Raw genomic sequence first — 64,525 nt, 5'->3', positions numbered from 1 at the left:
CTCTCTCTCTCTTTCTCTCGCCCCCGTCCCCCTCTCTCTCTTGCTCGCCCCCTCCCCCTCTCTCTCGCTCGTCCCCTCCCCCTCTCTCTCTCGCTCGCCACCCCTCCCCCTCTCTCTCTCGCTCGCTACTGTAGGATACTGTTTAGTGGCGGATTTACTGAGGGAGGTATAATCAATAGTGAGGTGGGATGACCCTTTCGGTTTCTGTGAGTTAGTCTGGGATACTGTTAGTCTGACTATTCCCTGCTTCTCTCACTCTGTTACTGTCACAATGACTGCCTCCTCAGCCCCAGCTTTAATGGGATCCTGTTTGTGTGGGGAGTGAGAGGGCCTCGATCTTTACAGGATCCACAGATAATAACCCACATTCCTGTTTGAGTTACCCGCCCTGCTATAACTCTCCAGATTCTCTGACTGCTCCAGTCTCCCTGCAAGGTAACAACCCTGGAGATGTCGCCTCTCCTTTGCTTCCTGTCCCAGGGCCTGGCCAGGTTGTTCCCGTATTACAGTTTGTGTCTCTACATCAATAGTTGTTCGGAATGGTTCTAAAATGGCAACTCCCAGAATGGTCCTTTCCTCAGTTTCACACTCCCATATCTGAATATATTTTGCCATATCCATGATCTGCATCAGGACAGGTTTATTTCATCCAGCTTCCTCGATTCCCTCTCCAACTGCTCTCATTTTAGTAATTGAGGAGTGAGGGGCAAATCTGTATCGGTAACTGATATAGATGCTCCTGTATTAATATTATGTTCTGCTGGTTCCCAAGCACAGCATCAATGAATATTCATGTGCCTACATGAACACAGGTGCACACACAATGTGAACATCTACCTCCCTCTCTCTGCCTACGTTCCTTGGCTATGTACCCTTTCCTGCTTCCCTTGTAACATTGTGGGTCTGGTTACCCTCCCTGTACTGCAGCTATTCCCCTGTGTTTCTGAGTTTGCCTCAGCTCTCATGGCCCAATTCAGAAGGTGGTTAGAATTATCTCCCACTGGGAGTCCCATGTTTATAATTACAGTTAAATATGGTCCCATGTTATCTTTAAACACATCAACCTATTTCATCATCACAGGTTGGGGGTTGGTAATCCCCAGTGGTCCTTACACACCTTAGGTTTCCTCTCTGTATGATCCTCGATATTACCCTTGGGTCCCTGAGTCACCAAGGTTATTTTAGCCCATTCAGCCTGACCCCTCCCCAGTGTGTCCCTGTAATATCTGTAAATGCCTGGAGCCACTGATCGGCTGTGCACTGGGAGGGAAGCAGCTCACACCCTCACCATCTCATTGCAGAGACATGTTCTGCTGTACACATCGTGGCATCTTGGCCTGACACCATCATCGGTGAGACTGTATCTCAACTAATTTATCTGTATTCACCCAATAAGGCCCATTATTACCATTTCTCTATCAGGCTGGGTGGTCATTCACCAACATCTGTCGTTCAGCTGGATAAACGGTTCAGTTTGGTTTCTGTCAGTTCCCTTTCTTGCCCCCCTCCCGTCTGTCCAAGTTTGAGCTTTGATGCCGAGCGGTGCCACAGACATGGCCTTCTGGGCCTTACAGGGCGGTGGGTCAACCCACCTATTGTCCTCTCTCTGTCCATACGTGGGCGCTTTGTCATCTAACCCGTCCCAGTCAGTGTCACCATCCTCACTGCCTTCTGAGGATAGTGGGAGACTCGGTACCTCCCCCACTGTAACTACCACCTGGCTCTTTGGCTTTCAGGTCTCGCGTCTGAGAGGCACCACCTTCACTTGTTCCTGTTTCCCATAATAACGTAACACATCCTGTCATTCCTGGAATAAAACAGAACAAAATGTAAATTTGGTTTGACTTGAAATATGAGTAATTTGACATTCACTTGACATATCTATAGAAGTGAAAATTCTACTGTGATTATTTAAGTGAATTTAACGTGATCATATGGTGAAAATGATGATAATCAACGACAATGAATGAACTGAATAATATGTGATTATTTGCACAAGTTCTTGCAATGAAAATTCAATTTTATTTAATGCTTGTCACCCATTACACCATGGGCATTGTTATTAGGGAATAAAGTAATGGAAGGATATCAGAGAAAATAAATAGACTTTAATTTTAGCTTCACTACAATAATGAACCAAAACAATATTTGGACATATGGGTAAACTACATAACAAAGTTTCCATTGTCATTATTACCATGAAAACTATTTTAGTTTGCAAGTTGTTTTATACTAAGAATAATTGGAAATAAATTGTGATTATGAATTGACCATTTAACATATATTTTGAAGAGAATAATCAGATATATTTTTTGCAGGAAATTAGGAAAGTAAATAAATATGTATATATTGATATTAATAGTTTTAAAATGTTTAGAAGTTGACTAGGATTATTTGATTGAGAGAGGCTGCATGATTATAAAGACTAATTCACCTTTTTCATTGCATTGTTGGTTTCACTAGAATCTGTTGTGGTCTAAGCTCTTGTTGTGTGCAATGGACTGTCACTAATAGCTTCATTAACCTGCGAGTCTCAGATCAGGTTTCCTTTGTCTGTAAGTCAGTCTGTAAGTGCGCGACACACCTGCTTTTCTGAGGGGAAACAGCGACTCTTTTCAAAGGAAATAAGTGGCAGATCACTGAGAATGGTTTCTACTGCAAACCATAAGCAGGGAAGTGTTTTTCCAAAGAATTCCAATCTTTATCTATAAATCTGATGGTATCTGTGTTTGTCAGTTTGTGGAGGATTCAGCCCCTTTGTTCTGAGCTGTTTTATACAAGCAGTTGGTTCATTAAGTCTTTGCCAAGAATGTTGTTTACTTTCCCCTTTTACTGTGATTCTGCAGGTTAGAATATTCTGAGAGTCAATAATGTCCAATAACTGAACATTGAATGATTTTGACTCTAACAGAGCAGTTGCCTTGTTTTCAGCTAATTATTCATGTTTTTTATTTCCTGGTTGAGTTGAATGTTACAGAAACAGGCTCTGAGCAATGTTTCCATTCACTTGTGTTGGAGTCACTGACAGCCACATGGTCAGTCAGTTTCAGGCTGATGGATCAGTTTCTCTGACCTTGTACATGATGACACTGTTGGAGTATTGATGTTGTTGTTAACCACATTAACTGGGCTGGAGTTGACTGATCTTACATTGCCACTTTCTGAACCTCAGGCTGTCTCTCTGGGCAGTAAGTCTCCAAAAACAGTAATGTGACAATGCGCAAGGATCATCTGTTTTGATTTAAATTGTGATTGTAGCACTGCTGCTTCACAGCATCAGGTACAAGGTTGGAGTCCAGCCTTGGTCAACGGCCTGTGTGGAGTCCCCACATTCTCCCCATGATAGTGTGGGTCCCCTCCAGGTGCTCTGGTTTCCTCCCACAGTCCAAAGATGTGCAGGTGGATCAGTCATGCTAAATTGTCCACAGTATCCAGGATTGTGCAGACTAGGTGGATCAGCCATGGGTCATGCAGTGTTACAGTGATAGCGTGCTCTGGGTGTGATGTTCTTTGGATGGTCGGCGCGATTTGATGGGCCAGTGCTCTACTTCCACACTGTAGGGACTCTATTCTATGATTGAGGATAAAGGCTACACAGCCGGGTGTCCTTGGAGAAGGACCATGTGGTGTGTATCAATTCTCTCGATGCCTTTAGATAGAGGTGGGCACCGCAGGGGATACAGTGCTTTATCCCCACCGCTGCCCCCTCCCCACAACTCTACTTTGATTTAGTCCCTTCTCACTCTGTCACTTGTAATGGTTTGCTTGGCCCGTAATGGGCTTTCTTTGGAAATATTCAATTGGTTACACAAATGGTTTACTGTTGGTGATGATATGTCTAGATTAGAGTGGTGCTGGAAAAGCACAGCAGGTCAGGCAGGATCCAGGGAGCCGGAAAATCAACGTTTTGGCAAAAGCCCTTTTCCAGCACCACTCTAATCTCGGCTCTGGTTTCCAGCATCTGCAGTCCTCACTTTTGCACTGCTGGTGATTATATGTTAACCAAAAGCAAAATGGCATAATGATGATTTTGATGGTGGGAAGGTTGCTGTGATAACATTTCTGTGTCAGGGAAATGGGGAAAAAGAACGCTTCGCAGCTCACAGAAGGAGACCTGAAAAGCAATTACATCAAACCAAAGGTTCAGACAGGGAGGGAATATTTCCCTGGAGCTTGAGTAACTGGAAAGTGATGGTGTCCGTGACAAAAGGGATTTTGTTTTACAGTGGTTGAAAGTTTTAAAACTGTTATATTCAGACAGTTTAATTTATTTTCTTTAATTTTATTTGCTGTGCAAAAAACTTTTACAACATTTTAAAACCAAAATTTACAAACTTTGTGTTAAAGATAAATGTTAAATAAAATCCATCAAACCTTCCCTCACTGAAACCTGTTGTGGAAGTGCAATCTCCTGGAGAATCCCTGCCCACTCCTTCCTACCCGGGCTCCATGGCTATATACATACCTGGGAGATAGCAGCAGGAGGAGACCATTCAGCCTTTCAATCCTGCTCCACCATTCAATGGGAAACAGCTGACCATCCAGCTCAGTCTCCTGTTCCTGCTGTGTTCCAATCCCCTTTCATGACTTTACCTCGAAGAACTATATCTAAGTCCTCCTTTGGCTTCACTGCCTTTTGTTCCAGTGACGTTGCGGTGTTACTGTGTGGGTGTAGGCAGGGGTAATGTGATGGTGCTGCCTCCTGGAGGATGCACTCAGCGTCCCTCACCATCCTGCAGTAACATCAACTGGGGTTCAGCAACTAGAGATAGAAACCATTTCCAGGATATGGGCATCACTGGCTCAGCCAGCATTTATTCCCCATCTCTAGTTACCCTTGAGAAGATGGGAGTGAGCTGCTGTCTTGAACCATTCACAGTCCATTTGGTGCAGATAGACCGACAATGCTGTGTGTGAGTGTTGCAGGATTTTGGCCGAGTGATTCTCTATCTTTGGTTCTTCAAATGCTGGTTAACATAATCACAATCTGCACATGATTTTGAGATTTCAGTCTGCAAATCTTCACCATCTAGCACCCTGTATAAAGGAATATGTACAGATTAGAAATTCAGAGCAGACAATTCTAGCTTCTTTGGAATATCTTTTTCCCCTTTCTTCCCCGAAGCTGTTACCCTCCAGCCCACTTACTCTCTCCCACCATTCTGACTCTGCTACCCCCTAATGTACACCCTCCCCATTCTCATGGAGTTACTGATAAACAGATCCATGCCACCACTTCCCGTCCCTGGTCAGACTCAGCACCCTTTCTGGGTTCACTTCCTTTCCCTTCAGTTGCTGCAAGTCAATAATGTAACAGCAGAATGAAACAAAAGGAAACAGAAAGGGAGGTGGCAGATCCTGGACAGAAGAGGAACCTTCAGTCTGGGAGAATGGGTCAGATCCTTCTTTGTTTCCCATTTGTTGATTCCCAGCATTACAATGAATTGGGGATGGAGAGTGGTCCTACATGGGTGTGGTGACCCCCTAACAGATCAATACCAGAAGCAGATGCATCCCTTCCCCAGCCAATCACAGTGTGAAATACTTTCTGCAAAGTATACTTACCTAAAGCACATGCTCCAAAACCCGCCCACATTCTGTACATGTACAGTGCGGGGTTTCCCCACACACGTGTGGTCCCTGCCACAGGGATTGTGGGTGTTGTAGTCCCCAAGAAGCCACTGGAGCCCTGTCTCTGGAAAGTGTATGAAAAATGTGGACTGGAGGGTGTTGTGTATAGGATCCCCATTCAGACACACAGGACATATGGGCTGTCACTGGGTTTTACTGAGACACCTGCTTCCACAACCTGATTTTCTGATGTAAGGAATATAGATTCAGCCAACTGGGGCGTGGGAAGTGAATAGGAGGAGCAGATTTTAAGCAGAGGTGGCTCAATGGTTAGCACTGCTGACTCACAGTGTCAGGGACCTGGATTTGATTTTAGCCTTAGGTGACTGTGTGGAGTTTACACGTTCTCCCCGTGTCTGAGCGGGTTTCCTCTGGGTGCTCCCGTTTCATCCCACAGTCCAAAGATGTGCAGGTTAGGAGGATTGGATATGCTAAATTGCCCACAGTGTCCATGCCTGTGCAGGTTAAGCCATTAACCATGGGAAATACAGGGAATGGGTGAGTCTGAATGGGATGCTCATTATAGGGTTGGTGTGGACTCCATGGACGAATACCCTGTTTCTGCACTGTAGGGATTCTATTCTAATTTCATGAAGAAGAATGTACCTATCTCAATGTGCTGTGAATCTGTGGAATTCCCTCTTCAAAATGCAGTGGATGCCAGGACAATGAGCAGATTTAATGAAGAGATACAGATGTTGAATTTGCAATGAGATGAAGGGTGAGAGAGAGCAGGCAGGAAAACCCAGCTGAGACCGAGGTGAGCTCAATCATCACCGTATTAAATGGTGGGGCTGGTTCGAAGGGCTGCATTGCCTCTCCTGTACCCAGTGCTCATCTTCTTATGGTAATAACTGGAAAGCTGAATCCAAAACTCACCACCCTCCCCAAAGGAGTCATGATTTGGAGATGCTGGTGTTGGACTGGGGTGTACAAAGTTAAAAATCACACAACACCAGGCTGTAGTCCAACAGGTTTAATTGGAAGCACACTAGCTTTTGGAGCGACGCTCCTTCATCAGGTGATTGTGGAGGGCTCGATCATAACACAGAGTTTATAGCAAAAATTTGCAGTGTGATGTAACTGAAATTATACATTGAAAAATTAATTGTCTGTTAAGCCTTTCATCTGTGAGAATACAGTGATAGTTTGACTTCTTTCATGTGTAAATCACAAAACCCTTCTTTTTAAAGTTGCATTCTCAGGTTAGCTGCTAACAATGGTTTATAGTGAGACAATATGTTGAAGGTGTTAGTTCCCTTTGTTCTCTGCCTATGACCTGATGTTTAGATTGATCCTCTCTCCACAGTCACCACGCTAACATGGACTTGGCTGTACCTCAGTAATTTTCCCAGTCACACTGACATTTGAAATATTCACCCACGGACAGAATACACACCTTCCCTTCCACATGAAAAAGGCCAATGATATTCAGATCGGCACGGATCAAGTAACTATCAAAACTGAAAATGAAGTTCAATTTAAATTTCTCATCTGCAAATCTGCCCTTTCAGTTCTCTACAACAGAGAAAACAAGTCACCACCGTTAACACAGGATGGAAATTCATAAGACAATTATAGTATTAAATTGCAGTTTCTTTGTTCCCCCAAAGCTTTAAATCTCAGTCTCACAATTTCTCTCTTCTGTGAACTGAAATCCAAAATAATCTCCTCACTCCTTCCCTCCACACCTAGTTCTAACACTCTCCTCTCTTTGAATTCAGCTTCCTAGCTCCTGCCTACAGACTAAAAACCAAAAAAAGGGGTGGCACGATGGCACGGCAGCCCCACAGCACTAGGGTCACAGGTTCGATTCCAGCAATCCAAAGATGCGCAGGTCAGGTGAATCGGCCAGGCTAAATTGCCCATAATATTAGATGCATTAATCAGAGGGAAATGGGTCTGGGTGGGTAACCCGAGGGTCGGTGTAGACTGTTTGGGCCGAAGGGCCTGTTTCCACACTGTAGGAAATCTAATCTAATCAAATCAATGAGTCTGACTCGGAGCCTCCTGGGTGTTGGTGAATCCTCCCCACACCTCCCAGGGCTTCCTTCTGGGACAGAACGGACTGACTTTTTCCCCCCCAATCTGGAACCTCTTATTTATTCCCCTACTCCGATCCTCTGATGAGAACCATCCTGCACACACTGGCCAAATCATATCTGGTTGAATAAAAATGAACTAAAATGAATGTTCCTCTCCGTAACATCCCTGAATCTTCACCCGAGTTCTGATAACTTTCTGCAAAATACTCCCCCACTGATACGCCGACCACTTGTCCCGATACCAGGGGAGGGGCCATTCCCCTGGGACCTGTTCCCAGAGGGAGGAAGGGAGTGAGCTGCCAATGAAAGATCAATCCCACACACCCACAGCCGCTCTCCCTGGCACTGACCCACCTTGCACATACACCAACAATTGCCCAGCACTGCGCCCATGCACCGGTCTCCCCTCCTGCTGAGCATGCTCCAGATCACACAGGAGCCTGAGTGATTGACAGCAGCCACTGCCCAATAGGGTGGAGGGGGCGGGGCTGGAGGACTGGGACAATGGGATTGTAAACAATGAATGAATGTGGAGGACACTGGGGGATGGACAGGTCAGTGAGGGACATGAGCAGTGCAGCAGCAGGAGGGGATCCTGGACAAACTGAGCAATGGGAGAGTCTAACAGGAGAGAAACTACAGGAAGGTTTTGTTTAGAGGCTCAGGCAGGGACAGCTGGGAGACAGTATGGCCTGGTGGCTTGGGCAGGTTTTCCAATCAGCCACTTCAAAGATGCTGTCACTCAACTTTGAACCTGATCCTCCTGGTCCAGAGGTAAGGACACTACCACCATTTCTTGGTGGACTAGAGGAAAGAAGGGAAGATGTTCTCCGTCTCACTCACATGGAAACTCCATGAGCTCCTACCACTTACTGTCTCTGGTGGGGATGGAGGAGACAGAGCAGATGGGAGCAGGGTTAGGGATATAGGGACTGCCTTTGAAAAGGAACTCACTGTGTTGGTGATATTAATAAGACTCGATACACAGTCACTAACACAAAGCTGGTGTACGTGAACTTTATCCAGAATATGAACACCCATAACTGGGTGACGCAGACTCCAATGTACAGAGTTAAGTCCTGTATACTATTAACAGCTTTGTGTGTGAGAAATCACGTCTCATGAACTTAAGTCAGGGCAAAAGGGTGGAAATCATCTACATGGTCTTCAGTAAGGCGTTCAAGAAGGTTCCCCATGGGAGATTAGTTAGCAAGGTTAGATCTCACGGAATACAGAGAGAGAACGAGCCGTTTGGATACAAAACTGGCTCAGAGGTAGAAGACAGAGGGTGGTGCCAGAAGGTTACTTTTCAGATTGGAGACCTGTGACCAGTGGGGTGTCACAAAGGATCGGTGCTGGATCCACTAATTTTCATAATTTATATAAATGATTTGGAAGTGAATATAGAAAGTATTGTTAGTAAGATGACATCAAAATTGGAGGTGTAGTGGACAGTGAATAAGATTATCTCAGATTACAACGGGATCTTGGTCAGATGGTTGAGGATTGGCAAATGGAGTTTAATTCAGATAAATGTGAGGTGCTACATTTTGGAAAAGCAAATATTAGCAGGATGTATACACTTAATGGTAAGGTCCTCGGGAGCGCTGCTGAACAAAGAGACCTTGGAGTGCAGGTTCACAGCTCATTGAAAGCAGAATCGTAGGTAGATAGGATAGTGAAGAAGGTGTTTAATATGCTTTCCTTTATTGGTCAGAGCACTGAGTATAGGAGTTGGGAGGTCATGTTGCGGCTATACAGACATTGGTTAGGTCATGCTTGGAATATTGCGTGCAATTCGGGTCTCCTTCCTCTCAAAACAATATTGTGAAACATGAAAGGGGTCAGAAAAGTATTACAAGCATGTTGCCAGGGTTGGAGGATTTGAGCTATAGGGAGAGGATGAATACACCGTTTTCCCTGGAGCGTCAGAGGCTGATGGGTGACCTTATAGAGGTTTATAAAATCAGTAGGGGCATGGATAGGGTAAATACACAAGGTCTTTTCCCTGCGGTGGGGAGGAGGTACGATGGGGGTGGGAGACAGAGGGGGGAGACCGAGAGGGGAGGGTGACGGTTAGTTTGTAGATCTACAACACAATCCTGTTCCTGTTTTCTCCCCATCCCCTTCAATCCCTCTGAAGGGCTCAGAGTAAGTGCACAGACCCTGGAAAATAGAGCTTTAGGGTGACCAAGTGCTGAAGGTTGCATTTGGGACGTTGACCTTTATTAGTCTGTGCACTTTATCAATAAATGGACCTGGGTTCAATTCCACTGTCCTGGATTCATGTCAGTGGCCACAGACGCGCCTGTCTCTGACCCTGACTACTGGATCCCCTGTCACTATAGCTCTGCCATTCTCCTTCCTCCCGTTCTGTGCAGCGGAGCTCTCTGTGGGGTCATGAACCTGGCTGTTGCTGATTTCCCCTGAGAGGCAACCCCACCTGTTCCCTCCCTTATAGAATCCCAAGCGGTGCACAATATCTGTATGAGAAGCGAAATGATCATGGGGAGTCCTGCACTCCCTTCCTGAGCCTTTTGCTTGATCTGATGGTCACCCATTCCCTTTCTGCCTGTGTAACCCTCACCTGCAGTGTGACTAACTCACTAAACGTGCCGTCCATAACATTCTCAGTATTGCTCCACAGTGAGTCCACTCTCAGCTCCAGGTCTGAAAAGCAGTTTCCCAGTAGCTGCAGATGGACACCCTTCCTGCACACACAGCCGTCAGGGACACTGGAAGTGTCCCTTATTTCCCACATTGTACAAGAGGAGCGCCCCACGGGTCTGAGGGCTCCTGTAACAATGTGTCTCTAGTTTCAGCTAGTTACTCCCATTAGGAGAATTTAAATGAGCAAAAACCTTCCTTCTCTTCCAACATTTCCATTATCATCAAAAGCCCCGATCTTTACTTAAGCTGACATTTTACACTTTAAAAACTGTTTTAAAGAAAACACTCAGCAGGTATCGCTTACAACTTGGCTGTTCCCTTTGGGAACATGTGAATTGCTGAATGGCCTGGACTAAAACTGAAGCTGTGGTTCACCTTCTCCCTGTCTCCCCTCGCTCTATTTACACCCAACTCCAAAACACTCTCATTGAACCAAGCAGCCCTCACGGTGCAGCCCTGTCATTTTCATTGTCTGCTCACACCTACACTGCCCTCAGCCTCCTGTACTGTTCCAATGCATCTCAATGGGAGCTGAAGAACTGCATCTCATCTTTCAATTCAGCCCTTTGTAACCCCAGAGTCAATACGGACCTCAGCAGTTTCTGAATGAACAGACAGTTGTCAAAACCTGGAACATTCCACCCGAAATGGTGCTGGAATTTGAGTCCATAAGGAATTTTAATCAGAAGCTTGCAGGGAATTGAAAATGAGGAGTTTACAGGTTAACATCAGAAAGTGGGTGATTGGGTCTAAATCTGACAGTTCCTATGTAGAGACGAGGTGTAATTTGGACAAATCTGTGTTCCCTCTCAGGGCCCAGAATTGAGCACAAACCCAAAGGGTGATCCCTTGGAACATCTTTCTGCTTTTTGCTTGAAAAAAAAGAGATACTTTCCCACAGACAGAACAGACACACCTTTCTCCTTCCCCAGTTAAATGTCAATGGTATTCCGATCCTGATGACCCTGCTGACGATAGAAAGTTGATTTTGAGATCCCTGTCTCAATTATTAAATAAAATCCTATAAAATGAATTCACAAAATAAAACTCACAGTCAGTGCAGGCTGAACAGTAAAGACAAATACTTCTCTTGGTATGTGTTTGATGTGTAAATGCTCCTCTTCAAATCACCCCGACCCCACCCAGGAAGAGGATATGCCCATGCGCCTCGCTGTACCTTGTCCCCAATAAAGATGGTGGCCATAACCCAGAACCCATCACCGCCTGAGGCCCACAGCCGTTTTCCCATTTGCTGTAAACGTGGGACCAAGAGTTTCTAATTCAGGCCTAACTACCTGTACAGAGTGTAATTAAACCCTTCCAGTCTAAACTGATCCAACTCCCCTTTCCCGTTTCCTCCTTCTGCACACACTAAGGGTCATTCTAGGTCCAGTGACCCTCACTCAGAACTGACTGCAGCTGGGAAAATTAGAATCCCTACAGTGTGGAAACAGGCCATTCGGCCCAACAAGTCCACACTCACCCTCTGAAGAGTTTCTCAACCAAACCCATTCCCCGACCCTATTATTTTACATTTACCCTGACTAATGTACCTAACCTATACATCCCTGAACACTACGGGAAATTTAGCTTGGCCAATTCACCTTACTGCACATCTTTGGACTGCAGGAGATAGGGGGTAAAGAGTAAATAATAGGTGGGGACAGAGCCCAAAAGAAAAAATAACATTTGGAAAGAAAGGAGTAGATAACAATCTGCTGGGAGGGTGAATAGCTGTGAATGGAGGGGACAGGAACCTGTGTCTGGCAGCAGCTCAGTGGAGGTGCTGGAAATGGCAGTTGATGATCTACGTTCTGCTGCAAAACAGACCCTGAGCTTCCAGCTGCCTGCTACTTTAACACACGAACCTGTTCCCTGGCCAACATCTCTGTCTCATGCTTACTGCAGTGTTCCAGTGAAGCTTGATGCAAGCTGGCAGAACATTCCAGAACATTCCAAAACACACCATATTTCAAGGACTGCAATTTCCCCTCCTACGTGGTCAACAATACCCTCCAGTGTATCTCCACCACTTCCCGCACCTCTGCCATTGAACCACACCTCTCCAACTGCAACAAGGATAGAACCCCCCAGTCCTCACCTTCCACCCAGATACAACGCATCATCCTCCGCCATTTTCACCACCTACAATCAGATCCCACCGGAGATATATTTCCCTCTCCATTCCTTTCAGCATTCCACAGAGACCATTCCCTGTGAATCCTAGTCAGATCCATGCTCCCCAACAACCCACCTTCCACTCACAGCACCTTCACTTGTCAATACAAGAGGTGCAAAACCTGTGCCCACACCTCCCCCTCACCTCCAACGGACCATTCCCCATCCAGCAGAGATTTTCCTGCACATCCAAACACCTCACCTATTATGGCCTTTGCTTTCGATGTTGTCTCCTGGGACACCAACTTGCGGAATGTTTCAGGGAGCATTTCTGGGACACATGCACCAACCAACCCCACCATCCTGTGGCTGACCACTTCAACTTCCCTACCCACTCCTCCAAGGACATGCAAGTCATGGGCCACCTCCACCACCAAATCCCAGCTACCCGACGCCTGGAGGAAGAAATTGGGACCCTTTAACCACAGAATCAAGGTTTCCTCATCTCCCCTCCCCTGCCTTATCCCAGATCCAACCCTCCAACTCGACACCACGCCCTTAAACTGTCCCACCTGTCCACTTTCCTTTCCAATTATCCACTCCACCCTATCTCCATTACCCTCTAACTACATCTACCCATTGCCTTCCTAGCCCACTTCCCACCAACACCACACATCCCTCTTATTTATCTCTCAGCCCTCTTACTTCCCACCCCACTCCCAATCCCGGCATTCCTGATGAATGGAATATGCCCAAAACGTCGATTATCCTTCTCCTGGGATGCTGCCTGACCTGCTGTGCTTTTCCAGCGCCACATGTTAACGCAAGTTGGAAGAACAACACCTTATCTTCTACTTGGGGACCCTGCACCCCTCTAGCCCCAGTATCAAAATCAATAATTTAGGTCCTGAACTCTCCAATGTCCTAGCGCCATAGCCTCTTAACCCACACACCAGGCCTTGTTAGTACATAACCTACCATTACACATTAGCTATAGTTAGCCACTAACAGTCCCCATAAACGGCTATTCACCCTGCCCCAGCCAGATCGTTATCCACTCCTTTGTCCAACTGCTCCCATCTCTTTGGACTCTATCACCACCTATCATTTACTCCTTAACCCCGATCTTCTGCATATATACCAACATTTTTTTTCAGTAGCATCAGTTCTGAGGAAGGGTCAGCAGATCCAAAATGTTAACTCCGATTTCTCTTCACAGATGCTGCCAGACCTGCTGAGCTTTTCCAGTATCTTTTGGCTGTTGAGTGAGATTTACAGCATCCGCAGTTCTTTTGGTTCTAATTTACCAGGAATTTCTAATTTAAGTCTAGCAGCCTAAAACTGTGCGTTTATAAACCCTCCCAGTCCACAATAACTCAATTTCTTCCCCAGACTTTGCAGTCTCTCCCACTCCCTTCACACTCATGAGGACCTCTCTCACAGTGACACTGCGCCTGCACAGCTCATGGCCATGTGTTGGCCTGCTGGACCCACCCCAATTCACTCCCATTGGCCGAAGGATCACGCCAATTCTCCTATTGGTCTGAAGCTGCTGTCAATCACCTGGGCCCCATTGTGACATGAGTGGGCTCCTCCCAAGAGCATCGGATGATGAGGGGTGACCTCATAGAGCTTTCTAAAATCATGAGGAGTATGGATGGGAAAAATAGACAAGGGCTTTTCCCTGGGGTGGGGGAGTCTAGAACGAGAGGGTGTAGGTTTAAGGTGAGAGGGGAAAGATTTAAAAGGGACCCAAGAGGCAACTTTTTTCACACTGAGATGGGTGCCTGTATGGAATCTTCTGTTTGGGGAAGTGGTGGAGGCTGGTACAGTTACACCATTCGGCATCTGGATGGGCATGTGAATAGGAAGGGTGTAGAGGGATATGTGCCAAATGTTGGGATATCTGGTCGGCATGGACCAGTTCAACCAAAGGGTCTAATTCCATGCTGTATGTCTCTTGGACTCTGCCCTGGGATGAGCTTCATCATTCACAGTGAATGGGGCAGTAACGCAGAGCACAGGGGTTTGGGGCTATTCAGCTGTACTGGCCCCTCTGGAGATGGTGCCAGTCTATCCCAACTCACCTCCCATTTGTCTGTAGCCCTCCAAATCCTTCCTTAAAAAAGTTAAATTCCAAATTTGTTTTCTCAATAACTACTGAATCTGCGTCCAAACTGTTCCAGATGCTCAGAACTTAGTGAGTACAATAATCTTCACATTTTTAACCTGTTTTATTTGCCATTTACCTGAAGTAGTTACTCAAAATTGTGACGTTAATAATTTCTCCGTCTGTCTCTCTGTAAATTAAATATCCTGGAAACAAATCTGCTCCTGGTCGAAATCCCTGCCTAACCTTCTCAGCTCCAAGGAGAATTAGTTGATCTTCTGCTAACTCTCCATAAAAGAGAAACCCATCTTAATTTTAGTAGTGCCATAAAGATGTACAGCAGAGAAACAGACCCTTCGATCCAACTTGTCCATGCCGACCAGATATCCTAAATTAATATCATCCCATATGCCAGCTCTTGGCCTGTATCCTTCTAAACTTTTGCTAATCACATACAACATCTCAAAGGCATAACTGGGTAATTGTACCTGCCTCCACACTTCCTCTGGCAGCTCCTTCCACACACGTACTATGTTCAGCTGGAAACATTGCCCCTTAGATCCCTTTTAAATCTTTTCCCTCACACCTGAAGCCTGTGCCCCCAAGCTTTGGACTCACATATCCTGGGAATAAGACTCTGGGATTTCATCCTATCCATGCTCCTCACAAATGTATCCGATGCTCCAGGGAAAACAGCTCCAGCCTATTCACCCTCTATCTATATAGCTCAAACCCTCAACCCTAGCAACATCTTTGCAGATCTTTTCCGAACCCTTTCAAATTTCATAATATTATTCCGATAGCGGGGAGACCAGGACTGAAAGCAGAATTCCAGAAGTGGCTGAATCAATGTGCTGTGCAGCCGCAGAATGACATCCCAACTCCACTACTCAATGTACTGACCAGTAAAGGCAAGTACACCAAACACCTTGTTCACTACCCTGCCTATGATTCCACTTTCAAGGAACTATGAACCTGCATTGAAAGGTCTCTTTGTTCAGCAACACCCCCCAGGACCTTCCCATTAAGTGTATAATTCCTGCCCTCATTTGCTTTTCCAAAATGGAGCACCTCACATTTATCTGAAATAAACTCGATCTGACAATCCTCAGCCCATTTGATTGAAGTCCCATTGTACTCTGAGGTAACCTTCTTTACTGTCCAGTGCACCTCCAATTTTGATGTCTACTGTAAGCCTACTAACTATACCTCATATATTCACACACAAATCATTGATATAAATGATGAAAATCAGTGGATCCAGCACTGATCCTTACACCATATTGCTCATCACAGGCCTCCAGTCCGAAAAGCACTACTCTCCGTCCCCAACCTTCCCGCCAATTTGTATCCAAACAGCTGGTTCTCTCTGCATCCCATGGTGTCTAACTTGCTAACCAGTCTGTTATGTGGAACCTTTTTGAATGTCTTTCTGAAGTCCAAGTTAGTGATGTATGTACAAAGCCATGCTGACTATCCCTAATCACTTCTTGCCTTTCCAATTACATATAAACCTGTCCTTCAGAATTCCTTCCAACACCTTGTCTGCCACTACCCTCAGGCTCACCGGTGTATTGTTCCCTGGCCTTTCCTCATCACCTTTCTCAAATAATGGCTCCTGTCTTGCAGCACCTCACCTCCGGCTATCGGTGATACAAATCTCTCAACGAGGGGCCCGGCGATCACTTCCCACAAAGATTTGGGATACACCTGATCAGGTCCCACAGATTTACTCAGCTTTATGTATAAGACATCCCGTACAACCTCCTCTGTAATATGGACAGTTGTCAAATCATCACTATTTATTTCTCCAAACTCTCTCGCTTCCATATCCTCTTTCAGTAAAAGCTGACATGAAATCCTTGGGTAGTATCTCTCCCACCTTCTGTGGTTCCACAGACAGCCTTGTTGATCTTTGAGGGTCCCTATTCTCTGCCTGGTTACTCTTTTGTCCTTAGTGTTTTGTAGAATCTCTTTGGGTTGTCCTTAAACCTCTTTCCCCCCAAAGCTATCTCATGTATCCTTTTTGCCCTCCTGTTTTCCCTCACGTGTACTCCTACTGCCCCTATACTCCGAGGGATTCACTCAAACCCAGCTGTCCGTAGCTGCCATATCCCTCCTTCATCTTTTTGACCAGACCCTCAATTTCTTTAGACACACAGCATTCTCTACACCTACCAGACTTGGCTTTAACAGGAACATACTGTCCATGTACTCTTGTTGTCTCATTTTCACAGGCCTATGGAGGCAATGGCAGATGAGGACATGGAAACAGTCACTCTCAGTAAAGAGGTAGTGTTGGAAAGATAACAGCCCAAAAGAACATGGGTCTCCTGGCCGTGATGGAATGCATCCCAGGGGACTAAAAGAGATGGTGAAGGGTTTATTGTCCTTCCTTGCTAGAGGGATGGTTATGCTGCAGTTGTACAGGGTGCTGGTGAGGCCACACCTGGAGTACTGTGTACAGGTTTGATCTCCTTACTTCAACAAGGATGTACTGACACTGGAGGGGGTGCAGAGGAGGATCACTAGTTTGAGTCGGGGGTTGAGAGGATTGGTGTATGTGGAGAGACTGAATAGACTGGGATTATACTTGTTGGAATTTAGAAGAATGGGAGGCTGTATTGGAAAAAATAAAATTAAGAAGGGAATAGATAAGATAGAAGCAGGGAGGTTATTTCCATTGGGGGGCGGGTCAGTCTAGAGAGCACAGCGTCAAAATAAGGGGGTATCTGATTTAGGACAGAGTTGAGGAGGAACTTCTTCAGCCAAAGGGTTATGAATCCGTGGAATTCCCTGCTGAGTGTAGCAGTTGATGTTATCAACTTGAATGTCTTTAAGGCAAAATGTAGATTTGCAAACAGGAATCGAATTAAGGGTTATGGTGAGAGAGCAGGAAAGTGGAGCCGAGGCCATGAAAAGATCAGCCCTGATCTTATTGAATGGCAGTGCAGGCTTGAGGGGCCAGATGGCCTACCCCTGCTCCTATTCCTTCTGTTCTTATGTTCCCACTTTCCAGCCGTCCCTTTACCTGGGGGTTGCAAAGAAATATTGAAAGTTCTTGCCTTGTACCATCAAAATTCACCTTTGTCCAATTTTGAACACCAACTTTTAGATCTGATCTATTATTTTCTGCAACTATTTTAAAACCAGTAGAATTGTCGTCAAAGAATCCCAAGTGTGGAAGCAGGCCATTCGGCCCATCACATCCACACTGACCCTCAGAGCCTCCTATCTTACCCCTGTAACGCTGCATTTCCCATGACCAATCCACCCACCTGCCCATCCCTGAACAATACGGCAATCCAGCCTGGATTCTCCACCCAACCTGCACACCTTTGGACTGTGGGAGGAAACCAGAACACCTGGATGAAACCCACACAGACAACCTCAATAAGGTGATCGTCCTGTTCTTATTTCCCAGTTCCACCCAAGTAATTTCAACGGGCGAACCCCCATGAATATCCTCCCTAAGCACAACAATAATGTTATCCCTACTCAAAAACACCATTCCACCTTCTCTCTTATCCCCCTTTCTACCCTTCCTCATATCTATTCCCTGGAACATTAAGCTACCTGGCCTGTCCAACCTAAGCCACGTTTCTGTCATACCCACTATATCCCAGTCCCATGTTCAAAACCATATCTTAAGCTCATCTGCTTTCCCTGTAAAACCTCTTGCATTGAAATAAATGCAGTGCAGTGCTATCAAAAGGACAGACTGATGGGCAGAGGGGGTGGGATGGCCCTGTTGATGAGGGATGACGTTCAGTCCCTTGGGAAAGGGGGATACACAGAATCAGGAGATGTAGAGTCAGATTGGAGGGTGGCTAATGTTATCCCACTTTTCAAAAAAAGTTGGGAGAGATAAAACAAGGAATTATAGACCGGTTAGTCTGATGTCAGTGGTGAGAATGACGCTGAGTCAATTACAAAAGATGAAATTATGGCTCATTTGGATAGCAGTAATAGGATTCGTCAGAGTCAGCATGGATTTACAAAGGGGAATATACTGACTTGGATTGAAAATTGGCTGGCTGACAGGAAGCAAAGAGGAGTGATAAACGCTTCCTTTCGGAATGGCAGGCAGTGACTAGTGGGGTACCACAAGGTTCGGTGCTGGGACCACAGCTGTTGATAATATACATTAATAATATAGATGAACATCTTAAACGTAATATTAGCAAATTTGCTGATGACACAAAGCTGGGTGGCAGGGTGAAATGTGAGGAGGATGTTATGAGAATACAGGTTCACTTGGACAGGCTAGGTGAGTGGGCGGATGCATAGCAGATGCAGTTTAATGTGGATAAATGTGTGGTTATCCACTTTGGAGGCAAGAACAGGAAGGCAGATTACTATCTAAAAGGAGTCAAGTTTGGTAAAGGGGAAGTACAACGAGATCTCGGTATTCATGTACATCAGTCAATGAAAGCAAGCATGCAGGTACAGCAGGTAGTGAAGAAAGCTCACTGCATGCTGGCCCTCATAACAAGAGGAATTGAATATAGGAGCAAAGAGGTCCTTCTGCAGTTGTACAGGGCCCTGGTAAGACCGCACCTGGAGTATTGTGTGCAGTTTTGGTCTCCACATTTGAGGAAGAGCATTGTGACTATTGAGGGAGTGTTGGGTAGGTTCACGAGGACAATTCCCGGAATTGGCGGAATGATCATATGTTGAAAGATTGGAGCGACTGAGTTTGTGTATACTTGAATTTAGAAGAATGAGAGGGGATCTGATTGAGACCTACAAGATTATTGAAGTGTTGAACACTCTGGAGGCAGGATGCATGTTCCCACGGATGGGTGAGTCCAGAACCAGAGGACACAGGTTAAAAATAAGGGAGAGGCCATTTAGAAGAGAGTTGAGGAGAAACGTCTTCACCCAGAGAGTAGTGGACACATGGAATGCACTGCCCCAGAAGGCAGTGGAGGCCAAGTCTCTGGATAATTTCAAGAAAGAGATGGACAGAACTGTTAAAGATAATGGAATCAAGTTTTATGGAGATAAGACAGGAACAGGATACTGATTGTGGACGATCAGCCATGATCATAATGAATGGTGGTGCTGGCTCAAAGGGCAGAATGGCCTATTCCTGCACCGATTGTCTATTGTACCTTGTCAGTCCTACCTCATTCTGTGCCTTGCCCGTGCCTGTCTAACTTCTCAACTGTACCAGCCTCAGGGTTACCTCCTTTCTCACTATCTCTTTAGGATTACCCCCACGCCCTCACTGGTTTAATGCCTCCCGAGTAGCACTAGCAAATCTCCCTGCTTGGATATTAGACACCTTCCAATTCAGGTGTAATCCATCCTTGTTATGCACGTCACCTCTCCCCCAGCAGAGATTCCAATGATCCAAAAATGGGAATCCTTCTCCCCTGTATCAGATCCTTGGCCACGCATTCATCTGCTCTACCCTGCTATTCCTGCTCTCGCTAGCATGTGGCACCGGGAGTAATCCAGATATTACGACCCACAAGATCCTGCTTATTATCCTCCAGGCTAATTTGCTATATTCTCTCATCAGTACTTCATCCTTTTCTCTTATGTCACTGGTACCAATGCACAGCGACCTCCCACTGATCATTCTCCCCTTTCAGAATATTCTGCACCCTCGGAGCCATCCTTCACCCAGACAGTAGGGAGGCACCACCCCACTCTGAGGTCTCACTATCAGCTACAGAAACTGCAGTCTGTGCTGCAGACTAGAGAGCCCCCTATCACCATCGATCGCGTGGAACCTGTTATACCTCACATTATACTAGATTCATTACACTAGTAACTTGGCTGTCAGTGCGATATTCCCCTGAAAATGTGACCCCCGACGCTTTCCAAAACAGTATACTTGTTGGAGATGGAAATAACCACAGGAGACTCCTGCACTACTTGCCTTCCGCTCCTCCATTTCCTAGAGGAAACCCATCTACCTGACTGGATCGGCAGTTTTCCTACCTTTCTGAAACTGCCACCTATCACACCCCCATGCTCCTGTAAATTCTTCATTACCTTTAACCATTGCTCCATCTGATCCAGGAAATCCTACAGGATTTGCATCCTCACTTCCTGCAGACAATCAGATCATTGAAACCTTCCTTAATCTCCCACATCCAACAGGAAGAGCACATCACTGTACGAATGGCCATCTCTGCACCTTAACAGTCCACAGACCCAGAAAAAGGCACACAATCTTACAGCTTTACAAAACATGACTCTAGAATAAATTAGTACCAATATTTTATATTAAAAAACTTTATCAAATTATCATAAGATGTGTATTTAAAGAAATAAACTGTCGCCCTACTGAATGTTGTAGCTTTACTAAAATAAAACAGATTAAGATTTATCTTTGAAGGGACCGAAACCCACTGAGCTGTGAGTCACAGATGAACAGCACTAAACAGAACCTTCGGTCAAATTTGTCCATGCCGACCAGATATCCGAACCTAATCTTATCCCTCTTGCCAGCACCTGGGCCATATCCCTCTAAATCTTTCCTATTCATGTCAAGTATCCAAATGCCTTTAAAATACTGTAATTGTCAGCCTCCACTACTTCTTCTGGCAGCTTATTCCATTCAGGCACCACTCTCTGCATGAAAAAGTTGCTCCTTAGTTCCCTTTTATATCTTTCCCCTCTCACCCTCAACTTATGCTCTCTATTTCTGGACTCTCCTACTCAGGGAAAAGACCTTGTCTGGTTACCCTATCCATGCTACTAATGATTTTATAAACCTCTATGGAGGTCACCCCTCAGTCTCTGATGCTCCAGGGAAAGAAAGCCCCAGCCTTTTTGCTCTCTTTCTGCAGCTCAAACCCTGACAGTATCCTTGTAAATCTTTGTTGAACCTCTTCAAGTTTCACAACATCCTTCCGATTCACGGAGAACAGAATTGCACACAATATTCCAAAAGAGGCCTAACCAATGTCCTGTAATCACCTTCCAACTTCTATACTGAATGCTCTGATCAATAAAAGAATGTATTCTAAACATTTTCTTCAGTATCCTATCTACCTGCAACTCTACTTTCAAGGAAATATGAACCTGCACTGCAAGATATCTTTGTTCATCAACACTATCTAGGAATTTGCCACTAAGTGTATCAGTCCTGTTAAGATTTGCTTTTTTAAAATGCAGCACGTCACATTTATCTGAATTAAACTCCATCTGCCACTTCTCACCCATCTGAACAACATCCTGTTGTAGTCTGAGGTAACCTTCTTCGCTGTCCACTATACCTCTAATTTTGGTGTCATCTGCAAACTTACTAACTATACCTCCTATGCTCATATCTAAATCATATATATAAACGACAAAAAGTAGTGGACCCAACACTGATCTTTACGGCACTCTACTGGTCACATGCCTCCAATCTGAAAAACAACCCTCCACCACCACCCTGCCTTCTACATTTGAGCCAGTTCTGTATCCAAACGGTTAGTTCTCCCTGTATGCCATGAGATCTAACTTTGCTAAGCAGTCTTCCATGGGGAAGCTTGTCCAGTACCTTACTGAATTCCATAGATCACGTCCACCTCTCTGCCCTCATCAATCCTCTTTGATACATCTTCAATTAACTCAATCAAGTTTGAGAGACATGCACAAAGTCATGCTGACTATCACTAATCAATCCTTGCTTTTCAGTATACACATGCATCTTGTTCCTCAGGATTCCCCCCAACAACTTGCCCAGGCTCACCGGTCGTTAGTTCCCTGGCTTGTCCTTACCACCTTTCTTAAATAGTGGCACCATGTTAACCAACCTCTAGTCTTTCGGCATTTCGTCTGTGATAATCGATGATACAAAATATCTCAGCAAGAGGCCCAGCAGTCACATTCCCAACTTCCCACAGAGCTCTAGGGTACACCTGATCAGGTGCTGGGGATTAACCAAGCTTTACAGGTTACAAGACACCCAGCACGTCCTCCGCTGTAAGATGGACATATTCAACTTCTATTTTCCCACATTCTATATTGCCCATGTCCTTCTCCACAGTAAACACTGATGCAAAATATTTTGTTAGTATCTCTCCCATCTCCTGCGGCTCCACACGTAGGCTACCTTGCTGATCTTTGAAGAGCCCTATTCTCTCTCGAGTTACCCTTTTGTTCTTAATATATTTATAAACACCCTTGGGATTATTCATAACTCTATTTGCCAAAGCTATCTCATGTCCCCTTTTTGCCCTCCTGAGTTCCCTCTTAAGTATACTCCCACTGTCTTTAATGCTCAGGATTTTTTTGGTATTTTTGGATTGGAATAAATGCAAAATATTACATCTTGATAAAACAAACGAGAGCAGACTTACACTAATTAAAAACAGGGCATCGAGGAGTGATATGGAACAAAGAGGCCGAGGGGTTCGGGTCTTTCAAGTCTGTGTCACATGTAGACAGGGTGGTTAAGAAGGTGCTTAGCACACTTGTCACCATTGCTCAGACCTTGGAGTACAAGAGTTGGGATGTTATTTTGGATGTTGGGGAGGCCTTTTCTGGAATTCTGTGTCCAGTTCTGGCCATGCTGATATCGGGAGGACATTATGTATTTGGAGCGGATTCAAAAGCGATTTACCAGGATGTTGAGGGGAATGGATAGTCTGAATTATAAGCAGAGGCTGGATAGGCTGCGACGTCTTTCACTGGCGCGCAGGAGGCTGAGGAGTGACCTTATTAGACTCAAATCATGGATGGGTGGTATCAGTAATGTGAACAGCAGGTGTCCTTTCCAGGAAGGAACCCGATTCAAGACTGGGTACACAGCTTTTAAGGTGACAGCAGAACAGCTTTAAAAAGAGATTCGGGGATTTTTAAAAAATATTTGTTCAGACAATGGTTTGTGTGTGGAATGAACTATCAGAGGAAGTGGTAGTTGTGAATCAAATTACAATTTGAGGGTGGCACAGTGGCTCAGTGATTAGCCCTGCTGCCAGGGCCCCAGGTTCGTTTCCAGCTTTGGACAACTGTCTCTGTGGGACTTGCCCATTCTCCCAGTGTCTGCATGGGTTTCTTCCAGGGGCTCCAGTTTCCTCCCTAATGAGAGAGCAGCCCTATGGTCTGGGAGGACAATGCTGACTTTCCCTTTTACACAGTGATGCCACTGTGTCTCTGGGATGGGGAGAGGGAATGCTGAAGGGGTGGATGGGACACCACTACGGCACAGTGCTTTGTCCTGGAGGATGTTCACTTTCTTTAATATTGTTGGGGGCTGCACTGATGTAGGCAAGTGGAGAACGTTCCAACACAATCCTGATGTGTGTCTTATAGAGAGCCGTGGGCGGCATGCTGGCACAGTGGTTAGCACTGCTGCCTCACAGCGCCAGAGACCTGGGTTCAATTCCCGACTCAGGTGACTGACTGTGTGGAGTTTGCACGTTCACCCCGTGTCTGCGTGGGTTTCCTCCGGGAGTTCTGGTTTCCTCCCACAGTCCAAAGATGTGCGGGTCAGGTGAATTGGCCATGCCAAATTGCCCCTAGTGTTAGGTAAGGGGTAAATGTAGGGGTATGGGTGGGTTGCGCTTTGGCGGGTCGGTGTGGACTTGTTGGGCCGAAGGGCCTGTTTCCACACTAAGTAATCTAATCAAACAGACACTGGGGAATCAGGGGTTTGGGGAAACTGAGGTTGTTCTCCTTGTAGCAAAGGCAATTGAGGGGAGCTGTGACAGAGGGATTTACAGAAATTATACATTATAATAATAAACCTTACACCCATCAGCTCATTATACAAGGATTACAGGACACACATAAAAGGTTTGGGAAGATTCAAAGAGAACTTTTATGCAGCAAATGGGATTCAGATGGAATACAATACTCACACACAATGCGAATATCCAGGTCCTGATGAATTGACTAATTCAATCAGAGTTTGGTGTTACAATGACTGAGATTACCATCTGAATGTCCACCTGTAGTATCCTGTAATACAAGTTTATAAACTCCATCACTGTCAGTTCAGGTTAGAAACTCACACCATCTCCTCCTCCTGGCCCAGGATGACTGGACACATTACCCCTTGTGGAGGTCAGCAGTCAGTTCAGGGGGAAACCTCTGTGGGTTTCTGTGAGTTTCCACCTTGGGATTTCATGCGACTGAACAGGGCAGATTTTTGACACATGGGACAGAATATTCCAGGAGTCAGTGAGATGCGGAGAGCAGGATTTGCTTCTTTTTTTTCCCTTCCGTGCTGCCGCTGTGCCTCATCAATAAGACATGGGGGGGGGGGGGGGGGGGTGTGAAAGGTTCATGCAGCTCGATGGGCAAGTTGTCTCCATTCTGACCAATGGGCAGCAAGTTCCTCCCATAGAGTATCTCTAAAAACAGAGCATCTCTGCATGCTTCACACTGCCCACTGTTCCCAGTAAATGTTTAGAAGAATGGGTGGGGGGGGGGGGGGGGGGGGAATTCCTAGAAAAGGCATAACTGTAAAGTGCTAAGAGGATTGTGAAGAGAGAGAGATACACAGGAGAAGGGGGCAACAAGTTGTCAGATGGAGTATAATTTGGGAAGATGTCAAGTCGGTCAGTTTGGAGGGGACAATAAGAGAACAGAGTGCTATTTACATGGTGGAATCTGTAGAAAGCTGCACCAGAAAGGGATCTGGGGTAATTGTGCAGGAAACACTGAAAGCCAGCAGATTCTGGGCCAGTCACGAAATCAAGGGTTCTGTTTCGGATTCACCAAGTTTAAGGTAACACAGACACGGGTAAGGGGTTTCAGTAGCAATGGAGCTGGGGTGAGGTGGAGACAAGCAACGTTTCAGAGATTGGAATTCCTGGTGTTTGTGATTGTGTAGATGTCTGATTAGAAGGTCACCTTGAAGTCAGATATGACAGCAATATTGTGAAGAGTCTAGTTCTACCTCAGACTGCACCCAGTGAGAGGGAGGGGCTCAGCAGTAAGGGAAAGGAATTTGTATTAGCAACTGAAGGTAATGGATTTAACCGTAACAATGTTTCATCGGAGGAAATTGCAGTTAATCAAGTAGTGGGAATGTGATAAGCAGTTTGATAACTGAGTAACAATGGAGCAATGGAGAGGGATGATGGGGAGGGAGAGCTGGGCATCGTCAGTGTACATGTCAAACCTCACACTGTGCTTTTAGACAATGTCACCTCCTGGCAGTATGTAGGTGATAAACAGTAGGGACCAAGGATAGATCCTGGAGGGACACCAAATACAAGGAATTCATAAAGGAAAGGGAGAGTGGGGATGGAGCAGGATTTACAAATGATGGTGAGGTTAAATGTTAGTTTTTTTTTGCAGAATGGATGAGAAGGACATAACCAGAAAAGACAGACAGACAGAACAAGGAACAATATCTGTGAATTGGCGAGGGGGAGTGACGGGGAGGAAACAGAGTTGGAATGTCTGTGGTTTAGCGAGACTAGGAAAAGATCAAGATGAGCTCTGATAAGACTTGACAAGAGGAGAAAGATGTAAGTTTGGGACAAAAACCAGGAACACCATGTGAGGCAGTTTGTCTCAGTGGGCTAGTGGGATGGAGGGAAGCAGCAGAGGCAGCTGGTCGGATTGTCTCAGTCTTAGTGACAGAGAAACTCAGTGTGCTCGTTGCTCTTGTTGTTGGAGAGAAGGATGGAGGAGACAGGATGATGGACAGTGTTTACAAAGAAACAAAACCAGGGTTAGTGATGTTTAAAATGAGTGAACAAACCTAATGTATTTAACTTTTATCCAGAATATTAAAATGTACAACTGAAGTCCCTGTTCGAATCCCAGCTCGGCAGACGATGGAATCTGAATTCATGAAATAATAACGAATTAGGAATCTCCTGATTTCCAAGGAACTATTGTCAATGGCAGAAAATATCCTGCCAACCTGACAGTCGCCCAACAAGCTACTCACTGCATTAATCACTGCAAAGTCTCAACAAAGGAATGAAACTGGATGGACCACTTGGCATCTAACAAGGCACCAGAAAATACAACCACAGAATCAGCCCTCTCGGCTCTGCAACATCCTGCTCACTAACATCCGGGTTTTTTGTGCCAAAACGTGGCGAGCTGTCTCACAGACTAGTCAAGGAACAGCCTGACATAGTCATCCTCACAGAGTCATCCCTTACAGATAATGGCTAGACACCACCATCACCATCCCTAGATATCGAGAGTGTGATGATGGAAAAGCATAACAAGGTGAGGCAGCATCTGAGGCGAAGGAGAATCGATGTTTCGAGCCTAAGCCTTTCATCAGCCTGACCTGCTGTGCTTTTCCAGCACCATACTCTCCACTCTGATCTCCAGCATCTGCAGTCTTCACTTTCTCCTGAAATCTCTGGATATGTCCTGTCCCACCAGCAGGACAGACCAGGCAGAGGCGATGGCACAGTGATGTACACACCTTTTGCCCTGGGAGTACTCAGCATTAACTTTGGACACCAGGAAGTCTCATGGCTCCTGCTGATTACCACGTACTGTGCTCCCACGGCTGACGGATCAGTGCTACTCCATGTTGAATAACACTTGGAGGAAGCACTGAGGCAATAAAATGGTGACAAGCCTACTCTGGGTACAGGATTTCAATGTCCTCTACCAAGAGTAGCTCAGCTGCAGGATTACTGACTGACTGGTCGGGTCCTCAAGGACATAGCTGCTCAACTGGGTTTGCAGCAGGCGGTCACGGAACCAGCAAGATGGAAAAACATACTAGATCTTATCAGTATGAATCTATCAGCTGCAAATGTATCTGTCCATGACAAGAGCGACCATCCCACAGTCTTTTTGGAGACAAAGCCTCACCTTAAAGTTGAGAAAAACCTCCCTTGTGCTGAGTGGTACTATCACCATGCTAAATGGGACAGATGTAGGATCTCAAACTGGATATCTCTGAGGCACTGTGGGATAACAACAGCAACAGAACTGTACTCCAGCACAATCTGTAATCTCATGGGTTTGTACATCCCGCACTCACCCATCACAATGGACAGGAAAGGATGGCATGCCATGAGCAGCACCAGGCATACCTAAAAATGCAGTGCCAACCTGTTGAAGCTACCAAACGGGACCATCTGCATTTTAAACAGCATCAGCATCAAGCAACAGAGCTAAACGATCCCACAACCAATGGATCAGATCAGAATTCTGCCACACCCACTTGTGAATGGTAATGGACAATTAATCAACTTGTTGCAGGAAGCACAACAGATATCCCCACCCTAACTAACGGAGGGATCTCACACATCCATGCAGCATTTGCAGCAATTCTCAGCCAGTTGCAAAGTGGGATGATCCATCTCAGCCTTCAACAGTGGTTTCCAAAATCACACACGTGAGTTTTAAGTCAGTTTGACTTAGTTCGAATAAGACCAAGAAATGGTTAAGTAGTGTAAAGGCTATGGGTCCTGCTAACATTCTGGCAATTATACTGATAACTTGTGCTCCAGAACTTGCCACCCACAAAGCCACGTACCCATCCAGCACTGGCATTGACTGACAATGTGGAACATTGCCCAGGGATGTTCAACACAAAAACACAGGTCAACTCCGACCCAGGCAATTTCCCTCGATCAGCAGGAAAGTGATGTAAGTATTCATCAACAGGGCTATCAAGCAGCTGCTTAGCAACAGCCAACTGAGTGACACTCATTTTAGGCTCCACCAGGGCCACTCAGCTCCCGATTGTGTTACCACCTGATTCACAACCTGACAACCAGCTGAATCCCAGAGGTGAGGTAAGAGTGACAGCCCAGTCCCACTCCAACACCACTATTTCTAGCTGATTCCACCCTCATCTCAGCTCATATACTGAAACTCTCATCCATCGTGTGTTATCTCCAGACTTAAATTATCCAAACACACTCCTGGCCAGCCTCCCAAATTCAACCTCCCTGTAATCTCAAGAAAAATTGAAAGCTCTATCGCCCACGTGCTCACTTCTCCCCAAATATGTTCACCCGTCAAAAGGCTCCTATAAGCAACAACAATTTAAAATTCTCATTCTTGACTTGATTCCTGGCTGTTCTCATCCCTAGCTCCATGCACCACACATCCTTTGAGACCTCGTCAATCCATTTACTTCGAGACTCCTAATAATTTGTTAATTCATTACTTCAACTGTGTAGCTGATTCTACAGTTGCTAAAGCAACATGGTCTGGAATTTGCAGACAAAACATCACAGGTCTGCGTTCCACCTTTAAGACATCCCTCAAAACCTGCTTTTTGGCAATGCTTTTGGTCACCTGACCTAATATCTCCATCTCTGGCTTTATATCTAAAATTCTCAATGATATTTTATATGAAATTATAAGCATGATAATAAAATTACAAACTGTTCTTGGTTTGGACATTATCTTCAAATCATCACTGTTGCTGTAATGAATAATCTGTAATGTCTCTTACCCAACCACATTGTGGGAGCACCTTCACCACACAAACTGCAGCTGTACAAGAAAGTCAAGCATCACCCTCTCCCCAGGCAACAGGGCTTTGGCATTAATCACTGGGATCTGTGGAAAGAGAAACACAGTTCAAGGGGGTGCAAAATGCATGACAGGGAATGAAAGTGGTGCAGAATTTGATAGTCAGAAACTGAAGGAAAACACACTTGTATATTGGAAAAAAGAATTCTTGACTCAAAAATATTCAAGACAAAATAATCTGATAATAGAGCAGCACATGGTCAGGGGCTGGGCCACGTGAAAAATTCATTTACAAATGGTCTGTAAAAGTAATAATACAGTACTAAACAGATCAAACATACCCCCATGGTTGGAGACTGAGGAAGCTAGACATTGACAAAGTGGTCCTGAGGGAGCCCAGAGGTGAATCAGAGCAGGATTGGCTGCTGTCATCACAATGACTCTGTACTAGAGAGAGGCTGCACATGCGCCTGGCTGCACCTTGCCCCCTACAAAGATGGCGGCCCGCACGTGTCCAGTGAATCGTTGTCCCGAATAAAGATGGCGGCGCTCACTCAGGCCTGCAGCCGCTGAGGCAATTCCCCATTTACTGCAAACACGGGACTGGGACGTTCAAATTTGTGTTTTCCGACATGCACAATTTGTTTGTAAAACCTCTCCGCTCATGACATCACAGCTTCTCTCACATTTCCCTGATTATTTCTTTCCTTACCGTATCCTTTCTCTCTATAACTTCCCGAGCATTTATTACAGCTACTCTGCGTCGGGCGCGAGGGTGATCACATGGTTTACCTTAGCTCCGCCCTTCATTCACTGTGATTGGTTGGAGGATCAACCTCCCGCAAGGTCCTCCAGCTCCGCCCACCGTCCTTTCATTGGTCCGGTGCTGACATCAATCACCTGGGGTCACTGTTGGCTGGAGCATGCGCAGTGTGTCCTGCTTGTGCTGAGATGTTGGGTCATGTGATGGGAGGTAACAACAATGACTGCAGATGCTGGAACCCAGATTCTGGGTCAGTGGTGCTGGAGAGCACAGCAGTTCATGCAGCATCCAAAGTGCAGAGAAAAAGCCCTTCATCAGGAATAAAGGCAGTGAGCCTGAAGCGTGGAGAGATAAGCGAGAGGAGGGTGGGGAGAAAGTAGCATAGAGTCCAATGGGTGAGTGGGGGAGAGGATGAAGGTGACAGGTCAGGGAGGAGAGGGTGGAGTGGATAGGTGGGAAAGAAGACAGGCAGGTAGGGCAAGGCCGGACAAGTCATGGGGACAGTGCTGAGCTGGAAGTTTGAACTAGGGTGAGGTGGGGGAAGGGGAAATGAGGAAACTGTTGAAGTCCACATTGATGCCCTGGGGTTGAAGTGTTCTGAGGCAGAAGATGAGGCGTTCTTCCTCCAGGCGTCTGGTGGTAAGGGAGCGGCGTGAAGGAGGCCCAGGACCTCCAATTCCTCGGCAGAGTGGGAGGGGGAGTTGAAATGTTGGGCTACGGGGCAGTGTGATGGATTTGTTGGGGTGTCCCGGAGATGTTCCCTGAAGCGCTCTGCTAGGAGGCGTCCCCAGTCTCCCCAGTGTAGAGGAGACCACATCGGGAGCAGCGGATACAATAAATGAAATTAGTGGATGTTTAGGTAAAACTTTGATGGATGTGGAAGGCTCCTTTAGGGCCTTGGTTAGAGGTGAGGGAGGAGGTGTGCGCACAGGTTTTACAGTTCTTGCGGTGGCAGGGGAAAGTGCCAGGATGGGAGGGTGGGTTGTAGGGGGCGTGGACCTGACCAGGTAGTCACGGAGGGAATGGTCTTTGCAGAAGGCGGGAAGGGGTGGGGAGGGAAATATATCCCTGGTGGTGGGGTCTTTTTGGAGGTGGCTGAAATGTTGGTGGATAATTTGGTTTATGCGAAGGTTTATAGGGTGGAAGGTGAGCCCCAGGGGCGTTCTGTCCTTGTTATGGTTAGAGGGGTGGGGTGTGGAGGGCGGAGGTGCGGGATGTGGACGAGATGTGTTGGAGGGCATCTTTAACCACATGGGAAGGGAAATTGCAGTCTCTAAAAAAAGAGGCCATTTGGTGTGTTCTCTGATGGAACTGGTCCTCCTGGGAGCAGATATGACGGAGAAGGAGGAATTGGAAAATGGGATGGCATTTTTGCAAGAGGTCGGGTGGTTGAGAGTTTACTGAGGGTAAGAATTCCCTTTGCGTGAGCTCTGCAGTAGATTTCCTTTATTCATGGAGGGCACTGCCTTCCTACTCATTACTGTATAGCTGTGACTGATGAATCAATGCCATTTGAATCAGTACATAAACACCCCATTTTCACAACATCTGAGATCTTTAGCACATTGTATCACACTCTTCTTTGGAGACAAATAAAATGAAACGGAGCCTCAAGGAATCGGAGCAGGCATAGGCAATTCATCCCTTTCAGCTTGTTCCCCCATTCTGTCAGATCATGGCTGGGCCAACCCAGGCCTCAACACCTCTTTTATGCTTGATCCGCATAGCCTTCAACTGCTCAATATTTCAAAACTCTATCTACCCTTTTTAAAATAATTTGAGATAGAATCATAGATTCCCTACTGTGTGGAAACAGGCCCTTCCGCCCAACAAGCCAGAACAACACTCCGAAGAGTAACCCAACCATTCCCCTCCCACATTTAACTTTCACAAAAGTTTGGGTGAGAAAATTCTAGCCATTCACTGAGAGAAAAAAATCTTTACTTTTTCTAAAATGAATGTTCCCTTGTTTGAGACTTCACTGGTGCTGGAAGATCTAGTCAACGTCCACCCTGTCAAGCTCCTCAGAATCTTGTTTCCATAACATCATCCCTGCTTATCTATTCTTGATAGGTCAACCCTTTCATGCTTGAAGCAGCTAAGTGAATCTGTTTTGAATGGTCTCCGATGTTGGTTTATCCTTTATTAAATATGGGAGCTAACATTGTATACAGCACTGCAAGTGAGGACTCAGCAACAGCCAGTGTGGTTAACCAATCCTCAATCCATGCTAATGCATTACCCCGATACCATGAGCTCCTCAATTGTGCAATTCACTTTTATGTAGCTCCCTATCATTTGCATTTTTAAATTCCAAATACAGAACATCATTGGATTGCCCTGCTAGTTATCTCCTCAATGAACTGTCGCAAATTTGTCAAATATACTTTCTCTTTCACAAAACCCAGTCTACCATGTTTAATGATAAGCTTTTCTAACTGTCCTGCAATTTCTTACTTTAATATTTGACTCTGTGGATTCTTTCAGTAGATTTGCTAAGTATGATTCCCCTCTCTTAAATCCATGCGGACTCTGTCCAATCCTGTCACTGTTCAGTAAGAAACTTGAGTGTACTCCAATATAGTTAGTAAATGTATCTGTAGTTATTTCTAAAAATTGATTACTTATAAATGCTGGACCCAAGCAACATCAATGAATTTGTGACTCTGAGTTTGGGTTATTGTGTTTTTTTACTGTTAATTCCTTTTCGTACTGTGTTATGCAGACAGCACCAAGTGATCACTCTGAATTGTGAGTAACTTTGATAATAATATATTTTAAAAATGACATCCCAACATGCTGCCTCCGTGCAAGGAGGATTTTATTCAATAGTTTGCAGATAAAACTGAACAGCATTTTGCTACAATTTGGCCAGACTGCAAGTTACACCAAAGTAGGAGTGCCTCACCTTTAGAGTGTTCCCAGATACCTTGCAACTGCAGTATTTTGGTTTGCACTCAGCTATATGTTGTTCTCACTTGCTTCTTTGTGAAAGATTACAAAATTAACTTGGATGAATGAAGTTATGTTTTCTTTCATCAATATTAGGAGAAAAAAAAGTCTGTATTTCAAGTGCTGATAAAGTAAAATAAACTGATAATCAGTAGAAAGGGTTTAAGATTGATAGATTCTTGTTGCCTCGAGGAATTAAGGGCTACGGGGAGAATGCTGGTAAGTGGAGTTGAAATGCCCATCAGCCATGATTGAATGGCGGAGTGGACTCGATGGGCCGAATGGCCTTACTTCCACTCCTATGTCTTATGGTCTAAGATGGATATGGAACAAATGCTGGCAAATGGGACTAGATTAATTTAGGATATCTGGTCAGCATGGACAAGTTGGACTGAAGGGTCTGATTTATTATATTGTACAACTGTGACTTCATTTTCTCAATTATTCAAGAAGTTGAATACTTCGAGGAGGAAAAGGAGAATTTATGCAGAGAATGCACTTGAAATGATGATTGAGGTATATCAAACTCACATTGTTTCATCACCTTTTCCTCTGGGTTCTTCAATGAACAAACTTGTTTTGTTCTCTGAATAACTATGTATCATGTGATTTGTTTTGCACAAAATATTTCGTTAGGATCTAGTGAACTATTAAGAAGTGTTCATGTTTAAAGTTTAGGCAGCTTGATTGTGAATCTCATCTTGGCCTGAACACCACTTTCCTGCCAGCTCTCCTTAACTCTTCAACCCATTACTGATTAAAAGTCTGTGTGTCTCTTATTTAAATTTACTTCATGTCCCAGAATCCACAGTGTTCTGAGATAGGGAATTCCCCAGGTTCACCATTCTCTGAGAGAAGTAATTCCTCCAACTTTCCCTTCATTGTAAACTTAGGACGACTCATTGTAGATTGCATCATTTTCTCTGTCTCTACTTGGTCAATCCCTTGACCATTTTATAGACCCTCAATGATACCACCTCTCATTCTTAGGCTGCAGTGAATATGAATGTAAATAGTGGTTGTCGTTCAGCTTGTGGCATTTTGATAACTGTGGCAGAGGATGTTTGTTCAAAACTGAGCTCGACAGTTAGTGCTTTTCAAATAAGAAATAGTTGACGAGATTAAGTACATTAATATGTTGGCGTTTTGTTTTTAGGAAGACTTACTGTTGGGAAGATTTGGTTAAGGGAATATTGCAGTCAAAGCTGTGGGAGATTAACCTCCACCCATGTGCGCGGTAGTACACTGTGGTCAAAAGAATAAAGAGACCACTTCCTCTTTGGAAATATGTCCTTAAATAGGGCAGAGGGATCTGGAGATAGCAATGAGTCACTGGCAGCAAATGGCACCAGTTTGTGAGGTTACACAGAAAAGTGTATCATGGGTTTATTTCTGGGACGACAGAATGGAAATGTGTTTGATATGTGTAGAACCATGGACAGATCACCCTTGGAGCACTGCAAACAGTTCCGATCTTCATATTGTAATATGGATGTAGAGGCAGTAGGGAAGATAAAGAATAGTTACTGGAATTATATTCAAACTGAATTTGAATTCATCAAGTAAGATTGGACAGTCTTGTCTCATTGTAAAAGAGTGACATGGTCCAGTTACGTTTGATCGGGTAGACATGGAAAAGATGTTTCTGCTTGTGAATGTCAGAATCCACTGGATCTGTGGATATAATTGTAATCACTATTAAATCTAACCGGGAATTTGCAGAGGGCGACAAAGTCTTTACCAAAAAGGGGTTTGAATGTAGAACTTACTTCATCAGGAATAATTGAAGCAAATAACAGATGAATTCAAGGAGGAGCTTGGAATACAAGAAATCAAAGAAAACTATGTTGATGGGTTTAGGTTGAGAAGGAAGCCTGTGTAAATCACAGATACTGAGAACCTGTTTTTGTGTCCTGAAACTATGCATCTGTGTTGTTCTGTGACATTTCTATAGGAGCAGCAGCGGCAGCAGTAAACAAGACAGCTCACCCTTACCATTCTTGGAGAAAAGCAGAACCTCTGGCCACACAAAAGGGAAATAGCTCTACTGAGGAGGTGGTTCAAACAGTGGCCAACGACTCAATCTGCAGAGACAGTGTGCCTTCATTACCTGGTGAGAAAGGTGAATTCTTTAACCAGAAATGGTGTTTTGTCCTTCCAATGATCTCATGACTTAAGCAGGGAAATGTGTCTCTTCAGTTAGATGATTTGAATCAATCAAATCTTTTGCTACGTTAGCACTCCTTCCCTACCCAAAGGATATGTGGGTCAAATAGGCACATGTCTTGCACTGCTTTAATTCAAGATTCCTTTATTCAGTCATGAGCTTCACCTATTCAATCCAAGTTCCTTGTGTTTCCCCTGGATCTGTGGTTGTGCACAAGGAAACTTAAACAATGTGTGATTCAATATCAAAGTTGTGTTGAATCAATAATTGTAACCCCACTCTGCTCCTTGAGCAGATAGTTAATCCAAGGATTCTAGCTCAGCTCTTAACTTCAAGTTCAAGTTCTAAACCTTTCAGTGAGCAATGGAAAATAACAAAGAACAATGTCAATCATTTATTGTCTCTCCAGACATTGCTTCTGTTGCCACTGAATGCTCCCATAAGTTTGACGAGCCAATGACTAAAGATGAGATTGAAGAGAAATCCTTCCATTCCCTTCTGCCACCAGAGAGCCAACACCACTTTCATATGGGGAAGGAACGCAGCCAGCAGGATGGTTCAGATGAGGACATAGTGCAGGACCAGTCGGCTTCTCTTATGGATTAGGGTGAGTGGTGTTACCAATTAGAGGGATCTCAGTGCTTGGAATAGTTGCTCCTCTCCATGTTCGAGGTACCTTGCCATGAGATTCAGATGGAGAGGACGAGGACCATATGGTGTAACAAGTGTGAGCCAACAGTTGAGCAGGGCCTGTGTTTCTGAAAAAAAAAGTGAGTCCCACTCGGTCACAATGTGCCCAGAGTTTATAAATCATGAAGGAGAATAAATACTTGACATTGTTAATCTTTGTGATCGAGTTCCCATATAGTGAAGACAACGATTAATATTTATTGGGATTCCTTGCTCCCCCAATCAGACAAACACAAGGCAAATGTGACTGTGAAAAATGTCACTGAATTTACACCTTTCTACTGTTCATTGAAGGTAATAAGATGCAAAAGATATTTTTGCAGAGGAATTTGATTTGAACAAGAGACATTTGTGCAGATAGTAAGAGGTATTCTAATTGGAAGGATATGTTTAGTGATATCCTGCACGGATCGATGTTGGAGCCGTAATTATTCACTACACATAATGAAAGGAAAGCCACATTCAACATTTGGGGCCACTCTGCAGATGACAGCGATTCCAAGTGTAGGGAGATGGAAGCACAGCATTAGAAAGCAATCTTGATGATTCAGTAAATGAAAAAAACAACGACAGATGAGTTTATGTCGGCAAGTGAGAGGTTGGATCAAAATAGGATATTTTGTGATTGGGAAAATAGAGAGAGAGTGGACTCCAAAGTAACTACGTGGCATTGATCCAGCTGTATAGTTCACGAGAATGTCTCAAACAGGTTCAGGAAAGTGACCAAGGGGCCGGTGGAATGTTGACATTGATCTCTGAAGAAGATGAGATACCAAAGGATTAGAAGTCATGCTTCAGCAAATCCGAACCTAGTTAGACCAAGCTGTCAGGGCTGGGCACCATGGCTGAAGGAGAGTATCCCTCTGAGGGGAAGTGCAGTGCAGATTTACTGAAGTGATACTTGGATTCCAAGGCTTAATTTAAGAAGAAAGATTAAACAGATAAAGTGTTCGAGTCAGAACATTGAGGTGTGATAACGGGGAACACTTTTATACACAGAAATGGATAGTTTGATAAAGTTCCACAAACGCGATTGATTGGAAATTATTTGCAAATTTTAAATTTGAGATTGGCAGATTTGGAATGAAAATGCTGAAGGATTATGGGACAAAGACAGGGATTTGTCATGATGATGAAGATGACCAAGATTTGGGTGAATTTTGGAGTAGGCTCACGAAGCTAAATAGCCTCCTCGTGTTCTGATGTTGATGTAACCGTGGCTCCCTTATTCTCTGCAAGTGCAACTCCTGTTGTGTTTTTGGTTATTTATCAGAACCTGGCAGCAAGTTAGTGACTGGAGTCCTGAGCAGAACGTTATCAGGATGAGGGACTTCGCCGGTCTTAATGTGTTTCACAGACGATGAAATGACTTAGCCAGCACTCTCCTTCCGTCTCTCCCCCACTCTCTCCCCGTCTCTCCTCCCCTCCCACCCCCCTCCCACACGCTCTAGAGCCCCCTGTGCCCCCTGGCCCCCCACTCAACTCCACTCACCCCCACTCGCCCCCCACTCGCACTCCAATCGCCCCCACTCTCTCACCTCGTCCCCCCCGCCCACCTCGCCCCCCTCACTACCCTCTCGCCCCCCGCCTCCCTCAAACCCGCTCGCCCCCCTCGCACCCCTCTACCTCCCCGCCCCCTCACGCCACCACTCGCCCCCACTCGCCCTCCAATCGCTCCCCTCGCCCCCTCCCACAACCTCCCGTTCCCCCTCGACCCCCACGGCCCCCTTCGTCCCACTCACCCTCCAATCGCCCCCACTCGCCCCCCTCTCGCTCCCCTCTCGAACCCCATCCCCCTCACCCCTGCTTGACCCCTCTCGCCCCCTCGCCCCCTCTCACCCCCACTCACCCCAACCCCCTATCCCCCTCGCACCCCCAACTCCCCGCGCCACCCTTTCACACCCTGATTCGTCCCCCTCGCACCTATTCTCCCCCTCCCTCTACCCCCTCCCTCTATCCCTTACCCCCTCGCTCTACCCCCTCCCTCTACACCCCCTACCTGCCCTCCCTCTACCCCCTCCCTCTCCCCCCTCCCTCTCCCCCTCCCTCTCCCCCTCCCTCTCTCCCCTCCCTCTCTCCCGTCCCTCCCTCTCTCCCCCCCTCTCTCCCCTCCCTCTCTCCCCCCCTCCCTCCCGTCCCCCTCCCTCTCTCCCCCCCTCCCTCTCTCCTCCCTCCTCTCTCCCCCTCCCTCTCTCCCCCTCCCTCTCTCCCCCTCCCTCTCTCCCCCTCCCTCGTTCCCCCTCCCTCGTTCCCCCCTCCCTCCCTCTATCCCCCTCCCTCGTTCCCCCCTCCCTCCCTCTATCCCCCTCCCTCGTTCCCCCTCCCTCTATCCCCCTCCTTCTATCACCCCTCCACATCCCTCTCTCTCTTTCTTGCCACTCCCTCGCTCCCACTCTGCCACTCTCCCTCTTTCTCGCTCCCTCACTCCCTCGTTCCCACACTCCCACGTTTCCATGCTCCCACTCTGCCAATCTCGATCTTTCCTTTCTCTCTCTCGCTCTCTCTCGTATCTGTCCTCTCTGCTGTCTCTCTCTCTCTTGCTCTTTCTTGCAGCTCTCTCTCGTGCTCTCTCTCTCTCTCAGCCCTCTTTCACTCCCTCACACCACTCTGTCTCTCATCCCTCTGTCTCTCACTCGCCCCCTCTTTCTCTCACACTCTCCCCCTTCTCTCTCTCCCTCTCTCTCTCTCGCTCCTCTCTCTCGCTCTCCTTTTCCCCTCTCTCTCACACCCCCTTTCTCTCCTCTCTCTCCCCCATCACTGTCGCCCTCTCTTGCCTCTCTCTCTTTTGCGCGCGGCCCTCTCTCTCTCTTACACCCACTTTCGCCCCTCTCTCTCTCTCTCTCTATATCTATATATATATCTTTGTTCCCCATGTCACCATCGCACACGTCTCTCGCTCTCTCTCTATCCTTCTCTATCACCTCTCCCTCTCACTCCTCTGACTCTTTCTCGCTCTCTCTGTTGCTCCTCTCTAACCCCTCTCTTGCTTTTTCTCAATCACTCTCTCCCTCACGCTCTCTCCCACACCCTCTCTCCCTCTCTCTTTCCCTCACCCTCTCACTCTCTCTCCCGTATTTGCCCATCTTTACCGCAACTCTCTCCTTCTTTCTCTCGTTCCCTCTCGCTCGTTTTCTCTCTCTCTCACTCATTCTCGATCACTCTCTCCCTTTCGCTATCACGCCCCACCCCCCTCTCTCTCTCTCTCCGTCTCGCTCCACTCTCTCTCCCCCCACTCTATCCCTCTCTCTCCCACCCCTCTCTCTCTCTTGTCCCTCTCTTTCTTTGGCACCTCTCTCTCTCTCTCTCTCTCTCTCTCTCACCACATCACTCCCTCTTTCACTCTAGCCTCATCGCTCTCGCATCCTCTCTTCCTCTCTCACCCCTCTGTCTCTGCCTCTCTGGGCCTTCCCTCTGTCTCTCGCCTCCACTATTACTCTTTCGCCTCTCTCTCATTGCTCTACCTCTCGCTCGTCCCGTCTCTCCATCTCGCTATCCCTTCACTCTTGCTTCCTCTCTCTCTCTCTCGCGGCCTCTCTCTCACACTCTCACTCTCCCCCACTTTCTCTGCAACCCTCTCTCTCTCTCTCCTGACTCCTTCTCACTCTCTCTGCCAATCCTCTCTCTCTCGACCATCTCTCTCTCTCGCGCGCGCTCACTCTCTCTCTGTCTCTCACTCTCTCTCTCTTACCCCCTCTCTCCATCGCTCTGGCACCTCTCTCTCTCGCCGCCTCATTCTCTCGCTGTCTCTCTCACGCGCTCGCTCTCTCTTCCTCTCCCCCTTTGTCCATCTTTCTGTGTCTCTTGCTGTCGGTCTGGCTCTCTCTCGCCCTCGCCCTCCTCTCACTCACCCCCTCCCCTCCCTCTCTCTCTTGCCCCCCCCTCTCGCCCCCTCCCTCTCTCTCTTGCCCCCCTCTCGCCCCCTCCCTCTCTCTCTTGCCCCATCTCTCTCTCTCACCCACTCCCTCTCTTTTTAGCCCGCACCCCTCCCTCTCTCTCTCAACCCCATTTCTCTTTCCCCCTCTCTCTCTCACTCGCCCCCTCCTTCTCTCTCTCTATTGCCCCCTCCCTCTCTTTCTTGCCCCGCCCTCTACCTCTCACCTCCTCTCTCTCTCTCTCGTGTCCTCACTCTCTCTCTCGCCCCCCTCCCTTTGTCTCTCACACCCTCCCTTTGTCTCTCGCCCCCTCCCTTTGTCTCTCGCCCCCTCCCTTTGTCTCTCGGCCCCCGCCCACTCTCTCGACCCACCTCCCTCTCTCTTGCCCCCTCTCTCTCTCTCTCGCCCCTTCCCTCACTCTCTCTCTCGCCCCCTCGCTCCCTCTCTCGCCACCTCTCTCTCTCTCCTCCCCCCTCCCTCTCTCTCTCTCTCCCCCTCCATCTCTCTCTCTCGACCTCTCCCTCTCTCTCTCTTGTCCCTTCCCTCTCTCTCACCCCCTCCCTCTATCTCTCTTGCCCCCCTCAGTCTCTCTCTCTCGCCCCCGTCTCTCTCTCTCGCCCCCGTCTCTCTCTCTCTCTGACCCCGACATTCTCTCTCTTGCCCCTGCCCTCTCTCTCTCACCCCCTCCCTCTCTCTCTCTCACCCCCTCCCTTTCTCTCTTTCGGCCCCTCCCTCTCTATCTCTCACCCGCCCCCCTCCTTCACTCTCTTGCCCCCTCCATCTCTCTCTCGCTACCCGTCTCTCCCGCCCCCCTCTCTCTCTCTCACGACCCCTCCGACTCTCTCTTGCACACCTCCCTCTCTCTCTCGCACCCTCCCTCTCTCTCTCACCCCGTTTCTCACTCTCTCACGCCCACTCACACTCTACCTCTCGCCCTGTCCAGCACTCTCGCCCCCCTCTCTCTCTCTCTTGCAACTTCCCTTTCTCACTTTCGCCCCTCCCTCTCTCTCTCGCCCACACCCCTCCCCCTCTCCCTTGCCCCTGCCCTCTCCCTCTCACCCCCTCCCTCTCTTTCTCGCCCCTTCCTCTCCCTCTCGCCCCCTACCTCTCACTCACGCTCCTCTCTCTCTCTCTCACACACACACCCCTCCCACTCTCACGCCCACTCAAACACTCTCTCGCACTTCCCTCTCTCTCTCGGCACCCCTCCGACTCTCTCTCGCCCCCCCACTCTCTCTCGCCCCCTCCCTCTCTACCTCTCGCCCCTTCTGCACTCTCTCGCTCCCCTTTCTCTCTTTAATGCCCCCTCCCTCTCTTTCTAACCCCCTTCGACTCTCTCTCTCTCTCGCCCCCTCCCTCTTTCTCTCTCGCACCCCTCCCTTTCTCTCTCTCTCTCATTCACCTCTCTCTCTTTCTCTCTCCCCTCCCTCCATCTCTCACGTCCTCTCCCTCTCTCTCTCTCGGCCCCTTGCCTCTCTCACTCGCCCGCTCCCTCCCTCACTCTCTTCCCCCTCCCTCTCCCTCTCTCTTGCCCCCTCCCTCTCTCTTGCCCCCTCCCTCTCTCTTGCCCCCTCCCTCTCCCACGCCACCCTCTCTCTCACCCCTTCCTCTCTTTAATGCTCCCTCCCTCTCTTTCTAACCCCCTTCGACTCTCTCTCTTACCCCCTCCCTCTCCTCTGTCTCTCTCGCCCCCTTCCCTCTCTCTCTCTCGCCCCCTCCCTCTCTCTCTCTCGTTCCACTCCCTCTCTCTCTTTTGCCCCCTCCCTCTCTCACTCACCCCCTCCATCCCTCTCTCTCGTCCCCCTCTCTCTCGCCCCCCCTCTCCCTCTCACCCCCTCCCTCTCTCTCTCTTTCTCCCCTTTCTCTCCCTCTCGCCGCCTCCTTCTGTCTCTCAAGCCCCTCCCCCTCTATCTCTCACCTCCTCCCTCTCTCTCTCGCCCGCCCATCTCCCTTGCTTTCTCAACCCCTCCCTTTCTCTCTCTCCCCTTCCTCACTCTTTCGCACCCTCCCCATCTCTCTCACTCCCACCCCCTCCCTCGCTCTCTCTTGCCCCCTCCCTCTCACTCTCATTCCCCTCCCTCTCTCTCATGCCCCCTCTCTCTCTCGTCCACCTCCCTCTCTCTCTCATCCCCCCGTCTCTCTCTCTCACACCCCTGTCCCCTCTCTCTCTCGCCCCCTCTTTCTCTCTTGCTCCCTCCCTGTCACTCTCATCCCCCTCCCTCTCCCACTCGTCCCCCTCCGTCTCTCGCCCCCTACCCCTCTCTCTCTCACCCCTCCCTCTATTTCTCGCCCCTCCCTCTCCCTCGCCCCCATCCACTCTCTCTCGCCCCCTCCCTCTCTCCCTCTCACCCCTTCTTCTCTCTCTCTCGCCCCCTCCCTCTCCCTTTCTCTCTCTCGCCCCCTCCCTCTCTCTCTCACACACACACCTCCCTCTCTCTCTCGCCCCCCCTTTCTCTCTCTTTCGCCCACGTCTCTCTCTCTTGCCCCACTTCCTCTCTTTCTTGCCCCCTCCCTCTCTCACCCTCTCCCTCTATCTCTCCCCGTCCCTCTCTCTCATTCCCTCCCCCTCTCTCTCGACCCCTTTCTCTCCCTCTCGCCCCCATCTTCTCTCTCACACACCCCTCCCCGTCTCTCTCTCACCTCCTCCCTCTCTCTCATCCGCCCGTCTCCCTCGCGCACTCACACCCTCCCTTTCTCTCTCATGCCCCCCTCCCTCTGTCTCACCACCCCATCTCTTTTCCTCGTCCCTCTCTCTCTCTTGCCCCCTCCCTCTCTCTCATTCCCCTTCCTCTCTCTCACACCCTCCTTTTCTCTCTCTCCCCCTCCCACTCTCTCACGCCCCTCCCTCTCTCGTTACCCTCCCTCTCTCTCTCATCCCCCTCCGTCTCGCTCTCTCTCACGCCCCTCTCTCTCCCCCGTCTCTCTCTCGCTCCCTCTCTCTCTTGCCCCATCCCTCTCACTCTCATCCCTCTCCCTCTCTCTCTCTCTCTCTCGCCCCCTCCCTCTCTCGTCCATCTCCCTCTCTCACTCGTCCCCCTCCGTCTCTCTTTCTCTCTCATCCCCCTCTTTCTCTCTCTCTCCCTCTCTCTCTCGCCCGCTCCCTCTCTCTCTCTCACCCCCTCCCTCTTTTTCTCGCCCCCTACCCCTCTCTCTCGCCCCCATCCACTCTCTCTCTCGCCCTTCCATCTCTCCCTATCACTCCTTCCTCTCTCTTTCTCCTCTCGCCCCCTCCCTCTCTCTTTCTCCTCTCGCCCCCCTCCCTCTCTCTTGTCCCCTCCCTCTCTCTCGCCACCCGCTCTCTCTCACCACCCTTCCTCTCTTTAATGCCCCCTCCTTCTCTTTCTAACCCCCTTGAACTCTCTCTCACCCCCTCCCTCTCTCTCTCGCTCCCTCCCTGTCCCTCTCTCTCTCGCCCCTTCCCTCTCTCTCTCACCCCCTCCCTCTCTCTCTCGTTCCACTCCCTCTCTCTCTTTCGCCCCCTCCCTCTCTCATTCGCCCCCTCCGTCCCTCTCTCTCGTTCCCCTCTCTCTCTCTCGCCACCTCCCTCTCTCCCTCTAGCCCCCTCCCTCTCTCCCTCTCGCCCCCTCCCTCTCTCTCTCTCTCGACCCGTCCCCCTCCCTCTCCCTATCTCGCTCTCGCACTCGTCCCCTCCTCTCTCTCTCTACCCCATCACACTCTCTCTCTCTCGACCTGCCCCTCTCTCGTCCCCTCCCTCTTTCTCTCGACACCCCCCACTCTATATCAGCCCATCCCTCACCCTGCGCTCCCCCGACTCTCTCTCGCCCCACACTTTCTATCGCAACCCTCCCTCTCTCTCTCTCTCCCCCTTTCTCTCTCGCTCTCACCCTCTCCCCTCTCTCTCACCCCTCCCTCTCTTGCCTCCCCTCCCTCTCTACCTCACCCCCCTCCCGCACACTATCTCGCCCCATCACCCTCTCTCTCGCATCCCTCCGCCTCTCACTCGTGCCTCCTCCCCCTTCACTCTCGCACCCCTCCCTCTCTCTCTCGCCCCCTCCCTTTCTCTCTCTCTCGCCCACGTCTCTCTCTCTCGCCCCATCCCTCCCTCTCTCTCGTCCCCTCCCTCTCTCTCGACCTCTCCCTCTCTTTCTCTCTCAACCCCTCCCTCTCTCTCTCGCCTCCCCGCTCTCTCGCCCCCCTCACTCTCTCTCCCATCCCTCCCTCTCTGTTTCCCCCTCCCTCTCTCTCTTGTCCCTCCCTCTCTCTCTCGTCCTACCCTCTCTTTCTCTCGCCCCACCCTCTCTCTCTCTCGCCCCCTCCCCCTCTCTTTCTCTCGCCCCCCTCCCTCTCTCTCATCTCACTCTCTCGCCCCCTCCCTCTCTCTCATCCCTCTCTCTCTCGCCCCCTCCCTTTCTCTCTCTCTTGCCCCCTCCCTCCCTCTTGTCACCCACTCTCTCTCGCCCCCTTCCTATCTTTAATGCCCCCTCCCTCTCTATCTCACCCCTCCCTCTCTCGCTCTCTCACCCCCTCCCTCTTCCTCTCTCTCTCCCGCCCCCCTCCCCCTCTCTCGCCCCCCCGTCTCACTCGCCCCCTCCCTCCCTCTCTCTCGACCTCTCCCTCTCTTTCTCTCTCACCCCCTCCCTCTCTCTCTCGCCTCCCCGCTCTCTCGTCCCCCTCCCTCTCTCTCTCTCATCTCCTCCTTCTTTCTCTCTCTCACCCCCTCTCTCTCCCACTCTCTCTCTCGCCCCCCCTCGCCCCATCCCTCTCTCTCGCCCCCTCCCTCCCTCTTGCCACACTCTCTCTCGACCCCTTATTCTCTTTCTCACCCCCTCCCTCTCTTTCTCACTCCCTCCCTCTCTCGCTCTCTCACCCCCTCCCTCTCTCTCGCCCCTCCCTCTCTCTCTCTCTCCCGCCACTTCACTCTCTCTCTCGCCCCCTCCCTCTCTCTCTCTCGCCCCCTTCCTTCCTCCCTCTCTCTCGCCCCCCCCACCCCACCCATTATTGTTTAATGAGACAATACAGAGATGTTAATTCTTTTTCATTTGACTTAACAAAACGCCGGAATGTTACATGATTTTGTTGCGTGAAAAATACTTAAATCTTATTGTCATCAGAAATACAACAAATGTTCGCATCGAAGTGAAATATATTTAAATTAATTCAACTATGTTTCCACGAGTAAAGTAAGAATTCATATTAATAATGATTGAGATTATACACTACAATATATTTAGTTATTAATGTAAAGAGCCGTAATTCCACATTTACGGCAAATACTGGATTGAATAATTATTAGGTATGAGCAATAACTGAACATAAAATTCGATCAATGAATTTAGAAATAATGAGAAATCTCATTTTGCTATGTGACTGAGGAATATTTGCAAACAAACAGGAATTATTGCCGTGAAAAGTAATTGCAGGTCTGTGAATTTAAAGTCTGTGACTATGGAGATCATTCAAATAAGCAAACATTAGACAGTCAAAATTAATGTTGGATGCGAAGTCCTTGGATCCATTGTGGGATACTTGAACTGAAAATCAAGTTTCATATTGCAGTGTTGGTACTCAGAAACAATTGGTCAAATTAAAATCTGAACCTCATTTTACTTGTTCAAAAGACTTTCTTAAACAATTGTGCAAGTATTATCATGACAATGACGTGATAATTAATGTTGCAATATGAGCAATGAAGATGATTCAATATTTCAAAAACACATTGCTGTGATGTTGATTGGATATTTATTAAAATTGGTAAATTGTGGAATAGAATATAGTAACTAGCTTTATGAATTGAAGAAAAACTGAGCCAGTGATTATAGAACTATTTTTTTCTTTCTTGACTAAAAAATGCAGGTAACACAAGAAATATGATTTTCTATGAAATGGTTTCCTCATGGAGACATGTTATTGTAATTTAGATGATTAATATTATGATCAGAGTTCAGACATTTGTGTCAGAATTTGGAAGAAGGTTAATAGATAATGTAAGTGAGCATGAAAGTGAACAAATGATGCAGTCAATGATATTTGGTACATAAAGGAATTATAAAAATTGTTCATTATTGTACAGTGATGAATAATGTTGGAATAGAAAAGACAAAAAAGAATCAATATGTTCAAAGCAGTTCTTTTCATACAATTAAATGAAACCAATAATCATTTTGCACAGCACGTGATTTTAAAAAAGTCATTTCATGTGTTATGTAAACTGAAAACTACTTCCATTTTGCAAAAATGGAAGTCTTTCCCAAATTCAAAATTTAGGTCTGCTGAATTATACAAAAAAAATGGTTGTAATTTGAAATATCTCTTGCACACAAGTTTAAAATAAGTAAACTTAAAGATTATTAGAATGACAAAACGTTTGTTGTTTGCATGATTGTGTTACAGTCAATATCTGTGATAAAGTAGAAGCATTGTTTTAAGCAACATAAATGATCTTTAACTACTGAAGTGAAATAGAAGATATCAATTGCACTTGTTTCATGGAATAGTAAACAAATGGTTACTGTTGTCATTGGTTTCAGGAGCAATAAGGTATTTTACTGAACAATAATCAGATGGTGATGGAAGTCTTTGTGTTGCTTTATGTGTATCGTTTAGTGTGAACATTGGGTTCGATAAAATGGAGATATTTACATGAATTAGGAACAGATCGACAATTGGTGCGAATGATCTGATTTAAAATCAGACAGTTTTTAATATTTACTAGGATTGATGAATGAAACGTTCTTAAGCCATCATGCAATTAACGGGATAAGTAAGAGGTATGCAAATTGAACTTTCAAATGAGCTCACCCTGATATTTTCACACCATTTCAGTATCATATTCAATATAACTAGATGACTGGAAAGCTAAAAATAAATCTCACACAATTGATAAACTGACCAGTAATTAAAAATTGATAAATAATAGCAAGTGGCATTTGTTTATTTTACTGAGAAGTCATTGATCTTTCCTCATAGCACTGGAGCATAAAATTCGGTGTTGTTTTAACTAAGATCTACAGAACAAGAGAAAATTAATGACTATCATGACGTTGTATATTTAAGCTTTATGACTGCAATATTCTCAAATATTTTCTGAGGAATATTGATTGAGTGGAGTTAGATACATTTTGCTATGAGTGACCAGAAGAAAGTATATAGCAGATACTGTGATTATTGGAATGGACGATTATACCTCCACATAATCTACATACATTGTGACTGGAAATACAGTAAGTGTCGGCATCGAAGTAAATTACAATCAAATCAATTCAAAAATGTTTCCAAGTTTAAAATAAATGCAATATTCACAATGATTGAGAAATTGTACATTGCAATGTCCTTGCAGTATTTATTGCCCATAAGCATAATTCCACATTTGCAGCCCTTACTGGATTACACAATTATTAGATATAAGATATATCAGCAATAAAGGGATTCAAAAATACATATTCGTGAATTTGAGAATAATGAGATATCCCATCTTGATATTAGACTGAGTAATATGTAGAAATGAAGAGTAATATTGCAGGGAAAAGTAATTGAAGCTCTCTGAATTTCAAAGGCTGAGATAATTGTTATATTTCACTTGAGCAAAAATCAGACATTTACAATGAATGTTGCCAGGGATTTTCTTGGTCGTTTGGTATGTGCATGGGCCTGAACAAATAGGTATTAATATAGTAGCATTGACAATCAGAAATAATGATTGATTTTTTTTAAACACCACATTTTTACAAAGTCTATTTTAAATTGCTGTTCAATTATTGTAATTGATAATTGCCTTTAGAAACCTAACAGATAAATTGACTTAATATTTTTGAAAACACTTTTCTCTGATGTTGATTGGATATTCATTAAGATTAGGGAACTGAAAATTAAAGCATAAAAATTCGCTCTATGATGTGAAAAAAATCATTCAGCAGCAATTGAAAAAAATGATTTTGTTTAAAAATGCAGGCATTGCAAGATTTATATGCTTCCAATAGTTTTCCTGAAGAGTCATGTCAATTTTATTGATATAATTTTTATCACAATAAATGTTTTGACATTTATTTCAGAATTAGGAGGAAAAGAATTTGGCCATGGAAGGGACTATTACTGTGAACAAAACATAGAGTCAATGAATTTCATCTGGAAAGGAATTCTCATAATTGTGTGATTATTGTTCACTGACATCTAATATGGGAGGAAAAGGAGAATTCTCAACATTTCCAAGCAATATTTTTCTTATAGTGAAATAAAAATAAAAATCATTTTGGAGGGCAATTTGTTTGAAAAAATGGAACAGTCATTTCATTTGACATTTGAGCTGAAGACTCGTTCCCGTTTCCCCCATTGTAGTCTTTACAATAATTTAAAACTTCGTGTTGGTTGAACGAAAGAACAAATTGATAAAATCAAAATGTTTTCTTGTACACGAAAAAAAGTAAATGTAAAGCAATTTTATCCTGAAAATTATATCGCTCTGAATGTAATCATTTCACACACAATAAATGTTTATGTTGAATTGAAATGTCATCATAGCTGTAGAAGTGATTTCCCCTGACAGGGAATGAGGACTCAGGAGGCAGGCTGAGTTCAGGCATGTGCAGCAATCAGTTAATGAAGGGATAATCCCCCGAGGCCAATCACGGAAGGGAGATAAATGACACACTGTAACATATGCAGTAAAAAGCAGCATTTTATGGACTTTATGCATCACAATGGCCACATGCAATGTGGTTACAGCCCTTCACTCCTCATCCAAACACTCAATTGAATCACATAATCGCAGATGGGCATTCTCATGGGCATCCCCAAATTCCAACTGGGAACTTTCCATGCGTCTTATTGACATAGATTCCAAAGTTATTCCTGAACTCCCTCGGGCCTCTCAGGATACCTTACCAGTTGGGAAATTTTGAATTCTACTAGTCATTATATTTTATTTTATCAAAGCCAATTACTCCTTATATTTTTCACTGTCTTAATTATGTATGTACAAAGAAATAGAAAAGACAGTTAATTTTAGCTTACTTGCTATAAGATTAGTAAGATGACTTGTGTTATAAAGTTCGTTATATTGTGTAAAATTGTACAGCTACACTTTCTGTCAGGACTTCATAATTAATGGGCAATCAACATCATACCGTGACGTTAATTCCTAAAACTAAGTAACTTCAAATCTCAGTCTAAATGCTTTGCTATGGTGTTTGTAGTAGGCATTGGTTACATGTATCAAACTTATGTTGCAAATTTCCCCTATTATACTCAAGAATCTGTAATTAGAACCTTTGTTTAATGTTCTGAGTAACTGTAAAATAATAACTATATCTGACAAATGAACTCTTCTGTTGTCATAATAGCTGTTTTGTGAGTTAACTGGGCTGCACCCTGCAGCTTCTGTTTATTCATTTATTCGGACAATTATCCTTTCATTTACGAAGGTCAGGATTGGTCATTTGACTGTATGTCGGCATGCTCTTATAAAGAAATGTCTGGAATGTTGTAGTCCCGGCGTTGGACTCGGTCCATTGGTAGTGTGCTTTCTTTTAATTTAAGGCCCCCTGACACCTTGTATTTTAGTTCTAAGGTAGGCTGCCTATTTTTGAAAGTCAGGCATTTTGTATGAGCCAATATGGACCATTCTATTCCAAGTGGGGGCAGCCCAGAACAACAAATCAACTAAGATTCAAGTATTGAAATAAAAATCACCATTCACTACCATTGGTATCTGTAAAATGCAATGCGTTCATGTTACTGAGCCTTAACTACACACTTAAATCTAGATACACTGGATTTGGTCAATTCTTAACTATCAGATATAAGCAACAATTAATCTTAAAAACATTTCATAGCGAATTTCAAAATGATTAGAAATCTCATATAGCTGCCTGTCATGTGTAAAAATGAACAGCATTTATTGGAGTGTAAAATAATCAGACCTCTCTTAATATGTCAGGATGAATATTAATCCAATGATTTCAGTGAACATTCAAACGAGAAGGGAACAGATATTACCTTTGAGTGTTGGATTAGGAATCATTAATTAGTTTGTATTTGTGTTATCCTGGAATAAGAGAACTTTTTTAAAAAATAATGACACTAAGAAATACTGGATTAAATTAAAATGTGAATTTGACGATGTTTGTTACAAAACCTAAACTGTGTGATTTTTGGAATGACAATGAATTGATAATTAATTTTAGAACTTTGGCAAAGTAAATGTTTCTATATGTCTAAATGGATTTGCTCTGATGTTGACTAGATATTTCTTAATCTGTCAGCCGAGAATGCAAATTCCGGCATGATGATATGGATAGACATTAGACATTCAGTGAACATTGATCAGAAATGGTTTGTCATTCAAAATTCTCAGATCTTCAAAATTTCTATACTTGGTTTCTCTACTTTTCTTCTGAAGAAATATAATATATAATGAGAACAAATTCTGCATTGTACTTAATTCATGCAATTTTTCATCTCAGCAATATTTAGACATTTGAGTCAAAATTATAAAGAAAGTAAGTCATAAGGGAGATTTATTTTCACAGAAGCATACAGTCAACAGCTTTTATCAATGTATTTGTTTCAATGTTGTCTCTGAGTAAACAGGTAAATACATTTAATGGGGATCTTTTGACAATGTAATGAGCCACAATTAAATTTTTATCATAATTTATGGCTTGGAAATCTATCAGAAAAAAATCCTATATTCAGGACTTGCTTCATCTCGATACATGTTACGTGTAGTATCTCAGTCATAAGAAATAAGGTGTCATCATGGGTCTGGGAAAGATATAGTGTGTAAATTATAATAAGGTTTCTCTTCCATATGTTTGTATCTGGTGAGACCTGAATGTTTGCTGTGATTATTCATCCTGAGAACAATAAGGCACGTACAAAGCGTATTTCACAGAACAGTAATTTGGTGGCCTTGAAGACCATTACGAGTACTTTGATTTTAATAATGTTGAGCTGATTTCCATGATCTGGGAAATATTTTACAACATTTTACCAAAATTCTGGATTCTAAGCATTCAATAGGTTTCATGCAAACACTCTTCACTTGTCGTCATTATCAAGCGAGGTGTCTAACGCTCAGGCACTGGCTGCAAGTTAAGGTGCCAGGAAGTCTGCATAAAACTCTTCAAAGCACAACTCTCGGGCTGGTTATGACTGGATCTCTCGAACCTTTGTGACCTCTTTGACTGGTCTTTCCACAATGTTCTGGAGCTGATTATTTTGGCCTTATTTTGCTTTAGTTTGGCCTTTTTAGCTCCGATTTCTCCAGCTGTAGGAATCTTTAGAATGTTCAATTATGTGCGACAGGTCACTTGACGTTACTGGACAGGTAAAATATGATTGTGAGATGCCGGTGTTGGACTGGGGTGTACAAAGTTAAAAATCACACAACACCAGGTTATAGTCCAACAGGTTTAATTGGAAGCACACTAGCTTTTGGAGCGACGCTCCTTCATCAGGTGATCGCTCCGAAAGAGAGTGTTTTACCAATTAACCCTGTTGGACTATAAACTGGTGTTGTGTGATTTTTAAATTTGTACACCTCGGTCCAACACCAGCATTTCCAAATCAGATCAACCATGAGTTCGTTGAATGGTTGAGCAGACTACTTGCGCTGAATGGCATACTTACACTTGGTTTAATATTTCGTCTAACGCCTTATTTTATTCATAAGTTCAGAATTGTGAGGGGATGGGATGAAGAGACATAAAAGGTTTATTGAACAGATCAGACACAGCAGGAACAATGCTCATCAACTCAGGAAGAAGAAATATGCTGTGGCCTGGGGGCAACAAATGACACTGGGCTCAGCACAGGTGGCTGTGTACAGAAGCTGTGATTGCTGAAGGAAGTGCTAGATTTTATACAGTTGGCAAGTCAGTGATCACGCTGGATGATGGATCGTTGCATGATTCACACACAGCAGAAATTTGTGAAAGAATGAAATGTTTGTTTCATTGGAGACATTTTCTGTAGTTCCAATTCCGATTGACTGTTTGAAATACTGATCAGATTTTTGTGTGAAGTGTTCGGTTAAAATACTCATGAACAACCCCACTGGATAAGCCTGTGCTTCCGATCTGTCGGTTTTTTTTTCTTTCGATGTAAATTCATAGAAAGACAGGATGGAATGTAGGGCGGAAAGAAAAATTGGTTCTTTCTCATTTCATCAATTTCATCTACAATTGAATAGAACGGCTGCTCTCACTCTTCATTTCGACTTTAATGTGGTGTCGATTATTTGTGAATCTCCCGTGCAGTGAAGGGCAAGAACAAGATTCTCGATCCAGTGTATACCAGAGTGTGGGCTGCAAATAAAAACTGCTAGAGCGGTACATAAAGTTAGCAACCAGAGTGCGACTCGAACCTGTGAATGTGGATCACAGCGGTATAATTACCCACCACCATAATCCCTCGGTCCCCTCTGCACATTTTGTAGAGCGGTGACATATGACCACACCATTGTGCTTCTGCCTTCACCAGAATTATAATAACAGCAAATTCCAATAAATAGCCATGCTGGTCAGAATGAATAACTGTCATTGATACATTCTGAGTCAGAACTGAGTCAGAATGAAATAGGAAAAACATTTTCTTTCATATTTACACGTACATTTGACTCATAATTTCTTCCGTCACTTTCTCTCTCACGTGAAGAAGCAGCCATGGAAAGGGAAATAAGGACGATGTTGTCGCTCAATGGCCTTTCTCATTTGGCTGAACCTGAATTGGATTAAATCGCAAGAACCGCTGATTTGTTCGTTTCATTTTAATTTTGTTGAAACCTCACATTGTTCATTAATAATCAGAAGTGAATTAGATATATATCATTGGAACGATTAATGTTGTATTCAAATTTGCTCTGACTTTATTTCAGCTTAAGGAAAATACTGCTAAGAAAAACAGAGGGTTAAAGTGCAAAAGAAAACCCACCAGGTTTGTTGCTCGTTGCTTTGGCAAATTTCACAGAGTACTACATGGATCAAACATCATGGTGTTTGTTCTCACATCCTGACCGCATGTGATTAAAGCAGGAAGTCGTTCTCCAAGCAACTTCTCACTTCCTATTATGTAATATCTTCCCTTCACAATAAATAAAAATCCACTCAGTTCCATTTACAATGCTTAAGGTGGAATATTATGCCAAATCTTTCAAAATGCAGAGTTTTGGAACCGAATCTTATTCAGCTGCACACATTAAAGGAATTTCTTTACATTTAAAGTCAACTAACTTAGACATTGTTTCCCCACAACTTCCGACCGACTGCACCCCACCCCTACACCTTTACCTACCCACACGCTGTGTCTCTCCTTGTGAAATTTATTCCTTGCATGTCAACAAAAGTGTCTTTCCAAATATTTTGAAAACCAGATTCTCGGAGTGACAGCGATTCTGTTCTCATCATTTCTTTCTCCTTCAAAGGTTTGATTAAAGGTATTGAACACCTGATATCTAGATGGTTACTTACTTGAAAGATGGAATTTTCCACCTATTTACTCTGACCAAACATTTCATAACCTGCAAAAAAAACCATTAAGTCTTCCTTGGTTAAATGATAACTGTTCTCAGTTTTCCAAGAAGACAAGTGAATAAAATCTCATCTTCAGTACACACCCATTAGCATTTTCTCGAATGGCTTTACACCCCAGTAAACCCCATCATTATCAATTCATGGAATCACAGAACCCTACAGTGCAGAAAGAGCATTTCAGTCAATCGGGCCGGTATCGACTCTCTGAAGAGCATCTCACCGAGACCCACCTCCCCTCCCTATTTCCATATATTTCACCTGAAGAAGGGGAATCCCTCCCCCTTATGATTTCAAATAAACCTGTTGGAGTATAATCTGACGTCCTGTGATTTCTGACCTTATCCCCACAATACCCATGGCTAATTCACTTAACTTACTTAATTCACTCCCTGGACACGAAAGGGCAACTTAACTTTGCCAATCAACCCAACCCTCCCTCTGAAAACCAGTGCGAATTACAGAGACAATGTTCCGTCATACTGAGTAAATGCTGTGTCATTTTGTAATGGTTTTATACCCTGGTAACAGTCTCATCAGAATAAATGAACCCAAATTCAATGTAACGAAACGCTACTCTGTCCTTCACAATTTCATTCGTGCTGCGGGAAATGTTTCTGCACTCATATTTGAATGTGTTTACGTTGTTTCTTCCTCAGCTTCCTGCTTCTAGTAAACACTTCAATCCGGAACAAGGCTGTCAAATACTTTTCATTCCAACACAGTCACAAGGTGAAGTTTGCAGAAGGCACGTGTTTGGCCGTTCACTGACACACAGCCTTCCTGAGAGCTGCAGTCTTTCCCCACCTTTTTCAAGCAGCACTGTCCTTCCTGTGACATGCCCCATCTAGAATAGAAGGACAGGTATCAATACCCGCACTTGGGAATGGAGCGACAGTTTTAAAATATTTACACTGTCCCCAGCGGAGAATTGAGCCCTGTGACAGGCGGGGATACTAACTACTATACGACCGAGAACAAGAGTGTCAAAGGAGGCCCTTCAACCAATTGTGGCCACACTTCTCAAATACAACTGCCTAATGAACTGAATCACATTTCACAATTCTTACCCCACAGCCTTATATGTCTTGGCATCACAAGCTCACATCTGAATATTTATTCAGGTTGTAAGGGTTTCTGTCGCTCTGAACAATGCAGACAGTATATTCCAAATTCCAACCACCCACTGGCTGATAAAGCTTTTCGCACATCTTCGCGACTGCGCCACTCAGTTCCTCTGATTCTGAGTCTGGGAATTGGGACTATGTGGCAGCAGTGGTTACTGCCTTGTGTGGGGAAACTGGTGAAGTAGCCAATGTTAAACTGTATTACTATTGAAGCATACATTTCAACAACACCGGCACTGTCCCCGGAGTTTTTGATGTTTTGGAGAAATCGACTTATCTCAGCCTTCAGCATATTAATGATGGAATCACCACAGCTTCTGGGGGAACCGACATTAAACGGTCAGCCCATTCTGAGTTCCCACATATCTGCCACTGTTCGCTTAGCACTGATATTGTGCATTTGGTGCTCTGCCTAATGTGTCCTATGAGATTGTACTTATTGCACCCTATCAACGCCTTCGTGTGTGGAATGCCGTGATCGTATAGTGCTTAGTACTCTGCGTTGTGGCCACAGCAACCTCGGTTCGAATCCGAGTCACGGCAGTAATTGCTCTATCTGCTCCAGTTCTTGGGAAACGCAAAGGAATCAGTTGTTTGGACAAGGTGATGATCTTTCCCCTTCAAATTCTGCTCGCTCACATCTCTGTATTTCATTTGTCAGAATTCAAATCCACCCGTTCTCAGAGATTTCACTCCCTCCTATGATCACTAACTGAACTTGTCATCCCACAGCCCCATTACATTAATTTAGAGATGCCGGTGTTGGTCTATGGTGTAAAAAGTTAAAAAACACACAACACCAGGTTAGAGTCTAACAGATTTAACTGAGCACTAGTTTTCGGAGCGCTGCTCTTTCATCATGTGGTTGTGGAGTCATTTCCTATTTCATTAAGGCACTGCAGAATCTAACACTGACTCTCACATTGATACCATTCAGTTTGTGCTTCTGCGGTCACCGTTGCTGGGTGAACGTGCCCCAACCCCACCATCGGGACCTGCAGATCAGTTGATCCATTTGGTTACGGTTGTTGTGAGGCCAATCCTCAGGTAGCAGCTTTTACTGATATGGACTTGCGATTATGGGCGGTCAAGCTCAGGAAAATGATTCAGGACAATATCGAGGAAAAGCGACTGCTTTCAGAAAGATTACTTTCACGGGTTTTCCGCAATGGCCGAGCACGATTATAGTTAACTCAGATACCAAGCAGATGAACCAGGGACCCGGGTTTGACTCCAAACATGCCAGGTGTTAGAATTGGGATACAATACATATCTGGAATTACGAATCTAATAACACCTATAAATACATGGCCAATTGTTGAAAAAAAACAAAACCATCGTGTTCACTGACGTCCTTTGAGGAAGGAACCTGCTATTCTTACCTGGTCAGGCCTCGATGTGACTCCAGACTCACTGCAATACGGTTGAGTATCGACTACCCGCTGTGCAATTAGGGATCGCAATCAATACTCCCGAGACAGCGACGCCCTCATTCTGTAACAGAATAGGAAAAAAGTTAATTTAGCTCTCGCTAGATTACTGTGTGCAGTTCTGCAATTCACAGTATAGCAATGATGGCACTGCGAACGTTGCAGGAGAGATTCACTGGGATATTGTCTGGGCTGAAGAGTTTCAGTTATGAGGAGAGATTGGATAGACTGGGGTTGTTTGTCACCGAGCAGAGGAGATTGGAAAAGACATGACTGAGATGTACAAAATAATGAGGGATATGGATAGGATAGACTGAAAGAAGCGTTTGTTATTGATGCAGGGATTGAACAACGGGGCCAACAGATTTTGGGTAAAGGCAGAAAGGTTTGATTATATGTGCGGAAACAGTCAGAGAGGCGGAAACTCTTTTCACCTGAAAAAAAATTCAGATGTGAATTTGTGATGCCATACATATCAGACTATGGGCTAAACAATGGAAATCTTGTTTCAGGTAGTTAAGCAGTTGTGTTGGACAAGTGCGGCCACAACAGGCTGCAGGGCCTCCTTCGATGTTGTTGTCTTCCACAGTATCGTGGTTAGTGTCCCCGCCGGTCACTGGGCTCAGTTCTCAGCTGGGGGTATCGTAAATGTTTTAAACCTGTCGCTCTGTTCCCCAGTGAAGGTTATTAATGCCTGGTCTTCTATTCTCGATTGGTTATGTCACAGGAAGGACAATGCTGTCAGAATCAGCTGGGGAAGGACTGCAGCTCCTGGGGAGAGAGTGTGTCAGTGAAAGTGCAAACACGTAACTTCTGCAAACTGCACATTTTGTTTGTGTTGCAATGAAAACCATTATATAGAGTTGTTCCTGACTGTGTGTTTATATAAAGCAGCAATCTGAGGAAGAAAACAGAGTAAACCCATTCAGATCTGAGTGCAGAAACATTTCCAGCAGCACTAATGAGGTTGTACAGCGCAGAACCGCGTTTGGATGCATTGAGCTCGGTTTGAGGGCGCAGCTTGCTTTCACTCGGCTGAGTTGCAAGTGTATAAAGCCATTAAACATGATACGGATAGTGTTCAATATGATGGTACATTTGCTCATTGGTTCGCACTGCTGGTAAGTCTGCAGGTTAGGTGGATTGGCCGTGTTAAATTCGTTGATGTGTTCAGGGAGTGAATTCAGTAAGTTAAGTGAGTTAGCCATGGGTAACGCAGTGATAAGGTCAGTAGTCACACGATGCCAGGTTTCATTCCAACAGGTTTATTTGAAATCACAAGCCAGAGGCATGCCAGAATAGAGACGGGAGCTAGGTCTGGGTGAGATGCTGTTTCCAATATCCCTGCAGACCTGATCGGCTGAATTGTACTTCCTGCATTGTTGGGAATCTGTGATTCTATGGGAGAGGACACTGCCAGCGCTTACTGGGCTGCTAAGACATTAGAGACGATGCTGACGGCGTTTCGTGGGGATGAAATTTTATTTATTTGTGTGTTGGAAAATGGGAAACTGAACCAAGGAAAACTGAATGGAAGTTTTCCAGAGTATTTGAGGTTTGGAGAGAGTAAATAGTTGGTAAATGCTCTCTTTCAAGTTCGCAAATTTCTGAACGTCAGGCTTTCAAAACCATCGATGTCGGGCAAAGAAATAATAAGAGCAGAATTTCTGTCACTCTGAGAATCCATTTCCAAATAGTTGGAGAGACACATTTCGAGACACAGAAGCAGTGAGTTACACCATGTGAGAGACAGCCTGTGGCCAGGTAAATGTGTAAATGTGGGGTGTGTTTGGGGGGGGCGGAGGGAGGTTTGTGGGCGGTGGAAGTTGTGAGGAATCAATGTCTAATTTGGACGAATTTAGATGTGAAGAAATATCGGAAACGTATGCAGCTGAATAATATTGAGCAAAGAACCATCAGAGTTTTGAAAGATTTATATTAATATTCTACATGAAACATTATAAATCGAACTGAGCAGATTTTGTATATTGTCAAGGAAAGATATTCCATAATGATTAGCAAGTGACCTGTCTCTTGGAGATCCATTCCTGCTTTAATCCCACGCCTTAAAGATGGGAGGACAATCGGCATGATGTTGGGTTCATTGGATACCCACTGAAATCTGCCAACGTAACTGAGCATCAAAACTGGCATCTTGTTTTGTAGTTTAACCTTCTGTTTTTCTCAACAGTATTTTCTTTAAGCTGAAATAAATTCGGAGCGAAATTGAATGCAACATTAAACATTCCAATGATATAAATCCAATTCACTTCCGATCATTGCAATGAACAGAATGAAGTTGCAGCAAAATTAATAAAATGAAATGAAGAAAACTGCATTTCCGGAAATTTTACCCAGTTCAGATGCAGCCATATGAGAAAGCCCATCAAGCTAAAACATCACCTTCACTTCTCTCTCCATATATACTTCTTCACGTGAGAGAGAAACTGTCTGAAGAAATTATGCGTCAAGACTAAATGTCCGTGTGAATGTGACGGCAATTTCATGTTTGCTGGTTCATTCTGAGACAGTTCCGACTCGGAATGAATCAAGGACAGGTATTCCTTCCAAGGACGAGGTCAATTCTTTGAATTTTGCTGGTATTATTATTCGCTGAAAGCAGAAACATAATGGTGTGGATTCGATTCCTCTCAGGGAATTTCTTATCCCCTGGGTGCACCATATGTAAGCTTGATGTGGTCACATGTGAGCCCCTTTGCAATGGGCTGGAGTGGCCCGGAGGTGAAGGCGACGGGTTGGTCTTTCATTGTGCATGTGTGGATTTGAATCCTACTCTGGCTGTTACTTCCATCAAAAGCAGCTGTGGTTTTCGTTTGTGCCTCGCATCTTTAGTATACATTGGATGGAGAATCTTGTTCTTGCCCTTCATTGCCCCGGAGATTTGTGATATATCGAAACCTCATCAAAGTCGAAATAAAACAATTTGTTTCCGTTGTAAGTTATATTGGGATAATGAAAAGGAGTGCAAACGTTTTTTTTTTCCTCCTTTCATTCCATCTTGACTTTCTATGAATTTCCATCGAATGAAAGCAATCCAAATAAGGAGAGATCAGATGCAATATTTTATCCAGTTGGATTGTGAATTTTAATGTAAAACACCACACAAACTTTTGATCAGTATTTTAAACATTCAATTGAATTGTAACCGCAGAAAACGTTTCCAATGAAATGAGCCTTTCATTCTTTCACAACCTTTTGCTGTGTGCATCATACCGGGATCCGTCATCCAGCGTGATCACCAAGTTGGCAACACTATTAGATCCACCAATTTTCTTTAGCAACCACAACTTCTGCACATACACATCTGTGGTGTGCCCAGTGCCATTTGTTGTCTCCAGGCCACAGCACGTTTCTTGTTGTTGAGCTTATGAGCCAGTTCCTGATCTGTCTGATCAGTTTGAGAAACCTTTTCTATCACTTCATCCCATCCTCTCAAAATTCGAAACTTATCAATAAAGTAAGGCATTCGACCAAATGATGCAATAGTGGAAGTCGGCCATTCAGACCATCGAGTCTGCTCGCACATTCAATGAACTCATGTCTGATCTGATAATCTTCAACTCCATTCTCTTGTATTGCCTCGACAAAGCGTTATCGTCTTTCTGATCTGACTGGCACAGTTTGAAAATGCACAACAACTCAACATCAACAACAGTTTCGGTAAAGAGTTCCACTGATTCACTGGCCCCTGAGCAAAGAAATGACTCATCATTTCTGAATTAAATAGGCAAAGTCTAATTCTGAGTTCATGTCCTCTGGTGTTCTCCTCATACCAGAGGGTAACCCACCTGCCCGTAACTACCCTGTCAAGTTCCCATGAATATTGAACGTTTATAATTATTATCATGTCATTATACAGGTCCCCTCCGTCTCCTTTGTTTCAAAGAGAACAATCCCAGTCGAACCAATCATTCCACGAAGCTCCGTTTTCTCCTGTGTTGACAATATAACAGAGGCGGAAAGATTACAGTGAATGCGTGGAAATACGTTTGCAAGCAGTGGGTGGCTAAAATCTGAAACACAGTGCATGCAAGGATCGGAGTGGCAAAATCCACATAAATTTCCGAAGTATTCAGATGTGAATATGTTATGCCAAGACATACAAGGCTCTGTATTAAGTGATTTAAAAAGGAGTTCGGATAGTTAAGCGATTGTGATTGAGCAATACAGGTATCAGTTACAAGAGTGGTTTATTAATACCTGTCCTTCCATTCTCGAACGGACATGTCAGAGTAAGAACTGTGCTGTCTGAATCAGCGTGTGGGAGTGCTGCTGATCCCGTGGAGACACAGTGACAGTGACTGTGCAAACACGTGACTTCTGTAAGCTGTGCTCAGAGTCGGTGTTGGAATGAAAATCATTAGGTAGTTTTGCTCGTAGTGAGGTGTTTACTTATAGAAGGTAGCTCAGGAAAATATACATTCTACTGCCCTTTCCCCACTCGCCCATACCACTGAATACCGCCACTATGTAGGACAATTTCTCTCTGAGCACCATCATCCAGTCCTCCTTGGCCCCAAACACTTCCCCATATGGCACAATTACACGAAATCTCAGAAGATGCAATGCTACTTGTTTACGATGTCTCTCCTCACTGTGTAAAGTTCTACTGATTTATCTACCTCTCACTCAATTTAGCTAACTGCATTTCCTGCTCACAATGTGATCTCGTCAAGACTGGGAAGAGGAAAACAGAATGGGTGACAAACGCGAGTACACCTATGTTCTGTCTGCAAACAGAAAAAGAACATGAGCTTCTAGATTCCTGTCACTGCAAATTCCCACTGTGTTCCTATGCCTCCATGTCAGTTTGGTCTGCTGCAGAGCTCCCGCATGGCCTGTGCAAGTTGGAAGAGTGGCACGTCATTTCCGAATGAGAGACCGTGCAATCTTCAGTACCCAACATGGCGTTCAATCATTTTAGACGTTGCCCATCTTCTTTCATGTTCCTGCCCCATCTACACATACCATTCATTCCAAAGGCGGATGGTTTGGCTCGGAAATTTCTCCCCAGATGCACTAGACCTGCTGATTTTGTTCCGATATTTCTACATTTCTTTTGATAACTTTATTCTGTTGTGATTGCCAGCCTTCAGGAAACGTGCGTTTGGACGGGATTGTGGTCAGAGGAGATTTATCAACGTGGTGCCTGAGCTCGACCATTCCCCCTGCGAAGATAAGCGAAAGTGAGGGCTGCAGGTGCCGGAGCTCAGAGTCGAGAGTGTAGTGCTGGAAATGCACAGCACGTCTGACAGCATCTGAGGAGTAGGAAAATCGATGTTTCGGGAAAAAAGAAACGACATTCCATTGCCAGCCAATGCCTGGAGGAAGAAAATTTTTTGTTCCACCTTAGAACCCTGCAACCATACGGGATAAATGTGTATTTCAACAGCTTCCTCATTTCACCTCCCCAACATTATCCCAATCCCAAGTCTCCAGCTAGGCACTGCTCTCTGGACCCGGGCATCATTGCCCCTCCGAACTACCATCTTCTACCTCTCTTCATCCATCTATCGGTTTCCCAGCTACCTGACCACCAACCCCATTCCCCTCCCTCAACCCCGACTCAAAAGCCTCATTCCTGATGAAGGGCTTATGCCCGAAACATCGATTCTCCTGCTCCTCGGGTGCTGCCAGACGTTCCGTGCTTTTAACGCACTACACGCTCGCCAATGCAAAGATAGATGAGCTCGACTGGGGCTCTCTATCTGAGAGCGGAGAAAGCTGAGAGAGAAATTGATTAACGTGCACAGAAATGCAATAGATATGTTTGACAGGAATAAACTTCTTATGGGAAGGGTAAATAACCAGGGTTATAGATGAAACGCTACAGGGAGGATGTTCAGTGAAGATTTAGGAAGAATGTTTGCATCCAGAGAGGGTTGTTTGTCTGGAACTCACTGTTTGAACGTGTGGTAAAGCTAAGAGTCATCCAAATGCTTCAGGAGTATTTAGCCGAACACTTGAGGAGCTAGAGCATGCACGGATAAGGACCAGGTACTGGAAGGTGGGGCGCAGATAAACAGATATTTATTGAAAGACTTGAATACTGTAACTTTCGGTGCAGTAAAATGGAGGCTAGCGCAGCTCAGTGGCACAAGGAAAGACGTGGTGGACATCTACTGCATTTGTTAAGATCGCGATTCACAGTTTGTGGGTTTGATTCCCGCCAGAATCGCAATTTTGTTCAGATTTCAGCTGATTCAATGATTCTTCTGCTGCTTCATCGTCAGTTCCCATCGTCTGGAGTTCTCGTCCCTGCTACTGACCAGAGAAGGTTCCTCGCTTTCTTGGTGGTGAGTTTTAAGAAAATCATATCATTTGAAATATGATCAGCCAGCAATCGGCTGCTCATTCACAAAACCCACTGCAGATACCCACTGTCTTTCCACACAGTTCCCTCCCACGGTTGCACAGAGTGTTTCGATTTATTCAGTGTCTTTTTCCCTTTGGGTGTTAGGTTGATGTAGATGGGCTGGGAAAAGACATTGACCTGTTCGATCAGCCGTAATTATGTCAAATGGCGGGGTAGCGCTGGCGGGTAAAATGGTCCCCTCCTATTCCTCTCAGTCTGTGCTGTTTCTGACAGAGGATTTTAAACAATAGCATGATGAGGACAATGTGAATCTACACCACGGAATACCAAGGTCCTCCCCTTTATCCCACCGCTCTCACAACTCCTGTTGTAGATTCAGATAAGACAGTGGAGGATTCTCCCAGGTGCTCTTTCAAGCTTCATGCTCCTTCACACAGGTTTCCAACTAGACACATGGAGCAAACTGCCGGTTAGATATTGGGGATTCAGGGACAGATTTCCCCTTTTTCTGACTGGAGTTCTGACCACGGTAATAAACATGAATTTCGGGCGTTCTGTATCTTACTCTAGATTCTTATCACTTTACAATTTAAACTGAAATTCAATTTACTCTTGCATGACATACTTATGTCTTCAGTATTCATGAAAACTGTGCATTATGTCCTTGGATGAAGCCATGGTGAATATTAATGATGAGTGCAGTGTGTTTCATGTTGTCTGTAGGATCTTGCAGAAGCATGTTCGTGAAGTGTGGTTGAATCGAATTCTGTGCGGAACTGAAGCCGACCGAGTGAGAAGCCCTGTGATAATGTAACATTTTCTGTAAACAACGCAGCGACCCTTGGAAACCCAGTTTTCAATCAAGTCTATTTTCACAACGTTTTTCTGTTTCCCATTAAATCAGTGAGTATTAAAAGGACTCAGTCCCGTTCCTGGTCATTGTGACTAAATGACCAAGGCAATCGATGGCAATGATGATGATGCTTGACATCGACAGGTGCATTCCTACTCACTAGAGTCACATTGTATTACAGATCACGTAAGCAGAGGAGATGATGAGCCTTCTGGCACCCTGAGACAGTGCGACAGTTAATCCCACGTTGTTATTCTCACTCTATACCAAAAACCAGTTAGCGAGCGGACTGAGCTAACCGGCTTCCATTTAATGTAAAGCTAAAACAAACAGCTCAGCACATTAACAATCTGTAGTAATTCAGGATTGAGTGGGTTGGTTTCTGAAAATTAAACGTACCTTCTGAACAATGAGTGAGGCTATTCCAAGATTGCCTTCTCTGACAGCGCTGGGACATGACTGACGTTCTCTATGATATGGAAGTGCCAGTGTTTGAGTTGGGTAGACAAAGTTAAAAATGACACAACGTCAGGGCATAGCCCAGCAGGTTTATTTGGAAACACTAGCTTTCAGAGAGCCGCTCCTTCATCAGGTGGGTGTCTTTCTGCAGAAACCTGATGTGTGTGTCAATATGCGCGATCTTTTGGAAGATCATCTGGACTTTAACTGACCGTTCGTGGTGTCGATAGTACCCATCACTTAGATGTGTTGGTGTTGGACTGGGGTGGACAAATTTTAAAATCATACAAAGCCAGATTAGAGTCCAACAGTTGACAACCACCTGATGAAGAAACAGTGCACGGAACACTGGCGCTTCCAAATATGCTTGTTCGGTACAATCTGATGCAATGTGATTTTTAACATTGAGAGCGCTTGGTAATGTTTAATTGATCGAAGACAGTAAACGAATATTCGTTCGTGGAGATGAAAAATTCAAATATTATCCACCTCAGTGGAACAAAAAAAAAAGTTTGGATGTGTGCTGATTCTCCACAATGCGCTTGCGCCAAGCAAAAGTTGACCTTGCACCTGCCTGATCCGCAGCCAGCTATAAGAATGGCTGTACCACTGGCCAGATGCACAGCTGAAATTTTACACGCTGCAGAGCTGTGGTGCTGACAATGACATGAGCAATAACAGTAACAGTCACAAGGTGAACAAAGAACAAAAATAATCACCATCAATGATCCACTTCAAATTGTCTTAAAGAAGACTAACATTCACAATTTGAGCAGCCAATCAATAAAGTCGCTGCTGATCAAGAAAATTGCAACTTACTTTGCTGCGTTTTCAACATAATTAGAGGTAAACTCCAGCCTAATCATAACATCGCATATTCCCATTAATTTTCAGATTTAGATTACGTTAATGACCTGTCCGTATTTGCAGGAAACTGAACAACATGAAATGAGTGAAAACGTTCTTCCGGTGATGTAATCCAGTGCAGAGTCGGCCAGAAAAGAAAAGACAAATACATGAAACATCGATCCCATTTCTCTCTGTTGCAGGACTTGTCTTTAGTATCGAAAGTATTAATTATTTTCCTGGGAAAGTTTATTCATAAATCAATTAACATCTGAGTTTTGAAACCTACTTTACTTCAGACTAAAATAGTTGAATATCCTTTCCCCCAGCCTAATGTCCCAATCCTCCTTTCTCTTCCATGTAAATACCAGCTGCTCCAGGTGAGGTTGGAGCTCCCAACCTGACGTTCCAATGCTCCTTGCTGCTCCATGTCAAGAGCAGCTTCTCCAATTTAAGTTGGAGCTCCCAGTCTGATGCCTCAATGCTCCCTGCTGCATGTGAATAGAAGCGTTTCATTTGAGTTTGGATCTACCTCTCTCATGCCCAAATGCTCCCAGGTGCTACGGGTCATTAAGAGCTGGTCCTTGTGAGGTTGGTG

The 64,525-nt window shown here is 45.2% G+C and overlaps 1 long non-coding RNA gene across 1 annotated transcript; it reads right to left on the bottom strand.

The window, feature by feature from the left end:
* Positions 1-4,270: 4,270 nt before the first annotated feature.
* Positions 4,271-29,722, bottom strand: LOC132814923 (uncharacterized). The gene is made up of 4 exons (XR_009644596.1): positions 29,660-29,722; positions 28,928-29,034; positions 24,387-24,486; positions 4,271-5,037 (listed from the first exon to the last, which is right to left on the bottom strand). It is a non-coding gene; the product is annotated as an uncharacterized LOC132814923 (long non-coding RNA).
* Positions 29,723-64,525: the final 34,803 nt, after the last annotated feature.

Source organism: Hemiscyllium ocellatum, unplaced genomic scaffold (assembly GCF_020745735.1).
Source record: "Hemiscyllium ocellatum isolate sHemOce1 unplaced genomic scaffold, sHemOce1.pat.X.cur. scaffold_96_pat_ctg1, whole genome shotgun sequence".
Lineage (NCBI taxonomy): Eukaryota > Metazoa > Chordata > Chondrichthyes > Orectolobiformes > Hemiscylliidae > Hemiscyllium > Hemiscyllium ocellatum.
Note: the sequence above shows the minus strand (reverse complement) of the source record. Positions and strands in the feature narration are given on the sequence as shown.